The sequence below is a fragment of the Glycine max genome, chromosome 9, assembly GCF_000004515.6.
Source record: "Glycine max cultivar Williams 82 chromosome 9, Glycine_max_v4.0, whole genome shotgun sequence".
Taxonomy (NCBI): Eukaryota; Viridiplantae; Streptophyta; class Magnoliopsida; order Fabales; family Fabaceae; genus Glycine; species Glycine max.
The window spans coordinates 18,981,196-19,053,284 of NC_038245.2; the positions used below are offsets into that span (position 1 = coordinate 18,981,196).

Genomic DNA, 72,089 nt, shown 5'->3' on the forward strand with positions numbered 1-72,089 from the left:
GACTATAATTTTGATCACATCAACTGTGTCTGTTCATAATATCTTTCAATGTCAAAATATTTATTAAAAATATAATCTAATATATATTTAATTTAATATTCATGCATCAATTGTTTTTGTTCATAATTTCTTTCAATGTCATAGAATGTAATGAATCCAAATTATAATAATATAGTATATATGTAATCTAACACTCTTGTTTTCTAACATTATGCTAGACACAACTTTTATAGGATTGAAATGTGACCTGTGAGACTATGTTTGGCATGAATATATATGTTGCACTATTTATTAAATATGCAAAAGAAGTGTGACAAAGTAAGGTTGGTCTACCTTTAATTTTCAGGTCTTAGATTGCAACCAATCCATTGTACATCAAACTTTTGGTTTAGTTTGATTACTGTTTTGGGAATACAAGTTGGTGCCACATTCAAATTGCAAAATATGGATACTACAAAAAAATTAATTTGAGATTAGTTTGGTTGTCACAACACACAAAACTTATTGTTTGGCTACTGGATTATAAGGATAACTTACTGGTGAGTGTTGTCGGGAAAAATGTTTTGTATCATTTAACATTTTTCATTTAAAAAAAAAAGATAAAGTTTAAAACAGTACCACAATTCAATAGTTCGATCTAAAAATGAAGTTCTCTTATATTGAAAATTTGCTTATCAATTAATTGTCATGTTAAAAATATTTCTTTATTCTTAATTTTGAAGTAGTTTCTTCTAATTAAACATATAATTTAGAATTTTATCTGTTTGTCTTAATTATTATAGTAAAATATTTCCACATACTTCAAAATATTTTGAACATTAAAACATTTTTTTCTTTGCTATGCACATGGAGCACACTAGTTTGACAGAAATCTGGATCCAAAGGACCACGAGATGTCTACAAAAATGGCAAGACGCAAGTACCCTATGCATTCTAAATACATGTTATGAGTAGAAAATGATTCTTAAGAGAGGTTCCATGGAATAGTTCACATGATCTCAAGTTTTATTAGGCATGATAATAGTGCAAGTGTTTATTTCTACATTGCAACTACTATCAAGGGTCATATAAGTTCATGGCTCCTTTATCTTTTCTCTCATTGCATATCGTCACATTGTTGTTGTTATTTGTGTTGCTCCATTTGCACTCTACTTTGAAAAGTATGTTTTTCATTCTAGTTAATTATTCCTCATGAAACTTGATTCACTCTTGCTCAAGGTTTTAAGAAATGATCTGCATGTGACCGTGATTTTGTCACATTGTCAAGATTTTTAAAGTGTAGACAATCATAATGCGACTATAATTTTGATCACATTGAATGTGTCTATTCATAATTTCTTTCAATGTCAAAAAATTTATTAAAAATACAATCTAATATATATTTAATTTAATATTCATGCATCAATTGTTTTTGTTCATAATTTATTTCAATGTCATAGAATGTAATGAATCGAAATTATAATAATATAGTATATGTGTAATCTAACACTCATGTTTTCTAACATTATGCTTAACACAACTTTTGTAGGATTGAAATGTGACCTGTGAGACTATGTTTGGCATGACTATATATGCTGCATTACTTTTTAAATATACAAAAGAAGTGTGGCAAAGTAAGGTTGGTCTACCTTTAATTTTCAGGTCTTAGATTGCAACCAATCCATTGTACATCAAACTTGTGGTTTAGTTTGATTACTGTTTTGGGAATACAAGTTGGTGCCACATTCAAATTGCAAAATATGAATACTACAAAAAAAAATTAATTGGAGATTAGTTTGGTTGTCGCAACACACCAAACTAATTGTTTGGCTATTGGATGATAAAGATAACTTACTGGTGAGTGTTTTCCGGAAAAATGTTTTGTATCATTTAACATTTTTCATTTCAAAAAAAAGATAATTTTTAAAAGAGTACCACAATTCAATAGTTTGAGCAAAAAATGAAGTTTTCTTATATTGAAAATTTGATTATTAATAAATTGTCATGTTAAAAAATTTTCTTTATTCCTAATTTTGAAGTAGTTTCTTCTAATTAAAAAAAAATAATTTAGAATTTTATCTATTTGTCTTAATTATTATAGTAAAATATTTTCACATACTTAAAATATTTTGAAAATTAAAACATTTTTTTCTTTGCTATGCACATGGAGCACACTAGTTTTGTAGAAATTTGACTCCAAAGGACCACGAGATGTCTACAAAAATGGCAAGACGCAAGTATCCTATGCATTCTAAATATATGTTATGAGTAGAAAATGATTCTTAAGAGAGGTTTCAAGGAATGGTTCACATCATCTCAGGTTATATCAAGCCTGATACTAATGCAAGTGTTTATTTCTGCATTCCAGCTACAATCATGGATCATATTAGTTCATGGCTCCTTCATTTTTTTCTCTCACTGCATATTGTCACATTGTTGCTTCCATTTGTGTTGCCCCATTTGCACTCTACTTTCAAAGGTATGTTTTCCATTCTAGTTAATTGTTCCTCATGAAACTTGATTCACTCTTGCTCAAGGTTTTAAGAAATGATCTGTATGTGACCGTGATTTTGCCACATTGTCAAGATTTTTAAAGTGTAGGCAATCATAATGCGACTATAATTGTGATCACATCGAATGTGTCTGTTTATAATTTCTTTCAATGTCAAAAAATTTATTAAAAATACAATCTAATATATATTTAATTTAATATTCATGCATCAATTGTTTTTGTTCATAATTTCTTTCAATGCCATTGAATGTAATGAATCAAAATTACAATAACCTAGTATATATGTAATCTAACGCTCATGTTTTCTAACATTATGTTTGACACAATTTTTATTGGATTAAAATGTGACTTATGAGACTATGTTTGGCATGACTATATATGTTGCACTCTTTTTTAATTATGCAAAAGAAGTATGGGAAAGTAAGGTTAGTCAACCTTTAATTTTAAGGTCATAGATTGCAATCAATCCATTGTACATCAAACTTGTGATTTAGTTTGATTAGATTGACTATTTTGGGAATACAAGTTGGTGCCACATTCAAATTGCAAAATATGGATACTACAAAAAAGGAAAAAAAATTAATTGGAGATTAGTTTTTCTGTTGTCACAACACATGAATCTTATTCTTTGGCTGTTGGATGATAAAAAGAACTTACTGGTGAGTGTTTTAAGGAAAAAAATGTTGTGTATCTTTTAATATTTTTCATTTGAAAAAAAGATAAAGTTTAAAAACAGTATCACAATTCAATAGTAGGAGCAAAAATTGAAGTTTTCTTATGTTGAAAATTTGTTTATCAATTAATTCACATGTTAAATATTTTTCTTTACTCTTAATTTTCAAGTAGTTTCTTCTAATTTCACAAATAATTTAGAATTTTATCTACTTGTCTTAATTATTATAGTAAAATATTTCCACCTACTTAAAAATATTTAGAAAATTAAAATATTTTTTTCTTTGCTATGAAAATGGAGCACACTAGTTTGGCAAAAATTTGGATCCAAAGCACCACAGGATTTATACAAAAATGGTAAGACGCAAGTACCCCTATGCATTTTAAATATATGTTAGAGTAGAAAATGATTCTTAAGAGAGGTTTTAAGGAATGGTTCACATCATCTTAGGTTATATTAGGCATGATAATAGTGCAAGTGTTTATTTCTACATTGCAGCTACTATCAAGGGTCATATTAGTTCATGGCTCCTTCATCTTTTCTCTTGTTGCATCTCGTCACATTGTTGCTTCCATTTGTGTTGCCCCCTTTGCATTATACTTTGAAAGGTGTGTTTTTCCTTCTAGTTATTTGTTCCTCACGAAACTTGATTCACTCTTGCTCAAGATTTTAAGAAATGATTTGCATGTGGCCATAATTTTGGTCACATTGTGAAAATTTTTAAAGTGTAGGCATTCATAATGTGACTATAATTGTGATCACATCGACTATGTTTGTTCATAATTTCTTTCAATGTCAAAAAATTTATTGAAAATATAATCTAATATATATGTAGTTTAATACTCATGCATCAATTGTTTTTGTTCATAATTTCTTTCAATGACATCGAATGTAATGAATCGAAATTACAATAATCTAGTATATATGTAATCTAACACTCCTGTTTTCTAACATTATGTTTGACACAATTTTTATAGGATTGAAATGTGACTTCTGAGACTATGTTTTGCATGACTATATATGTTGCACTATTTTTAAATATGAAAAAAAGTGTGGGAATGTAAGGTTGGTCTACCGTTAATTTTCAGGTCATAGATTGCAATCAATCCTTTCTACATCAAACTTGTGGTTTAGTTTGATTAGATTTACTATTCTGGGAGTACAAGTTGCTGCGACATTCAAATTGCAAAATACAGATACTACAAAAAAGGAAAAAAAATAATTGGAGACTAGTTTGGTTGTTGTCACAGCACACGAAACTTATTGTTTGGCTATTGGATGATAAAGAGAACTTACAGGTGAGTGATTTCAGGAAAAAATGTTCTGTATCGTTTAACATTTTTCATTTGAAAAAAATATAAAGTTTAAAATTCTTTGCTATGCACATGGAGCACACTGGTTTGGCAGGCATTTAGATCCAAAGGACCACGGGATGTCTACAAAAATGGCAAGACGTAAGTACCCTATGCATTCTAAATATATGTTATGAGTAGAAAATGATTCTTAAGAGAGGTTTCAAGGAATGGTTGACATCATCTCAGGTTATATTAGGCATGATACTAGTGCAAGTGTTTATTTCTATATTGCAGCTACTATCATTTGTCATATTAGTTCATGACTCCTTCATCTTTTCTCTTATTGCATATCGTCACATTGTTTCTTCCATTTATGTTGCCCCATTTGCACTATACTTTGAAACGTATGCTTTTGATTCTAGTTATTTGTTCCTCGTGAAACTTAATTCACTCTTGCTCAAGGTTTTAAGAATTGATCTGCCTGTGACCGTGATTTTGGTCACATAGTGAAGATTTTTAAAGTGTAGGCAATCATAATGTGATTATAATTGTGATCACATCGACTATGTTTGTTCATAATTTCTTTCAATGTCAAAAAAATTATTGAAAATACAATCTAATATATATGTACTTTAATACTCATGCATCAATTGTTTTTATTCATAATTTCTTTCAATGCCATCGAATGTAATGAATCAAAATTACAATAATCTAGTATATATGTAATCTAACACTCTTGTTTTCTAACATTATGTTTGACACAATTTTTATTGGATTAAAATGTGACTTGTGAGACTATGTTTGGCATGACTATATATGTTGTACTCTTTTTTAAATATGCAAAAGAAGTATAGGAAAGTAAGGTTGGTCTACCTTTAATTTTCATGTCTTAGATTGCAACCAATCCATTGTACATCAAACTTGTGGTTTAGTTTGATTAGATTGACTGTTTTGGGAATACAAGTTGGTGCCACATTCAAATTGCAAAATATGGATACTACAAAAAAGGAAAAAAAATAATTGGAGATTAGTTTGGTTGTTTTCATAGCACACGAAACTTATTGATAAAGAGAACTTGTGACACCCTCTACCTCGATATACATGTAAATAAATAAAACATAAAAATATTGATCAACAAATTTATGTGGGTAATAGGTTCACATTCACTTCACTACTATCAAATAAGACTTATTAAAAACATATTCGGCTCAAAACAAAGTCGTCAAAGTTTACAAAAAAAAATGTTTTGTTAAATCAGTGAGGTAAAATAAAATAAAATAACATCATGCAATTAAAATAAAAACTCATCTCCAATGTCACATCCTATAAGAGCATTGTGTTCCAATGTCCTCTAACACGAGATTCTTTAAAGTCATCCACCTAGTCATTTGCTCCTACGAACACAAGGTTTGAGATCATCACAGGATCCAAACACAAATAGCACACAGGGAATGAGTTATCACAAAAAAAAATAACAAAACAAATAAACAAGACGTAATCAAAATAAATTATGGAATATTTAATAACCTAATTCAACTTAATACAACTCATGTCACTTCACCACTTTATCTTTAAAATTCATTTTTTCAATCACTAATCACATTACACATGAATCACACACTCGAATCAAGACACAATAACATTCATCAATTTCATAATAAACAATTAACAAGTGTTATGCAACAATTATACTAAGACTCAAGCCTACATGCAATGTGGTACCATGTCAGTGAAAAATCACCTTGGGCACTTAGGAGTACTTAACAAGACACATCACACAATGGGTATGCAGGTCACTCTCACTAAGTAAAATCATAAGGTGACCAGTCAGGGTCACTCTATTTTACGAGAATGTTTCAACCATATGGGATCAACATAGGCTTAAAGGAACACTCAAACCAAGTGTATTTACCCCTAAAGCCTAGACTCTGAAGAATCCGTTAGTGTCTCACCTTCCTGATTCAAATTCAACCCTTAAAACATTTTTTTTGCAAGCAGACACTGCTCATGAATTATACAATATCCATGATCTCACACTCGTGTTTCAAACACACTTAACACATTGCGCTACAATTTAACATTGGTTCCTAACTAGGAACCTACACTTTCTCTTTAACACTGCGCATAAACACTTTTCTCAATATAAACACTGGTCGAGTTATTGTATAATTCACAACTCACAACACAATTATTGTCACGTCAAGTGTTAAACACACACACTTATTCACAACCAAATATCATGCCCACAATTTAACATCTTATAATGTCACAATCCACCATCACAGGTTTACATGTATCTCACAAATTAACACATGTACAACTTTGTACTTATACTCAATTTCAACAATAATATTATAAGCAGACACTGCTTATGAATTATACAATACTCATGACCTCACACTCGTGTTTCAAATATGTTTAATAATATAGCGCTACAATTTAACACTGGTTCCTAACTAGGAAACCTACATTTTTCCTTTAACACTGTGCATCAACATTTTTCTCAAGATAAACATTGGTCTAGTTATTGTATAATTTACAACTCACAACATAGGTAATGTCACATCAATTGTTAATCACACACTTATTTAGAACTAAAACTCATGTTCACAACTTCACATCTCATTATGTCACAATCAATCATCTCATGTTTACGTGTATCTCGCAATTCAACACATTCAACTTTGCACTTATACTCAATCTCTATAATAATATTATAATCTCAAAGTAATATATTATTCTAGAATTCATCATATATTCAATTTATCACTTATATACAATTTCAATCAAAATTTCATAATCTCAATATAACTATTTATTACGCTAATCTTATTCAAAACATAAACAAATTATACAAAAATATATGTCAATCCATAAAGAGTAAAACCCCTCAAAAAATTCTACATAATCATACAAGAAGAATTTCAATACATTAAACATCCCAAAATAAATCTTAATTTGGTCCTTTAAGAACCCCTACACATGTTCATTTTAACTCCAATTGTGATAAACTCATCTCTTACCTCTAAGCGGGCTCACGTGTGTATTGTGACAGCAATAACGGCATCTCTAGCGGTTTCCTGAGATTCCTCAAGTTTTTTCTCTGACTGCTTTAATAGGGTTCTCAAACGTTAGAGAGAAAGAAAAGGGATTAAAGCCTTCATTCCACTATCTACGTGCAATGCGTATTTCTCCCTCCACAGATGTTATTTTCCAAATCCCATCGATGAAGATGTGCGTAAATAAAGCATGAATCACATATCAAAATTTCACGAAAATCGAACACTTAACGAGCCCAAGATCATAGTTTCACTGAGATAGTTTTGGGTATCTGTGGAAAAAGAAAAAGCTATAATGCAAAGGGTATTTCTCCCAGCTCTGACAATATTTCATAATTCCCAACGGTGAGGATTTTTCGAAATGAGTTCTGAACATGGTGCTAAAATTTCATGACAATCCAACGGTGAATGCGTCCGAGATGCTCCTTTTCCTGAGACAGATTTGGTGGTATGCGGGAAAAAAAGAGAATTTTGGGAGGTACTCACAGCCTATTATTTATCCTATTTTTTCTTTGTTTATTATTTTATAAATAAATACTCTATTTTATTTCCTATCCAATGAATAAATCAAATATCTTTTCTTTTTTTTCGTTCAAACCATTATTTTAATACATTTATTTCTCCTTATTTTTTTAATTATAAAATCTCACCATCTTCTAAAACTCTATATTTTTTTTACTTAAACACCTTTTTAATTTATTTACAAAAAATGAGATGTTACAGAACTTACTAGTGAGTGTTTTCAGGAAAAACATTCTTTATCGTTTAACATTTTTTCATTTGAAAAAACGATAAAGTTTAAAAACAGTATCACAATTCAATAGTACGAGCAAAAATTGAAGTTTTCTTATATTAAAAATTTGTTTATCAATTAATTCTCATGTTAAAAATATGTCTTTATTCTTAATTTTCATGTAGTTTCTTCTAATTTAACAACTAATTTACAATTTTATCTGTTTGTCTTAATTATTATATTAAAATATTTTCACATACTAAAAAAATATTTTGAAACTTAAAACATTTTTTTTCTTTGATATGCACAAGGAGCACACTTGTTTGGCATAAATCTCAATCCAAAGGACCACGAGATGTCTACAAAAGTTGTCAGACGCACGTACCCCATGCATTCTAAATATATGTTATGAGTAGAAAACGATTCTTAAGAGAGGTTTCAAGGAATGATTCACATCATCTCTAGTTATATTAGGCATGTTACTAATGCGATGAGTAATTCTCCCTCCACAGACAGTATTTTGCAAATTCCAACGGTGAAGACATACGGAAATGAATCACGAACGACGTATCAAAATTTCACAGCAATCGCACGCTGAACGATTCTGGGATCGTAGTTTTACTGAGATTGTTCTGGGTTTCTGCAAAAAAAGGAAAAGCTTGGATGCAAAGGGTATTTCTCTCAGCTCTAATATGTTTTCATTATTCCCAATGTTGGCGATGTTCGGAAATGAGTTCCGAAGTTGGTGTCCAAATTTCATGATGATCCAACGGTTAATAATTCCGAGATCGTCATTTTTCTAAGACAGGTTTGGTAGTATATGGAAAAAAGAGAATTTTGGGAGGAGGAGAATGGAAAACAAAATTGAGAGGAAGAGGAGGCGTAGAGAGTATCGTCAATCTCAAAACTAACCTAAAATGTCTCTCTCTTTATAGCTAGGGTACTTTATTTACGCTATTTTTTTGTTTATTATTTTATAAACAAATACTCTATTTTATTTTCTATCAAATGAATAAATCAAATATCTTTCTTTTTTTCCTTCAAACCATTATTTTAATACATTTATTTCTCCTTATTTTTTTAATTATAAAATCTAACCATTTTCTAAAACTCTATTTTTTTTTACTAAAACACTTTTTTAATTTATTTACAAAAAATGAGATGTTACAGAACTTACTCGTGAGTGTTTTCAGGAAAAACGTTTTGTATCATTTGACATTTTTTTCATTTGAAAAAATGATAAAGTTTGAAAAGAGTATCACAATTCAATAATACGAGCAAAAATTGAAGTTTTCTTATGTTGAAAATTTGTTTATCAATTAATTGTCATGTTAAAAATATGTCTTTATTCTTAATTTTCATGTAGTTTGTTCTAATTTAACAACTAATTTAGAATTTTATCTATTTTTCTTAATTATTATAGTAAAATATTTTCACATACTAAAAATTTTTTTGAAACTTAATACATTTTTTTCTTTGCTATGCACATAGAGCACACTTCTTTGGCAGAAATCTGAATCCAAAGGACCACGAGATTTCTACAAAAATGGCAAGACGCAAGTATCCTATGCATTCTAAATATATGTTACGAGTAGAAAATAATTATTAAGAGAGATTTCAAGAAATGGTTCACATCATCTGAGGTTATATTAGGCATGATACTAGTGCAAGTATTTATTTCTACATTGTAGCTGTAACATCCCATTATTTTTCATAAATCAATTTAAAAAAAATTAGTAAAAATAATAAAAATGAATAAATAGAGTAAATAATAGGTCGTAAATGCCCCTAGCTATAAATAGCAACATGCTAGGTTTTTCATACTGACTCCTCAGCCTCTGCCTCTCATTTTCGTTTTTTCCCCTTCTCCTCTCAAAACCCTTTCTTTTTCCCGCAGCCCACAAAATCTGTCTCAGAAAAATGATGATCTCGGACTCATTCACCGTTGGATCGTCGTGAAATTTGAGTACCACGTTTACAACCCAATTTTGAGCATTCTCACCGTTGGGAATTGCAAAGTCATGTCTGAGCTTAGAGTAAAACCCTTCGCATTGTAGTCTTTTATTTTCCCGCAGAAACCCATAACTGTCTCGGTAAAACTACAATCCCGATTTCTTTAACCGTTGGATTTTCATGAAATTTTGATATGTTGTTCGAAATTCAATTTCTCACACTCTCATCGTTGGGATTTGTGAGTTAATATTCGTGCTGGGAGAAAAAGGAATCGCATGAAGCCAGTACAAGTGGAGGCTTCAATCTCTTCTTCGTCTCCCTGACGTTCGAGAATTCTATCGGAGCAGTCGGAGGAAAAACTGGAGGAATCTCTGGAAACCTCTAGAGATGCCGTTATCGTTGTTGGAAGACACGTGAGTCCACTTAGAGATAAGGGATGAGTTATTCACAATTGGGGGTTAGTGAGAACATGTGTAGGGATCCTTAGAGAACTAAATTTGGGTTTATTTTAGGATGTTTATTGAATTATAATTTTTCTTTATGATTATGAATGCAATATTATTGTGTTTTATGTATCAATTGATGTCCTGATGAGAATTGATTGATAAACTTGAGTGTTCTTGATGTCTTTGTATTTAACCCATGATTTTGATTAATTGATTTTGATACAATTGTGAGAAACTATTTTAGAGGCTTTACATCCCATGTTGTGATAAAATCTTTTGTATAAATTGTTATGTTGAGGTTATGAAATGATGATTCAAACTATGAGTATGTGATAAATTGAACATGTGACGGATGATGAAATACATGTGTATTGAGATGAGATGTGTGTATTGAGTTGTGAACTATGAACTGTGCAATCACACAATTGTAAGACCCTTTAAGGGTGACGAGTATTGTGATGGGATCCACTGTGGGAACCCGACGAGTTAAAATGATTTTGAAAATAATTAAGTAAATGTGTGTATTGCATAGTTCATAGATAAAGTGTATATGATTCATGAGGTGAAATAACATGTTAAATTGAGATTATACCATTGTGATTGGGATTAAGTGTATGTGATAAATTGAGTATGTATATGATTGAGATATATATGTTCATTGAAGTGTTGTGTGCATTGAGTTGTGAAATATGAATTGTACAATCACACGATCATAAGTCCATTCAAGGGCAACCAGTTAATGCTAAGTCCCTTTTAGGGCGACGAGTTGATGCTAAGTCCCTTTTAGGGCGACGAGTTGATGTTAAGTCCCTTTAAGGGCGACGAGTTAATGATAAGACCCTTAAAGGGCGACGAGTTAAAATTATTTTGAGAACAATTAAGGAGTCGTGTGTTTTGTACAATTCATAGATAGAGTCTGTGTGCTAAAATATTTTCTGGGTTGGACCTGAATCAGGAGGGAGAGGCCCTGACGGACTCTTCGGAGTGTAGGCCTTGGGGGTCACACGGTTTGAGTGCTCCTTTAAGCCTATGTTGATCCCATATGGTTGGAGCATTCTTGCAAAACATTGTGACCCTGACTGGTTTCCCAATGATATTACCTAGTGAGAGTGACTTGACTTGCTAATCTGTGGTTTGTCTTGTCATGTACTCCTAGGCTCCCGACGAGGTTTTTCACTGACATGGTACCACATTGCATATAGGTTTGAGTCTTAGCATAACTGTTTCATGCGCTTGCTAATTGTTTATTATGAAATTGATGTGTTATTATGTCTTGATCAGAGCGTGTGATTCTTGTGTAATGTGATTGATGATTGAAAAGTGTGATTGATAGATGAAAAGTGAACTTTGAATGACAAAGTGGTGGAATTACGTGAATTACGTGTAAGTATGTTTTATTTGGTTTATATGATATGTATATCTAGCTGTCTTGTTTCTCTATTAGTTAGGAATGTGATAACTCACTCACTGTGTGTTGTTTGTGTTTGGATCCTATGATGATCTTGAACTTTGTGTTCGGGGGAGCAGATGACTAGGTGAATTGCTTTAAGGAACATTATGCTGAAGGACGTTGAGACACAACGCTCTGATAGAATGTGACAGTGGGACATAAGTTTTTATATTAGTTGCATGATGTTAGTCTATTTTATTTTATTTCACTGATTTAATAAATTATCTATGTAAATTTTGACGGCCTTATTTTGAGCCGAATATGTTTTAATAAGTTTTAATTGATAATAGTGAAGTGAATGTGACCCTTTTACCCATGTGAATTTGGTTACCAATATTTTTATATATTTTGTTTATTTATATATATGTCGGGGTAGAGGGTGTCACAGTAGCTACTATCAAATGTCATATTAGTTCATGGCTCCTTCATCTTTTCTCTGATTGCATATCGTCACATTGTTGCTTTCATTTGTGTTGCCCCCTTTGGACTCTACTTTGAAAGGTGTATTTTTCACTCTTGCTCAAGGTTTTAAGAAATGATTTGCATGTGGTCGTGATTTTGGTCACATTGTGAAGATTTTTCAAGTGTAGGCAATCATAATGTAACTATAATTGTGATCACATCAACTGTGTTTGTTGATAATTTCTTTCAATGTCAAAAAATTTATTGAAAATAGAATCTAATATATATGTAATTTAATACTCATGCATCAATTGTTTTTGTTCATAATTTATTTCAATGTCATAGAATGTAATGAATTGAAATTACAATAATCTAGTATATATGTAATCTAACACTCATGTTTTCTAACATTATGCTTGACACAACTTTTATAGGATTAAAATGTGACTTGTGAGACCATGTTTGGCATGACTATATATGTTGCACTATTTTTTAAAAATGCAAAAGAAGTGTGGCAAAGTAAGGTTGGTCTACCTTTAATTTTCAGGTCTTAGATTGCAACCAATCCATTGTACATCAAACTTATGGTTTAGTTTGATTCGATCGACTGTTTTGGGAATACAAGTTGTTGCCACTTTCAAATTGCAAAATATGGATTCTACAAAAAAAGGGGAAAATTTAATTGGAGATTAGTTTGGGTTTTGTCACAGCACACAAAACTTATTGTTTGACTGTTGGATGATAAAAAGAACTTACTGGTGAGTGTTTTCAGGAAAAAAAATTTGTATCCTTTAACATTTTTCATTTGAAAAAAAGATAAAGTTGATAAACAGTACCACAATTCAATAGTTTGAGCAAAATATGAAATTTTCTTATATTGAAAATTTGTTTATCAATTAATTGTCATGTTAAAAATATGTCTTTATTCTTTATTTTCAAGTAGTTCCTTCTAATTTAACAAATAATTTAGAATTTTATCTGCTTGTCTTAATTATTATAGTAAAATATTTCCACATAAAACATTTTTTTCTTTGTTATGCATGTAACAGTCGTGCCTTTTGGGTTTTCCATTTTAATAAATAAATAAAATTAATTAGGTCATAAGTTCCCTCACTATATAACTTTTAACCCAGAGCAGCTTTTACAAAAACACCTTTTGTTCCTTTTTTCTTCTTCTGACGCAGAAGAATCCTAACAGAGCAACCGGAGGAGGAGCTCTAGAGAGCACCAGAAACGCCACAATTGCTTACAGAAAATGCTTGAGCGACTACATTGAGGTAAGGGATGAGTTACTCATGCTTGGGGATTATAATGAACATGTATAGGGATCTCTAGATGATCAATTTTGGGTTGTTTTTATAAATTTTAATTCATGAACCCTTTCCAATTGAATATTTCATACGCTAAATTGAGTATAATATCTATTATCATGAAATTCTATGATCATGTTTAGTGTATATTGACATGATATTTTTTTTATTGAAGGGGTCAGATTTTTTTAAAAAATTGTCAATTGTTATCACTTGATTTTTTTTTGTATATTAATGCGTATGATTTTCTTTGTTTTGCGCTTGTGATTTACTATTGTTTTTGAATGTGTCAGTGAATTGTTATCATTCGAATGAAAGATTTGACCCAAATAATTATATTCCCTTTTGTTTGTAATCAAAATTTATGAACCTCGCATACTGTATGGCTTTGTTGAAATACAATATGTATATCTCCTTTTTGCTTGCAATTCACATGTACTGTACCATTTATGAAGCTGACCATGTTTTGTTTTGTATATATATAATAGATATCATGCTTTTAGTGAAAGTGCTCTTGTACCGCTGTACGTGCTTCTGGTGGCTTGAAAATTTAATCTCATATACTGCACTTATTCTTTCACACACGCACACACACACACATATATATTCTAAGAACATATAAAAAAATAATAATAATAATAAATAAAATAAGGTTATAGAAATTATTGCTTCATAGTGATTATTTTTGTTACTTTCTAAATTAATTGTTGTAGAAGTTTTTTTATTTATTGAATTAATATATTTCAATTTAATATATACGTGTTTTGTGTCATGTATATATTACTATTGAATGATATTGTAGGATGCATGGGATGCGATAAATTATTTTATTGGGTTTATGAAATTGTAATTGGGATTGTGTGTAAGTGATAATCATTTTGTATGTAATGAATTGCGAATTACATGAGTGTTGAAATGTTGCATGTATTGAGTTGTGAGCTATGAATTATATAATCACACAACTGTAAGACCCTTTAAGGGCGACAAGTTAATGCGCAATGAGTTGTGATGGATTCCACGGTGGGAACCCGACAAGTTTAATCACTTGAGGCGCAATGAGTTAAAATAACTTTGGAAAATAATTGAGATTTTGAAAACAATTGAGTAGTTGTGTGCATTACATAGTTCATAGGTAGAGTCTATGTGATAAAATATTTTTCTGGGTTGGACCTGAATCAGGAGGGAGAGGCCCTGACGGACTCCTCGGGGTCTAGGCCTTGGGCGTAAATACATCTGGTTTGAGTGCTCCTTTAAGTCTGTACTGATCCCATATGGTTGGAGCATTATCGCAAAACAGAGTGACCCTGACTAGTCTCCCTATGATTTCACTTAGTGAGAGTGACCTGACTTATCCATTGTGAGGCATGTACCATCATGTACTCCTAGGCGCCCGACAAGGTTTTTCACTGAAAAATGGTACCACATTGCATGTAGGCTTGAGTCTAGCGTATTTGTAATCTAACACTCATGTAATCGAAATTACAATAATATAATATATATGTAATCTAACACTCATGTTTCTAACATTATGTTTGACACAATTTTTTAATTTAAAAGTTATTTTAAAAACAAAATAGAAGTTTTTATGATTTTTATTTTTTCAAATAAAAGAGATTATTAGAAAGAGAGAAAAGAGAAAATGATAGGAACTATTAAAAGGATTCAGGGGGAGAGACTCAAAAAGTAAAACATGAAGACGAAGAGAAAGGGAAAAAGAAAAAGAAGATAACGGGGACAGGGTGTGGAGAGAAAGAAGAGAAGTTGGATCTTTAAAAGCTATTTTTACCTCATTTAATTAAAAAAAAAACATTTTCTTCATAAAAAAATAAGCTGCATAATTTTTAAAACCTTTTAGAAGGCATTTGATTCATTTTTTTCTTTTTAAAAAGAATAAAATTTAAAGTAAACTGAGCCAAATTATCTTTGTTGATGTTATGTTCTCGTGTTAATTAATTTTTCTAATACTTTATAATAGTATTAAATTGCTAACATCAGTTTTGAAGATGATTTTAAACAATTAAAAATATACTTTATTACATATATTTATTTAGTTTTAATATAATAAATCTTCTTTCCTAATAATGTTTTTCCTTACTTGCTTAAAACTAACCCTAAAGACTCAAGTTAACAAACTACAAATATAAATATATAAATAAATTAATATCTTAACACATAAAAAAAATAATATTGTATTCTTTTAATCACTCTTCTAATTCTCGATGTTCTCACTTGCGAATGATTTGGATTATGAATGCACAGGCCGAACCAGGAATTTTATTCCAAAGGTTTGGTTTTGGCTCTTTGTTATCGCATTGATGAAGTACGCTTTCTTTAATTTTGTTCTTTAAAATTGGATTAACCAAATATACAAGCATTCATTGATAAATGACGTGATGCACTTTTAATCTTAGGAGAATATATAATACCAAGTGTCCTCCAATAAAAATATTTTATAAAGAGAGAGGGGGGGGAGAGTAAAATTTAGCATTTTTCATGGATTCATATACTTCTAACTGTAATTTTTTATTTTTTTAAAGTAAATTATTTGCTAACTTTTTTAAACTAGTATCCTTAAAACATTTCCTAACAATATCATTATTTTTAAATATCACGAAAAATAAACTTCTTGAAATGTGACTTTTGAGACTATGTTTGGCATGGCTATATATGTTGTAGTGTATTGAAACCCAAATGAATCTCCTTTATTGTCCCTTGAATAGCAACCATTAATAGAGAAATTATTTGACTATGTCCCATTTCTTTTCTAAGCTTATAAGTTAGTTGCACCATTTTTTAAATTTACAAAAGAAGTGTGGGAGAATAAGGTTGGTCTACCTCTAATTTTCAGGTCTTCGATTGCAACCAATCAATCGTACTTCAAACTTGTGGTTTAGTGTTATTAGTTTGGCTATGGTTCAACTAGTTTAGCCGTAACATTGCACATGCAACCAAAATAGAACCGTTTTTTTTTTTGTTGATGGTAAAATACGTAGGTGTAGCTCTTCATCAAAGAGACCGAAGAAATTAACTACTACTTCTATCTCATATTACACATTAAACATTTATCATTTAAAAATATTAATTATTTTTCAAAGCTCGCAATTTCATGATCTATTTGCCTCACACTTGTGATTATTATCCCTTTCTTTGAATGCCTAAGATAAAAACTAAACCCTTTCCCCAAAACACCTTACAAATGAATATTGTCAGCAAGAGCAACTCCATATGAGTTAAGTACTTTGTATTCATTTTACTTTCAACAATCAATTAGTGTTCTATACTTAATAAATAATGTGAACTTCATGAAATTATGGTTTCAATACAGATACAACATAGGCATTATGGCATTATTTACCTTGAAATGATTAAACCATATAACTTTTACAAGTGCTATAAAGTGGATATTTATAATAATTGATGGCTTATTAATATGTTTTTCTAACAATGTGATGGCACCACATACAAGATGACTCTGAGTCAAGGATTATTCTATTATGGTATGAGAGACACTTCTGCTACTTACTCTGTCAACTTTCTCAAGTTGGTTCCTATATGCACTTTCTTTACCTCTATCATACTCAAGTATCTAGAATTTATACCAGTTTATATGTATAAATCTGCCAAATCTTTCCTAGCATTATTGCATAACTAGAACTAGTTGATGAATCAATGCAGATTGGAGAAATTGGGGCTATATGTTGGGGCGCTTAGGAGCACATAACAAGACACGCCACACAATAGGTATGCCAGGTCGCACTCACTAACTCATAAGGTGACCGGGCATTCTTTTTTGCGAGAATGCTCCAATCATATGCGATCAATATAGGCTTAAAGGAGCACTCAAACCGAGTGTCTTTACCCCCAAGGCCTAGACTCTGAAGAATCCGTTAGGGCCTCACCTTCTTGATTCAAGTTCAACCCCTAAAAACACTTTTGCACGCAGACACTGTTCATGAATTATACAATACCCATAACCTCACACGCGTGTTTCAAACACATTTAACGCATTGTCCTACAATTTAACACTTTAGGTTTCTAACTAAGAATCCTACACTCTCCCTTTAACACTCGCATAAACACTTTTCTCAAGGTAAACACCAGTCAAGTCATTGTATAATTCATAGCTCACAACACAACTATTGTCACATCCAGTGTTAACCACATACTTATTCACAACCAAATTTCATAATAAACAATTCTAACATATCACGACGTCACAATCCACCATCACATGTTTACATGTATCTCACAAATCAACGCATGTTCAACTTTGCACTTATACTCAATCCCAATAACAATGTTATGATTTCAAAGGAGCATGTTATCTCACAATTTATCACATATTCAATTTATCACTTAGGCACAACTTTAATCACAATTTCATAATCCCAATATAACAATTTATCATGTCAATATAGAAAATCTTGCCCAAAGTATAAACAATTTATACAAAAATGCTTCTCACAACATGGGGAGTAAAATCCCTCAAACAATTTCACACAATCATATCAAAATCAATGAATCCAAATCCTAGGTTAAAAACATGAAAACACCAAGAGAACTCAATTTTATCAACCAATTTGCATCAGGACATCAATTGTTCCGTCAAACACAACAATATTGTACTTATAATCATAAAGGAAAAATTCCAATTTAATCCCCTAAGGATTCCTACACATGTTCATTCTAATCTCAATTGCAATAAACTCATCTCTTATATCTAAGCGGACTCACGTGTGTAGTCCGACAGTGATAGCAATGTCTCTAGCAGTTCCCGAAGATTCCTCAAGTTTTTTCTCTGTTTCCTCTGTTAGGGTTTCCAAGTGTTAGAGAGAAGGGGAAAAGATTGTAGCCTCCATTTTACTATCAAAGTGTGAGACTAATCTCTCTCTGCAAAAAGATTATTTCGCAAATCCCAATGGTGAGAATATGCGAAAATGGGTTCCGAAGTGGTGTCCAAAATTCACAAAGATCCAACAGTTGATAAGTCTGGGGTCGTAGTTTTACTGGGACAGGTTTTGGGTGTCTGTGGGAAAAGAGAAAGCTCAGTGCGAGGGAGATTTCTTCCACCACAGATATTATCTCAAAAATCCCAAACGGTGGGTGTGTGTGAAAATAAGTTCCAAATCACGTGTTCAAATTTCATGAAGATCCAACGGTTAAAAAATCCAGGATCGTTATTTTACCTAGATAGGTTTGAGTGTATGCGGAAAAAAGAAAGGGTTTTGGAAAAAGAAGAAGGGAGAACGGATTTGAGAGGAGAGAACGTAGAGACAAGAGTGACCCATAATGTCTCTATTTATAGTTAAGGTACTCTGGGTCTTTTATTTACTCTATTTTTTATTTGTTTATTTTATAAAAATGAACTATTTTATTTCCTATCAAATGAATAAATAAAATATTCTTTTTATTTTCCTTGAAACCATTATTTTAATAAATTTATTTCTTCTTATTTATTTAATTATAAAAATCTCATCATTTTTGTAAAACTCTATTTATTTTTAAATAAAAATATTTTTTAATTTATTTTACAAAAAATGGGGTGTTAGAGAAGGGATTGAAACCTCAAATTCACAGTCTATGTGCAAGAGAATCTCTCTCTCTCTCTCTCTCTCTCTACATAACTATTTAACAAATTCCAACGGTGGAAATCTATACAAATGAGTTCCAAAGATGATGTCCAAATTTCAGGACGATCCAACGGTTAAAGAGTTTAGGATTATAGTTTTACTGGGACAGGTATGAATATATGCAGGAAAAATATAGGGTTTTTGAGAGAGAAAGAAGAGAGAGTCAATTTGGGGAAAGAGAGCATAGAAACATATCATAAATGTAAAAACTAACCTAATATATTTTTATTTATAACTAGGGTACTCTGTACTTAATATTTACTCTATTTTTCTTTATTTTATTATTTTATAAAAATGAACTTTATTTTACTCTTTTATTAAATAAATAACCAATTAAAACATCCATTTATTTTCTAAAACATCATTTTACTCCATTTATTTTCAAATGCTATGAAATTCTTATTTTAATTAACAAAAAATATTTTTTCTCATTTATTTAACTTTTTTATTTATTTTACAAAAAACGAATGTTACAAGACTCTCCCAAGAATAAAGTCATTCCAAAAGACCCTCAATGGAATGAGTGTGTGTGACTCGTGTTTAAACATTAAACAGACCATATGAAGATGTTATTGCCGTTGAATCTGGACTAAATTGTTGAAAATTAATGCATGATAAGAATGATTAAGGAACACGATTCTTTTATGTAACAAGAACTCGCTATCATTTGCATTCAAAATTCCCAGTTTTATCCAGTAGGATACTGATTTGTAAAGTTTATCTTTATCTTTTATCCTTTTGTTACAAAAGTTGTGTATATATACGCATGTACAACCTTTGGTTAATCAATTGAATGCAGGATAAGGATTAAATATTACCAGTTTATCGATTAGGAATTTTAAGCAAGACAATTTGTTGTTTTTAATTTATTGGTTCTGAAAAGAGAAAATGGTTGGTCGCTGCAGCAATGTGATGCTTATTCTAGTTCTAGGGAACATAGATCAAAATCTGCATATACTCGTTTAACTGAAAATCATATCTAAATAACAACCAGCTTATGAATTGACAAAAGGGGACAAAAAACAATGACACAAGGGTATTTTGGAAAATAAAGCTACAATTTTTCATTTTGGAGCATAAGCATATAAAACGATAAAGTAATGTTTACATTCCCAAAATTTGGTTACAACCAAAACACTAACAACGTTACAACATTGTCCTAACCTCTGCGCCCAAGAAAAATCAATTTGTGTCAAACCAAAAAGTTACAGCCTAAATGGAATAAACATGGCAAAAGACAGAATACAGGGGGCCTATATTGCCTCTAATTATCAAAGGTCTGTCTTTCTCTTGTGCTCATTTGATGCATTCATCTTGTGCTGCAAAAAGCACACTAGCACTTGGCAGCACTACTAGGTAGTGTTAGAACCACTCCACTTTGTTATCATGCCTTATAAAAAACACTCTATTTGTCTTAGGATATCCAGAGTGGCTGTAAGTTGTAGAATTCAAAACTAAAGCAGAGGTGAATTTGTATCAAGCCATGTTCAATTGTTTAGACTCTCGACATATTCTATTGCTTTCCTCTTCACAGATTCAATCCGTTCTTGATCACCTTGGGACATCTCATAATCAAGATACTTTTTGAATAAGAACTGTCAATCAAGACAACAAAGTCCTAAGTGAGTCTGACAGGAAAAATTCCAAACATCAGCAAAACTGGTAATATAGATGCACACACCTTCATCTTTTTAGGTGGGAGGCTCAGACTAACAGCCCTTTCAAACAGTGCATGAATGATATCTTCGTCTTTATGTTGAATTTCCTATAAAGTACACGAGAGAATGTTAGGTTCAAAATAATATATTAACACAAAGAAAATGAGGTGGAGAAGGATATACTTGATCAAGATAAACACTCCATAAGTCTGTTCTCTTTGGGTACTCCCGTAGGATTTTTTCAAACATGGATCGCCCTCGATCTGGAAACCCAACCTTGAATTCAAGAATCGCTGTCTGAGAGAAAAATTTAATATGCTTGTGTTTAGGAAGGCTTAATGAAGCTCGATCAATGACCGGTTGGATTCCATCCTTGTTTTGCTTCAAAAGACTTTGTATACGCCTCAACCAAACCTACAATCCAGTGCAAAATAAGTTCCATAAACATTTTTTATCAACATCAGAAGAGTAGATTTATACTAAAAGGTTCACAATACTTTGCATGAATGCTTGAACTTCTTTGTCATTTTATTGAGAAGTTCATCGGCTAAATTATGCTGCTCGGTCCTCTCATACATTCCCAAGAGTGCTAGGTAAACCTTTTTGGGATCATTGTATTGTAGAGCTCTTTGGAATACTTTCATAACAGCCTCCTACACAAAAACACTAATTAAGGATACTCCACATAACAACATTAGTGAATAAGCAAAAACTGAAATTGCTCTTGCTCTCCCCCACACACTCTTACCTCTCTAGGGTTTCCATACTTATTTTCCAAATTAAAGTATGCCTTCCAGATGTTAAGCTTCTCGTTCTCTTCTCGGATATTTATTGTCCTCAAAGCCCTTCAAAATTATAGATTCATTGGAATAGAAAAATGTCAAGTCAGATGACTATGGTAATACGACATTCACATAGATGTATGGAAATACACTGTAACAAGTAGACATAAGTACACTGTTGCAAACAGAAACTTGAAATACACAATCAAGGGAACCAGCAAACTACATGAATTATTTCTCTCCACTTTTGCCACCATAAAGATACTAGTTAGCAAGCAATTGTTAGGCTCAAGACACTCTAATATTTAATTAACAATGACAACACATTGAAAACATCATTTAACATAGAACATATTAAAAGTTTTAATTCAAGTGCTGAATCTTCATACTTCAGAAAGTACATAACATTGATTCAAGATACTTTTGTCTTCTGTTGTAACCAATCCGGATCAATCTATGAAGGAGGCATTTCAAGTAACTGTTGAAACAATGTAATTTGTAGGAGGTACCATCAAATCATTTAGATAGCTGAATGGTTTGAAACTTTGTTTCATGTTTTTGTTTCTTATTTTCAGCAATAATTGCAAAAACATCTTGTTTTCACTTGTTTACTGGGGGGGGATCACCAATTCAATATAAATATTAAAACCAGAACATAAAGTGAAGACAATGTTGTGCTTTAGTAATTTTTAGTGAAAATAGGTTAGCATACAAGATTACTTGTTTATATGCAAACACTCTTACTCCGATATATGAAGGTTGAATGCTTAATAGCCCAATAATTGACCCAAAATAAACAAAAAAAGAAAACTGTTAAGACCCTCTTGCCCAAGATTTGCCTTAGAATAGGAATATGTTTATGGCTCCTACGGAAAAGCTTAGGATTATACAATTCAAAATCAACATAGTCGAGTTTGAATTTCATAATGATTTTAAAATCCACATACAAAATCATAGTTCATCAGATGTACCTTTCAGCAATTGAGCGGGCTTTCTCAACATCAGCCATAGAAACCATGAAATCCATATATTTTATCCAGGTGAAACTGCTATTAGGAGAGCTTCTAATCAGCCTTTCAAACTCATCAGCAGTTCTAGGGACATCGTCCTCCAGTAATCTTTCCTCAGCAGCCCTTATTTGCTTCTCCCTGTACGTCACATTAGAATTAAAAAGCAAAAGAGAAAAAAATGATAGAGGTAGCATTTTATAGAAAGCAAATGCCAAATAACTATAAGCCTTATATTAACCTCTCCTCCTTTGCTTTCTTCTTTTCACGTCTCTTATGTTTTTCATTTACAATGTCTTCTTCATTTGCATGTTCTTCACTTTGACTGTTAGCATTATTTGCATCAAATTGATCAAAGTCATCAAGGGCAACATCAAGTGGTGGAATGTCTGCCCTTTCTTGTGCTTGTGAAAGAATTGGGAATTGATTAATTTCATCCTCAACATCAATATTTGAGGTTCCAAACAAACTACTATTCATAGAAGTTATAGACTTCATTCCATCCACAATAGGTTCATCTGATTCTTCCTTGGATGGTATTTGAAGCACGGTTTCACCCCTCATATATGAATTCTTCATTCCCAAAGAAATTCTGTGTCTTTCTTCATCCACCTGATGAAATATGTTACAGAAATGCAAGTAATTAGTAATTTAGTACTTTAATACACACGGATCAGGCAAGAAGGCCTATCTGACATAGGACAATAAAGAATTTGAGATATGGACATATCACGAACGTGAGTTAGTTCACACAATTCAATGATAATTAAGATGGAATTAGAGTCAGAATAAGTTAGCATAGCATTTAGAAGTGTTCTGGAAGGGTTTTAGTTATCTGTCTACTATGGTTAGAGATATTCAAGCAACTTGTACACAAATCCATTGGATTCCATTTTTTTCCTGGTGGATTTTAGGTTGTCTGCTAGAATATACCCTTATTATCATACAACCTTCTGAATCCTAATTATAAATATATTTATCTGACGAGATAAAATCAACATATTACAGAAACATTAACAGGTCTCATGCAAAGCACTTCCAATTATACAATATACATACAGAATAATACACTTGAGATTGAAGGACAGAATTAAAACGTTGTATTTCTCATTGATTAATTCTGTACAAAGAGTGTATGAATACAATATAGATACAAAGGATAGGCTAGAAAAAAAAAGGAAAGGATCAACAAAATCTAATTGAAATCTAGAGATATGATACTACGAGATACTAATTACCAAAATATCAAAAGCTCCCTATTTTCCTAGAAATAGGTTATTGGAGATATAAATCATATCATATCTCAACAAATACAAACAGTCGCAGTTAATAGCTAGAAATTGCAATGTAAATTAAAACCAATAGGCATATAATCTCCTTTGTAAAAACATACAAACCAGTAAAATATCCAAAGCTTTTGTATTTGAATTACCTTTAATATTCTTGCCTTTACTCTCTCTCCAGCTCTATAGTTTGCTTCAATGTTCTCAATACGGTTATCAGAAATTTCTGATATATGGCATAACCCAACCTAGATAAGTTGACCACAGTCACTTAAGAGAATGGTTTATGAAAAATCATAATTTCACATAAATACGATCACAACCACGAATACATTTTGTGGATAAAGCTGTAAGTATTTGAGGCATCCAAGTAAAGAAATGGATAAAACCATGAAATTAAAAATAATATTATACAATGCATAGACTTATAAAAAAGCTAAAAGCATGAAAGAAATAAAAGCTCTCATTTCTTAATTTCTTTATCATAATACTTTTTATTACAAATACGGACAAGAAATGGCTGCCAAGGTTGTAGGAATACCATGTTTGTGTTGTCAATTGCAATGAATAAACCAAATGACTCAACCCGCTTAATCCTGCCAGATACAACATCTCCAACATGAAATTTACTCAAATCAATAATCTCAGATTTGGGTATATTGGGAGCCGTTGACATCTTCAGTGTAACTTCAACACGATTTGAAAGAGGCTCCACAGATGTAACCCTGTTATTCGCTGTCTTAGTACATTTCTTCACATATCTATCTCATGTCAAGAAGTAAACAGAGACAATATGTTGATTACTTACCTGCCAATTACAAGTTTTCCAACAGGAAATTCTTTCTCAGGTTCTTGAACATATTGTTCGGAAAGATTGGACAGAAGAATTTTGGCATCAATCTTTCGTGAGAGCATAATGAAGCAACCTTTTGATGTGACATTCTTAATATAACCCTAGCCAAAAGAAGACAAATAAATCATAAGATCAAAAATACAATATTTAGAGGAAAAAATACAGAAAATCCAATAGAACTCGACCAGAAACAGAGAATGTGTGTATTATTATTGTGGTGCCTCCAACACCCAAGACAGAATACAGATGAGTTTCGAAGTCTCACCACCCTCCACTTCCTAATTCCCGATTCTCTCTAATTCCCCTCTAATTGACTATTTATAGTTTCTTAACTAACTAACAATTAGTTATCCTAGTTGTTCTAACTAACTGACAATTACTAAGGCTCTTATCTTCCAAGGATATTTAATAACATACCCCTTTCCTCATCTATCAAAATCCAATAACGATATGCCACCAACCAATCCATGCTTAGCTCAGCAATAAATTATCAGCGCAGAAAATCATCAAGGACCAAAACTTACAATTGGTTTTTGTATAGAGCTTGACAAGTACCTCTGAGAAACTGTATCTTGTAATCAATTCATGCGAGGAAATTAGGTTCTTGAAAAAATTGAATCTACAATTTATTTTATCATGGCATTCTTAATTGACATTAAACTACTGCAAACTAGATGGTGTCCTTGTAATGCAAAATCAAACAGTTCAATTGACAGATTCCTCAGTAAAAGATGCTTCCTTTACAAATGAAAGGAGTACAAAAGTATTTGCCTTTTTTCTCAAAAAAGAATTATAAAAGAGAGGAATGATAGAAAACAAAGGTGCTCAGATGTCCTCCTGAATAAAATACAAAGAAAACTGAAATTTAAGAGCAAAAAGCTTGGGGGAAAATCAAGAGAATGTAAGTGAGATTACAGCATTTATCTCTAAAAAGTACCCCCATCCCCCATCCCCCCCCCCCCCCCCCCCACAAAAGTAAAAACCTATGCCCAATTGATTATTGTTAGAATTACAGAGAGAGTAGAATCAAGGAATATTATATTATTGATTATATGATTAGTACATAGAAGCTCTATATATGGAGCTGAGTATAGAAGAAGGTTTCTGTAACTAACCGGTTACTAACTACCTACAGCTGACAGATAGTGGCACTGGCAAGCAACAACTACAGTACAGTTACAAGAGTAGTATTACTCATGCCCATTACACAAACCATTCTAACAATGATTCATTCAAATAAAATTTCTAAAAACATAACCTGGGACCTGGCACATAAATGATGAATGCTATGGTGGTAAGCAAACACTTTGCATTAAATAAGCTAACATAAACCCTAGATTAAAAAAAAAAAAGAATTATGACATGGAAAAAGACAAAAAAGTCCCTATACCTTTACAATCATATCAGGATGAAGATCCTCAATCTTCTCCACACATTTGCTGTTAGCATTCCTGAAAAATCAACAATTAATAATAGGATGAAAATTATCAGGTATAATAGATTCAATTATATTATTATTATAGGTTTTTAACATAACTTTGGCAACAGCCTGTGCTTTGAACAGAGGTAATAAACCAATACAACCAATTTAAATATTAGTATGATGAAAAAGAAAAAAGAAAAAACAGCACAGGCTAGGACTATTTAAAGATTGATCTCAAAAAAAAAAGATTGAACAAGAAGTATCAATACTAGTACTTACACAGCAGAATCCTGGGAAAGCTTCACATTGGAAGATCCCAATGACAAGTCAACATGAATAGTACCCTTGACAGTGTGACTGACTTCAAGCACTATACATTTGACAAACTGCTCTTCATGATATCCAGACAACGGATCAGGCACCCATGTGTCTGCAAGTTCAGTAAAATGTACTTTTCCATATGTGCGAGGACCAACTTGGACAAGCAATCCACCAACACCTGGAAGTATTTTACTAACCCTTCCACCTAAAATATCTCCTTCATGAACATATGCTGTTAAATCCTTATCCACAACATTAGTTAGTGGCTCTTCACTAGTTCCGCAAGAAAGAGTAGAAAAGGGGCGCACAACCAACCGCAATAGCTTCTTCTCCATGTTGACACTTAGAATATGACCAGAAACAGGTTGTCCAACATGATATCGATTCTGGAAATCCTCAAGCTCACTGGGTTCAGTAGCACTATCAAGAATATATAGCTGAGCCCTTACATTTCGCGATATTGTTAACCAGACCCATTCACTTTCTACTTTATATACATAACCAGCCACGCATTGCCCAATTTTAAACTCAAGATTTTCAGATACATCATCTATATCACTGGAACCTGAATTGGAATTGAGATTATATATTAAATTGCAGGGAGACTATGAAAATTTTCATAATTAACAGGTACAAACTGTTGAGATATATTTGACTAGTAGATACTGACGAGATAGAATTAAAAATTCATAAGAAAACAAACTTAGGAAAATAAGGGCAGACTAGAATAGTATAAATGGATACCAAAACAGAGTTCAATCATGGGTGGGGATGAAAATATAATTACCCTTGCTTCCAATGAACATGTATCTGATATCAATATCAATATATAATGATAAGAACAAATACGGCTATAACTTATAATATAAGGATATTAGGATGTCAGGTCAAATTAATTCCCAATAAGAATGCAACTGTAGGATCTACTCCCAAGCACCACTCAGGTAAAGAATAAAGATGAGTCCATACATGGCTACATGCTTATGAAACAAATATTGGCCTTCAATTTAACCCGTCTTTCTTCATATATGTTTCACAAAATAACCAGTATTTTAATCATTCACATAATTTCCGGCTAGTGGTGTACTTAACCTGTAACCATTTCAGGTCTGACTGATAGCTCCCACTGAGAGCCCTTCCGATTGCCATCTGACTCATTAGGTTTTGCAACAATCCTTGCTGTCACTGTTTGCCCAACTTTGTAGCTAGAGAATGGATTTTCCAAAACATTTCCATAATATACCTGTATATAGGCACCCAACTATTTAGAAAAATACTAAAACTAAAATAGATAGCACATCAACAAAAGGGCAAACGTTGCTGCAAGGAAACATTAAGGTCGCTGCTATGTGAATTTGGTCACAATTTACAGCTACAAAAACAGCATATCAGCTAAGGGTAAAGAGCTCACATCTGACACTCTCAAGGCCCCATAATGGCAGAAGCTTTGTTATCAAATCTACAACTTCAAATGCTAATTTTAATATTGACACCAGAAAAACAGAATGCTTACCTCTGTTATGTGAATCCGGCCATATAGACCAAATCCAAACTTCAGCTTCAGTTCAAGCGTTTTGATGTCAGTAATCTGGACAACCATATTATAAAAGAAAATTCATGAAACACATTTTTAATTTGTCAGAATAAGAAATACTACTCTGGACTCAAATATAACCAAACTAGATAAACCCACATACCTCTGCCTCAACCAGAGTTCCCACTTTGTAGCTAGACTTCTTCTTGGTTCTTTTAGAACTAGATGATGTCTCATTGACCACATCGACAAGTAAGAGCAACCTTCCTGATGTTTCAGGACTTGGAAGAGCCATAACAGTTGCAACAACACTGATCAAGTAAAATATGCAATGCAATGAGTTGTGGGAAAACTAGGCAAAGAAAATGAAGCTTCTACTCATGAAAATAATTTTCATATTTAACATCAAAATGATATTTTACTATAAGAAGTATTTTTCAGAATCTTGATATATCTTCTAGCAATGGAATACTTAAAAGGGCATACATGTGATGTTCCAATTCCTTTGACAATAAAAAAGCATATGCCTCATGTATTCCAGGTAACAGGAAACAAATTATGATATGAACTCATGAGACAATTATTATGCATAAATATTTGGCCTCCAAACACAAAATGATTAGCGATAACCCAATAAAACATTGAATTAAAAACTGTAACTTTACAAGTAGAAGCAGACACAAGATTAGGGAGTAGAAAATGATTCTTAGTAAATGATCAACACAGGAATCCAAGAGTACAAGAGTAGGGAAAAGAATTACACAAGTCCAAAATTTATGAGGAAAAAGGAAAGTCCAAAGAAATTCCTCCAAAGAATACAAGATGATAACCAAAACACAAGACAAACAAACAGAATATAAACGAGCATTTCCTTGCATCCCCTTGTATACAAAGAAAAAGAGCATTTAACCACAAAATAAAGACCAATACAATAAGACAGATTGTTACTACAAACTCTTTAATGTATTAAACGAGGAATCGAAGTCTAGGAATCACACAGGTGGCACTGGCCAGGCTGCTAACAGTCATTCGAGTGTGTACCCACTTTACCATCCAAAATTATTGGAGGCACCATATTACTTAGTCTTGGACACAAACTTTTGAGTAATGTTTAGTTATACGGGATAAAATACATGTGAAAACCTGAGTTGATACTTTTAATCAGCAAATTTTGTGCTCACCTCTGCCCATTTTGGTATTGTTTATGAGGAAACCTTTGAGCATTATAGTCTGATACTGATGCATATCCTATAGTGTAATCATTTTCTGGAATTGATAGAACCTGCCTTGTAGATAATAATTTCAGTAAAATATGTTAATATGCATGAACAAGTTTTACCAGAAGATGGCTAACGGTGAAGAACAATATTAATACTTGCCAGGTAATTTTCTTTTACAATTTCCACTACTGCATTCACAGTCTGATGTAATACCAAGTCCTTTGATGCCTCCCTTCGACGTTTCTGGAACCAAGGTATTTCATTAATTTGGTCAAAGTAGGTCAAGAAAGAATGATGGAAGAAGCCTCGTGCACAAGGCTGCCTTCTTAATAAAAATTTGAATGCCCATTATAGAACCCTTAAGCATAACATTAAAAAAATTCAAACTGTTTTCCCTTCAGATAAAAAAAAAGGAATGTTAATTAGAGAGAAGAAAGAAACAATGCAATGAGATAAATTTCATAAAGATGTTTCCATAGCATGGCAGCAAATAATTTTTATCAAAAAATTTACTCAGCTTTTTCTCTGCCATGTGGGACAAAAATGTGATATATATGCATGAAGACAGACGAAAGAGGCAAGGAGCAGAAAAAAAAATTCCAACCTTCTTGTTGGTACGACTTATGGAACTTTCTTTAGATCTATTAATGAACTCTGGTTTTAGAGTTAACTCAACAAGCTTGTCTGCCTTTCCAACATCAAGAACCAATGCTTCCACTATAGAGCCACTCTCCAAAATAGTTCCAGCCACTATGGAATCATATCAAAATGAGAATTGGTACTTGCACTTGATAAGAACCATCCAAACATATTAGTTAATAACTAAATACCATGTGGGAAGGAGAAAAATTACACTGATAATTGGCAATAAAACCAAAAACATCATTATAATGTTCAAAGCTTATAACAAGTCCAACATCCTCAACAGCCTTAACTTTGCCTTTTGCAACCATACCAATGTTAAATCCTTCATCCCACTTTGTATCAGATGCACCAGAGCCACAGTATTCCAACCTTGCAATCTAATTCAAAGATGCACACAAGATAAGAAGTAATAGAAAAGGGAGAGGATGTGAAAGGAATTGCTGACAGGAACACAGGAGAAAATTTATCCAAGAGGCAAATAAACAAAAATAACAAAATCAAAATCTTATTTTTTTTATCAAAAATACATAGCATTACATTTTTTTCTATGATAAGTCAAAGAGCAATTCACGGCCAGAATTTTTTTTTCATGAATTTAACTTTAAATTTTCCAAAATTCAAGGTTGACTTTTAGACAAGTCAATATGTTAGAGACCACTTAACTATCAATAATAATGTCAACTCTTCGGGCAAATTTTTGGCTCTCTTATATTTTCCAAAATTTTATGTAAAAGGAAGCACAAACTGTAAATTTGGAGATCTGGTTCTATTAAAACAGCTAGATATAACACCTCAGAAAAATCTCATAAGAAAGTAAATAGTAAAACTGCATTAATCTAGTTGCAGAACAAAATGAACACCAACATCATTTTCTAATCAAAATAAATGAACATATAGATGAACAAATGTACTCTAGGTATCCAATTCTATTTCAAAAATAACAGTTTGGAAAGAAATTGAGTAAGCCAAAAAGCATGTATTGTGGGCATATGAAGCTCATACTTGAAAACAGCATAAGGATAGGCATATGTGGGTGTTAGCATGCATAAAATGAACAATTTAATAAGTAGAATGATAAAATGCGAGACTGTGTGTCAATAATATTAGAGTTACTTGATAATTCTTTATACCTTGTCATCCATGAGAAAGTAGTCCTGAATAAATGATGCATCAGTTGAAGAACAAGCTGTCTGCTTTAGAGAGAGTGTTACTCTACCAGTTTCACTACTAACCTGAAGTTTTTTTAATAAAAAAAAAGAGTATTTGTATTACACTGTTTTAGCCAGCACTAAGCTTTCATAAAATTGATATACAGCCTGAAATATACTAACATTGGATATGTTGCTGCGAACTGATTGCCCAATGTAATAAGCTTCCAAAATATTGCTTTTCTGGTCATCTGCAGCCTATACAATAGAACAAGGTTATCAGGCTATCATATGCCTAGGATAAAGTGAGGTGTGTAATAGAGAAACAAAGGGAAGGGGATTTGTTAAATTGAGATACCTTATTTCTAGGAGCAAAGCCGGTTAAATGACCAAGGAAACGAACAAAGCAGCCAGACTCAATTAAGTTACATATATAGCCCTGCTCCATACACAATTTATATAGCAAAAGAAGAAAAACTTTACAGCATGTCACTGACAAGCAAGAAACTAAAAAAAAACATGACTATCAAAAAAAAAGTGCTGGAAGCAGTTCATATATGACATCATCACTTACATGCACAACAGAGTTAGGATGTATCTGATTGATATCTGCAGGAATCTGCTGAGCATGTTTAATAAGAGAACTTTTGGCAGACAGGATCAAATTGTTTCCCTTAACATCTACATTGATTAAAATGAAACATTAAACTAATAGTTGCAGGTTTATGATATAAGTTATCAACTCGATAGATGACACTGAAAAGCAAAACACAGAATAATAAGAGTGAATCTCATTCATATCTAAGAAATAACATTAATAACCTATGTTGAAGTTTCTGTTTCACACACAACACACAGTTTCTTACTGAAAACTGTTGAAATTAAAGCAATAAAATTCTGAATAATTATGATGTTGTGATGTAAAAAATTGACCTCTTATTTATTTTCAAACCTTAGGTCAAGTAAAATTATAGTACAAAAACATAATAATTTTAATGATAGGAAGTAAGTTAAAAAGTAGCTGCTACACCAAAAATAGAAGGGAAATGAAATCAGCCCAGCAATGAATGTCTAAGTAAAAAGATGTTAAAATAGAAACAAGAGGAATCAAACTTATATATATAACCATCGGGAAAACTTGGATTCTTCCCTAACTCTAAAAGGTAAACAAATTAAGTATCAAACCTTAATAAAATGACAAACACACAGAATTGTTAACATTTAATGCCTAACAGCTTTGCCCAGGCATTAACTGTCATGACATATGCTACTACAAAGAACATGCTGAATATCTTAAGTGTACCTAGAACCAGCAGTTGATCAAAATTATATCCAGGTTTCAATACTGAGTGCATCAAAATAGCTTGCCCTGCAAAGTATGAAGCTACAATTAGCAATTACATTAGGAGTAAGCAGCAATAGGAAAGCCTTTTACCAACCATCAGGGAATTTTTACCATGATGATCTGCCAAGTGCTCCATGGATATTGTACCCCTTGAGAAACCACTTGCATTGACATAAACAACAACAGCATTAGATGTTATTCTGTCAACAGCTCCTGAAACAAGGCTACCCAACGTAACCATATCATCTTCAGAAACACTGTCATTTGAATGTAACATTGGATTAGCATAATTTGTACCCCAGCAAAGTGAGTCAGCAGATAGCTTCTTATTTTACCTGACAGAACTTAAACTACTTTTTACATTTGGAAGAAAACATATGATCTCACCAAAAAATACAATTTGACAACAAGCAGAAAGGGAAAGAAGCAAACCTTGTGGGCTTTATTATGAAACTAAGGTTGATCCTCCGTGAAGCAGGAATGCAACTTATGACCCGGCATTTGACAGCTTGTCCAACATTGTACACTGTACCTGGATCAGCACCTGGCTCTAATCCAAGTTCAGATCTGCTCTTAAATCAAAACAATGAATAACATAGTTCTAGTAAGAGAATAACACTAATACTCACATCACAACTGGAATGTAGTCAACATATTACAGTCAATGAGTTTTCAAGATGCCACAACATAAAAACAGGAATATAATACAAACCAAAAATAAAGGCTTACAATTGAAGAGTTCAACTTTAAAATTGGGTCAACCAAGATAGCAAGAAACTCAGTTAATAACTATGGATCAGCCGCAATAGCATGTTTCATGTTTCGAAAAAACGCCACCGAATAGCGGTGGCGTGGCGGGTTTGGGATGGCAGCGCCATGGCGGTCGTGGCGGTTATGGCGGGGTGGCAAAAATGGCGGTTTTTTTTTGCTTTTTGTCCGCGGTAGGAGTTGGGCTGACCCGACCCAACCCTACCCGGTTATTCATTCAACTAAAAGACCCTCCCACGCAGCTCTGTGATTCAGAACAGCCTTCCATCTAAGAGAGAACCCAACCGCGAGCCTCCCCTGCACCCAGCCGCGTCCCTCCCGCACCCCGCACACGCACACAGCCGCGACGACCTCCGGCAGCGACGCACCGGCATGAACGGCGGCGACGAGCTCCGGCAACGACGCACCTGTCACGAACGGCGGCCTGCAGCGAGAAGTTCACGCGAAGAAGACAAAGTTGTCGCAAAGAAGAAGAAGACGTAGGTTTTTTTAGTTTTATTTTTGTTGTTTGACACCCCCTGTTTTCTGTCTGCAGCTTTTTTTTCCTTTTGCTATTTGACACCCCTTTTTACTTTTAACAGTCCCATTTTTTTTTCGTATTTGACACCACAACTTTTTTAACTGTTCAGTCCTCTTTTGAATGGCTGAACCATCATCCGATGCTGCTACTACAAGTGCAACGAGGAAAAATAAGGCAGACCCAGGCTGGAAATATTGCCATTCACTAGTGGAAGGAGATACAAACACCATTGTTTGTAATTTCTGTGGAAAAATCACAAAGGGAGGAATAAGCCGAGCCAAACAACACCTGATTGGGAAGTCGGGCAACATTGTTGCTTGCAAGAAAACTCCCCCAAATGTAGTCGAAGAGTTGAAGGAATATATGGCTACCAAAAAAAGTGGGACCACTTACAGTACTTCTGGCAGTGGTAATATGGCAAATATAGGAGATTTTGAATTTGGTGAACCAATTGGATGTGATGGAAGTGAAGAAGATGAGTTTGCGGACTCTTGTAATGTTGCTGCAAGTGCAAAGACAAAGTGTGGGACTAAAAAAGGACCAATGGACAAATTTTGTAAGAATCCAGAAAATGCAATCAATCGGAGAAAAATGGAGATGTTCAGGCAAATGAACATAAGAGAGTCAATGGATAAGAATGAAGTATTGAAGGTGCATCAACATATTGTTCGCTTTTGGTACCAAGCAGGTTTGTCATTCAACCTCATTAAATTGAAAAGCTTTGAGAACATGGTTGCAGCCATTGGTCAATATGGGCCACATTTGCCCATTCCTAGCTATCATGACATCAGAGTTCCACTCTTAAAGAAGGAAGTTGAATATACTGAAAATTTGATGAAAGGCCATAGGGAGCAATGGGTCAAGTATGGTTGTACTATTATGTCCAATGCATGGACTGATCGGAAACAAAGATGCAACATTAATTTTTTGATTAACTCTCAAGCTGGTACCATGTTTTTGAAGTCTGTTGATGGCTCTGATTTTGTAAAGACAGGTGAAAAGCTTTTTGAGCTTTTTGAGTTGCTTGATGCCATTGTGGAGGAAGTTGGAGAAGAGAATGTTGTTCAAGTTGTAACCGATAATGGGAGCAACTATATTTTAGCGGGTAAGTTGTTGGAGGAGAAAAGGAAACATATTTATTGGACTCCTTGTGCAGCTCATTGTATTGATTTGATGCTTGAAGATATTGGGAAGCTTCCCTTGATAAGGAAGACAATTAGAAGGGCAATTAATCTAGTTGGGTTTATCTATGTCCATTCTAGTACCTTAAGTTTGTTGAGAAATTTTACAAACAAGAGGGAATTGGTGAGACATGCTATTACTAGATTTGCCACTTCTTATCTAACCTTGGAAAGGCTTCACAAAGAGAAAGCCAATATTAGAAAGATGTTTACTTCTGATGAATGGACCTTGAACAAGCTATCTAAGGAGCCTAAGGGAAAAGAAGCTGCAAAGGTAGTGCTCATGCCTTCTTTTTGGAATAGTGTGGTTTACACTCTTAAAGTCATGGCTCCACTTGTGAAAGTGCTTCGTCTTGTGGATGGTGAAAGAAAAACAGCCATGGGCTATATTTATGAAGCAATGGACAAGGCAAAAGAAACAATTATCAAGTCTTTCAACAACAATGAAAGCAAGTACAAAGATGTGTTTGCAATCATTGATAAAATATGGAATTGTCAGCTTCATAGGCCATTGCATGCAGCTGCTCACTTCTTAAATCCAGAGTTCTTTTATGACAACACTGACTTGGAGTTTGATTTTGAGGTCACCAATGATTTGTTTGAGTGCATTAAGAAGTTGATTCCACAATTTGATGTGCAACAGAAAATTCTAACCGAGTTGCATCTTTACAAGATTGGTGCTTACCACTTTGGTTCCGACTTTGCAATGGCTCAAAGGAAAACCCATTCTCCTAGTAAGAAACTTTTATCATACTATTTTTTTTATGTATTAGTGTTATAATTCAAAATTCTAAGTTATGCTCTTGGTTGGTAATTGGTATTGCAGCATATTGGTGGCGAATGTTTGGGTCACAAACTCCAAATTTGCAGAAGCTAGCTATTAAAATTTTGAGTTTGACTTGCAGTGCTTCAGGATGTGAAAGAAATTGGAGTGTGTTTGAGCAAGTAATTGTGACAAAACTCTAACTATACTTTTTAATTTTATTTAATTTTGATGATCAAGTTTTATTTGGAGTATATTTGAGATTGAAATCAACATTTATTTGTTATGTTGTAGATTCATTCCAAAAAAAGAAATAGGCTTGAGCACAAGAGGTTGCATGATTTGGTGTTTGTCAAATACAACCAACAATTGAAGCAAAGATATAATGCAAGAGATGAATTGATCCAATTTCTCTTAATGATATTGATGTATGCAATGAATGGCTCGTGGGAGAGATGGATCAAGATGATGATAATGATGCTGGAAATGATTTGGTATTTGAAGATGATGATGCTCTAAATTGGGCAACTGTGTATCAGGCTTCGGGGGTTGGAGAGTGTAGGATGTATACTAGGCGGAAAAAGCAAAAAACAAGTGTTGCTGCTGCCCAAACTTCTAAAAAATAGGCAATGGTTGTTGGATCTTCATCAAGGAAGCAAAAAGCAGTCCAAGAAAATGATGAGGATCTAGATGTTGAGGAGAATATTGATGTTGAATCTGAAGAAGAAGAAATCATGGTCAATTTTGAGGCGTCTGATGGGGAAGAGGGAGAGGGAGATGCTCCATTACCATATGATAACAACGAAGATGATTATGTTGGGATTGGAGAAGATGATTAGAGCCTCAACCTTCACTTTGCACTTTGCATTATGTTTTTATCATTTTCTTATTTTGAAATTTGAACTCTTCAATGAGTTTATTTGGTGTTGGTACTTGATTATTGTATGAACTCATGAAACTTTTTTAGTTTATTTGAATGCAATCCTTTGTTTTTTTCAATTTCAATGAGTTTATATATATGTTTTTTTTTTGTCCGCCATGACATTCGCCATTTTCCGCTACGTCATCCGCCATATTTTTATGGCGGAATTTTTACTTTCCGCCATGAACCGCCATTCGCCATTAACAACATTGGCATGTTTATATGGTGGAACTTTAGCCTTCCACCATTGATAACACTAATATATACTCCCTTTGGACTCAAATATAAGCAAAAATACCTCATTTCACACTTCCAGAGGGAGTATATATGTATGCATGAGTGTGCAGAAAACTTACCCAAAGTATTCATAATTAACAATAAAATGTCATAGGTCTTAAGAAAAATATACAAGTGCATTAAAATAAAAGTCTAGGAAACAAGCAAACTTAAAAAGACATCCATATTTTTTAAAATACAAGACATCTTAAAGCATTCAATAAAAATTGAGGGTTAGTGTAGCACAAAGAACAGAAGTTGAGGATTCAGAGTTCAGTACATAGGTGATTCAAACTTCAAAGTTCAATGTAGAGGAAAGAATGGAGGGTGGATGCCATTGGAAATACTGCCTAAGATGAGTGGGTATTGGTAGAATCAATAGGGTGAGAATCACAAAGTTAATAGAAGTGTGGGAAATTATAACCAATTTGGGATTTCTTTTTTAACATTCTGAAAAGGGAGTGAAATCTCAACTTTGACCCTAAAGAAAGCCCCCAAAACAACAGTGTTGAGGGCAAAAATGAGTTTTCATAATAGTGCTGTAAAATGCCAGGGCTATGGCCGCTATGGCGGAATGGCATGGCGTTTGTTATGCCAACCACCATAGGCAGTTTGTGAAGGGAGGCCCGCTATGGTGGCGCCATAGGCTGCAATGGCGTGTTTATATGGCGGACTTTTGGCCTTCCACCACGTTACGCCATTGAAAACACTGTTCATAAAACATCATTCTAGCGCAGCTATAGTGACTACGATTGAGACTGCTATTGCCTTTATTGAAAAATGCACCACCATAATGCCACTATAGCAAATGATTGATAAATATGATACCCAGGCAGAAAATCCAATTTAAACAAGGTTCTAAATCTTTTCCATATAAGAGAAAGGTACAAAACTAAACAATAAAACATCCTTCAATATCATGTGAAAATAATGAAAAACATGATTAGATAAACAGAAAAAAATATTGTAGAAAAAAAAAATTAACCCCATGCATTGCCAAAATAAAATACACTTCATTAATTAGAACTCTTTTGGGGCATAAGACTATATACCATTTTATCTAGTGAGAAGAAAAGGCTTCAAAGTTCAAACATTTAAAAATCCCATGATAAATGAATGATAAGGGAATGAGGAAATTAGTCAAGAGTAAAAGGTGAAAAATGAAGATGAAATTTCCAATAATAAAAGCTCGTGATTTAAGCAAACATCAAAATATAACTGACTGTTATCATGACATAAGTATACAGATAAATCAGACACTTGCCTGGGAGCAAATCCTTGGACCCCATTGTAAAACCGTACAAAGCATCCATGAACTTCAATCTTTGTTATCCATCCATGGGTTATCAAACCATCGGTTGCATCAGCATATGAACTAATAATCCCAAGTTTTGATTTAACCTGCAGAAATATCATATATCTGATTCAGAATTGAATACAGAACTAATAAATTGGGGTAGGGTGGGGTGAGGGATATTAATAAATGCTCCCAAAATTTCTTCACCGAGGACAATGAAGAGACAAACATGCCTATTGAAAGATGTACACAGCAAAAGGAAAATTTTTATTTATTATTTCTTCAAACCCCACACCCCATTGCTCCCACATGTGCTGCTCAACACATTTCATTAACTAAAGGGTGTCATAATGGTAAACATGTCATAGAAATACATCACTATAAAGTAGTACTACATGACCCTGGTTTCACTACATACTCAGGTTCAAAACTACAATATCCTTCACAACAGGGATAATTAAGACCACAATGGAAAGACAAGCAAATTTAGGTGAAAATTATATATACTGAACAACAGTGCAAAGATTATCATATTTTTAAAATTTGGGTAGGATAAGTGTTAGGATATAAGGAGAGGGGAAAGTTAGTTAAGATAGTTAGACTAGTAAATAGTAATGGGTTAGTTAATTAGTTAGAGGGGTTTATTAGATATAAATAGGATAAGAAGGATAGGAAAGAGGGAGATTTGTTGTCATTGTAAATTGAGCATTAGCTCTTTGTGAAAGGGGAAATCCTTTGTGAAGGGGAAACCCTTGGAGGAGAGTTTTCTCTCCTATTTTCTGTTCTTTTCTTACTATACAGTAAAATTCTTTCTTTTCTTCATCATTTCAATTCTTGGTTCCTAACAATAGGTCCGACCTGCATGGCAATTATATTCAGGGAAGGCTTTTTTTGGTGAATGGAAGAAAGATATTGGACGCAGTCCTCACTGAAAATATAGTACAACAAAGAAGCCAAAGAAGAAACTCTTAGAAGGAACATATTATCCAACAACAAAGAGTCAGATGAACCTTACTTTTGAAAGTCGAGAAAGATAATTCACGATAGGTATGAAAATATAATTGACGGATCCATAAAGAAACATTTTACAGGATAACTAAACTAAAAAAAAAGAGAAAAAAATTATAATAGTGCCTTTGAGATTGAATAAACTGGAGAAGAGTTCACATGTAGAAACATACAAGGGTTTTCTTGTGTGTAACTGTCACTCGTTTTGACTTGCAACCAAGCACACGGAAAACCAATTCAGCTCCCACCTGTACCATAATCCAGGTAAAAACTTCAGTCACATAATGTCTTAACTGTCCCATCACAAACATTTACCATATATGGTCTGAAGAAACAAAAAATGACAATACTAAAAATAACTAGCACAAGTTTATAGAACCTTAAATTTTTTTCCAGGCTTTGAAATTTCCAATTCAGACATATGTCGAAGAGGACAAAGTGCCTTCACACCACCTGGAATTTGCACTATAGCGCCAAAGCTGTCAACTGAAAGAATCTTAGCCTTCACCACCATGCCAGGCTTGACATCAGAATGAGTAAACACTTCCTCTTCTAAAGCACTAGCCTGCATGATATGAAAACAAAAAAAGATGATTAATTGAAAACCTCCTACTAACATCTATGTCAACATTATTCCATATAACATCAAATTTAAAACTGTATCCACACGGAAAGCCATTATACAGAGAAACAACAGACTAGCTCAGTTTATGCAGCTACCTTTTTTATTTCCGAAAGACATGTCATTAGTTTGCACATTCAAGAACATATTTAACATTAATAAACTAGTTTTCAGAGAGAATAAATTATTGAATATAGAACAACTAAATTATATTGCTTCTACTTTGAAAAGGTCATCACGTTCTAGTTACATCACACATGAATATCTATGATTATGGGAATGAGATAGACAAAAATGACACGAACTAAACCTTGGAGCTTTTGAAACAACTGAAATGTAGAACATAATCATGAATGAAAAGGTTGGAAGCAATCTAACATGGGACACTACAGAAGAAATGAACTTTCAAAGGATATGATACAGACCAGACCAATTATACTCCTGACAGAGCACTAAAAATTTAGAAGAAAGCTTACAATTAAACAAATTATTATTTCTATAAGAGATTAGAGCCATTAGCAATTCTTCCAAGCAATCAAGACAATCATAAGAATAAGCACTCTAGAATGTAATAACTCCTATATCCATCATAAGGTCAAGCTCTTAAAAGTACTAATGCACATTAACACAAAAAAAGACACATAATACCATTGTGTGATGGCCCACATACATAGTCAGTCTACAGCAATCAGACTGAGGTTACAAATGATCAATAAAGAAATTATCAAAAACATTTTCAAATTCAACAGATAATTGATGTTCAGACACAAAGGACAACTTGATTAAATATTAAAAAAGTGTATAATAGCTTGCAGCTTGCCAGTATATACCAATACCAAAGCTGGTCAGATAACAAGTGAATCATAAATAAATGAAGTTCCAACTTGACTGCTTTTATAATGTTCTATGTTATAGGAGTATACTTACTCAATAGATAGTTTTCTTTTCTCAGCTATTGGGTAAAGTTTTAACCATGGTTAATAGTGAGTTCATAGTTAGTTAGTTAACTGTCTTACTAACTGACTAGAGTTAGTTGACAGTTACAGTTATGTAACTGTCTATATAAACTGAGGTGTAACCGTTCCTTCCTTGGGTTGAATAATATCACCTTTCACCTCAATTCAGTTTTCAATATTCTCTCCCTCACTCACAGATTCTCTCCATCTCTCCAAATAACCCATTCTCATTCTCCACATAACCCATTCTCCAAACAAAAAGACCTAAGATGATAAAAAGTATGTGATTCAAGTGTAATACCAACATAAAAGGCACTGCAACCATTCACTTACAGATGCTTATCATCTTTTAGAAATTAAATTAAGTAAAAGTACAATGACAACCTTCAAAACTCCTGTAGCAATTCCTTCCAAATATCTTAACCCAAGAATCCGAACTCGAACATGATTTCCTTCTTTGTACTTCTTCTCAAGTTTTGGGATCTCCTCAGCAATATCAGATATCTGTCAACAATAATTTCAATGGTCATTTTCATTTTGCCTGGTGGGGTAAGGCTTAATTGTAATTGTAATGTAGTTGAACATTCAGATTTCATACTGTAAAAGTTTTGTAACATTAAAACTTGTCCAAACACTACGTACGCTGACAAAAGCTGGAGTTGGCTCCGGAATTGATGGAACTTCAAGCAATAGTCCTAATCCTCTATCCACCCTAACAACTTTTGAGTTGTCATATATATCTCCAATTTTAACATGCTGGACAACAAAGACAGTTCATCAGTCTCCAACATGGAACGCATGATTATCAATAACAATAATAATTATGGAAGCAACAGACAAGAAAAGCATCATTTAACAGCATAGAACGGTTATTACTTGTGGGAAAGAGAATAAAAAACAGTTTCAGAATCCATTCCATGGATTGAAATATGTCATCCTTAGAGCACCAAGGATATTTAAGCTACAATACTTACAGAAGGAGGGGCCCTGTTCTGAACAAGATGTGGATTCAGTGTCAAACCAACAGCTCTACTTGATGGATCAATGAATAATATCCGAGAAACAACCTAGATAACATAAAAGGCACTTAGAAAAATAGAACAGTAAATTTAAAAGAAACTAGCCTGCTTGACAGCACAAAAGACAGAATCAGCTGAAAAATACACCAATTACATTGCAAACTCAATGTGAACACCCATCAAGGTAAAGAAGTAAATATGAAGCTAAGAAACAAAAAACCAACATGATGATGCATTATGAATTTATGACTGCAAACAGAAATCCAATGATGCCAAAGAACTAAGTGCACAACCATTGTTTTTTATGGGAGGGTTGAGTAGGAATAAAAAAGAATTTCTTTTGATAAAAAAGTAACACCCCTAAAACAACTCGTTTTTAAATCTGCATATGTCAATCCACTTGTATTATTTATAATTATAAAAATTACACACTTAAATTTTAAAGCCTTACACACTTAAATTTTAAAGCCATATACTTAAGATCAGTTGAAGAAGCCTAGACAAGAGAGCTTTAAACTGCAAGAAGATTCTAATGGATCGCTTGTATTACATTATGGATCAAATTCCTCATCATTTTTAGCCTAAATGGTGTCTGCCTCTCTCTGAAACAATACAGAGGTGCCAAAAATGCCAATGTAACCAATTACTATACATGCTAAGGCATAAAAAAAATTATCCACTAGAATATTATATCAGATGATGCAACACATGCATGAAAAATCTTGCACTCAATAACTTGGTACGTCATACAGAAGGAGCTTCCAATGAAAGTATTTCAGTGTGTCAAGCAAATACTGGGATACAATTTGTCTGTTGAAAAAGTTGTAAAAGCTGCAAAGGTGTAATTCAAAAGTACCTTCTGAGATTCACTGCACTTATCCTTCCAATTTTTTCCAGGATAAATATTTTGCAAATGAAACAGATCAACCTGCAATGAAAAGATTCTAAACATTAATGTTGTGAGAGCATTGAGTTTGTCAACAGAATCTATATACACAATTGAAGCATTCCATTTACAACAATTGCAGGATGCACTTACAGTTCCTGTGAAGTATGTGAGAAATGATAACATAACACCATTCTCAAGGATTGACTTCACACAGGCATTTACCAGCATTCCTGGAACTAGAAGATCAATTGATAAACCTCTGAGGTCCTTGGTCTGCATTAAATGCACAAAGAAAATAAGTTAAATAACCAGTCAAAAGGGAAGTGAGAATCATTAAAATAGATACCAAAATGACAATATAATTAATACAGAGGAAGCATACCACACTTTTGGTTATTGTATCAGGGTCAGAACTCAAGTAAACCACTTTACGAACTTTATCAATGCTTCTAACCAAACCCTGCAGAAGTTTCCCAATTTTTACTTCACCACCCCAGCCTTCTGCATAAGAAAAGAAAGGCAAAGAAAACCACAAATTGAGCTTGGTTCAATCATGCCAGACAAGATGAGCAGCAAATTCACAGCAGGAGCTTGACTTTTACCAGCAGAGCTGTTTTTTGGTAAGAACCCCATGAAAAAAGGTAAACCAAAATGAAGAATGTAACCATGATCTTCAATACTCTTCACATATGCAGCAAGGACCTGAATATATGTAGTGCACAAAAAATCAAAACTTTCATCTATCATATTCCATAATCCCTATGACACTCAAAGGCCACTGAATATAGTGAATGAATTAAGAACCACAACAGGCTACAATATGAAATGCATAGCAATCATCATAATGGTGGATCATAATAGCACAATAAATTGTATACAAAAAGAACAAAAACTAGTTATTTTTATTTTATTTTATTTTATTGCATTTTTTACAATGTAATAAACAGATTTTAAAGAATACAAACAGATTTAAGGCAGCATATTTCTTTATTAAAATTAGCAATTGCTCAGTATAACTGATTTAAAAGAATTTTTTTAAACAGAAACATTTAGCAATCAAAATTTATAGGAAATTCTATTCTGAGTTTAAATCCTATATTTTTTTTTATGGAAAGTTGATTTATTATGAGCAAACATGAGCATTGTAAGAATGTGACACAATAAGCTAAACAATATATGTAATCTAAAAATAAATAAATTAGCAATAAGTAGGCAAATGCAGTGTGAATTAAATCCAACATCCATACAAATCCAAATGCCGCCATCAGCCATCCAGAGTAAGGTACACAAATACAGAAGCCTAATTTAATTATGGGAGACTAGGAAACATATTGACTCCAATATACACACAATAATTTAAGGTTAATGTCAGCATAGGATTGTTTAAATGGTGTTGAAATTACTCTTCCAAATGAAGATTTTTGTAAACATATTATTCACCTTGAGATGCATCGTACATATAGCCAGGCTCGAGTATGTCATAATTGACCATCTCTTAAAAATCAAAGGAGAATCCTAGTCTAGATGATTGATTAAAAAAAATGTTAACAACAAATAATTTCATGATAAAATAATGGCATACCATGCCTTCCTGAACAACATCCAAGTTGTAGTTCTTGTGCAACAAAGAAAGACGCAAAGAAAGCCAAATTTTCCTGCTTCCTTTCTCTTTCTTGTCATCATCCAATCTCAGTACAACACAAGAAACCAGCTGCCCAACACAAAATACACCAGAAAGGAAAATTTCCCCAACCTGAAGCAAGAAGGAGAGAAACAAAGAGATGAGCTAAAACTGATGGGCAAACAACAAGATTCAAAAATAATTAGAAAATTTATGTCATAGTGAAGATATGTGTAAACTGTAAGGATCGCAGGAAAAGAACAATCAGAATTTTACAAAAATACTTATTGCACACCTCAATTTTGTCGTCAAAAATAGGATCTACCGCATCTGAAGCGTGAACTAAACCACGTAAACCCCCTGGTAAACTAACTACAAGGTCTTTCTCATTTACTTCAGCAACAACACCCCAAAGCTTCATTCCAGGAGTTATATTCTGGCATACATCCAAGTACAAAAAGTTTAAGCACAGCATACAGACAAAAGGAATCCAAAGGTATGTTATCAATAAGCCAAATAAAAAAAATGCAACAATTAAGACTAAAAGCATATTATAACAATCGGTTTGAACATTCTGGTTGTAAAATTAAATAAGAATAATAACTTTAAAAAAATAACTTTTAACATTTAATTGAATTCATCATAACATGAATATAAAAACTCAACCCTCAATCATGGAACCAAAAACTTCCCGGTTCTATTTATGTAGCTATGCAAATGCACATTAAAGCCCATATACCATTGCAGTTCGCCAGAGCTATGTTCTTTACATAAAATCACTTAGTGAAATTCTGCTCTAGAAAGCAGAATAAACCACTCTCATAACATGCAACACAAAAACATGTAAAAATAACCATTGATGTACTTAGTAACATTTGCATTGCTATAAAAATTAACTTAATTAACTTAATTTAACAACAAATTTGCATCCTCCATTCTACAAACTGCTGCACCCTACCCTGAGAGTAATTTTATTCACACGCCGCGGCAACTTTCCGGTGATACCGTTGCCGGAAAGCGAGCCCCAGTCATCTGCGGCTTCATTACTCTTACCCGACGCATTCTTCCCCTTCTTCTTCTTCCTCGTCTTCTTGGAGGGATCCTCGGCGCCAAACTCATCATAATCATTCCTACCCTTCGCGGAAAATTCTCCGCCTAGAAGAAACACATTCAATTGAAATCCAAATTCAAATTCAAATTTAAATTAAAAAAGAAAAAACGAGTATTCAGGGAAAATAGAAATAAAATAAAAAAATAAGGAGAGTGATAGTTTGCAACCTCGAGGGAAATCGGGAACCTCGTCTTCTAGTGGCAGAGAGAGTGCTTCGGACTTTGCGGCGGCGACGGCGATGTTTTGTTCCCTCTTTTTCGGTTTGAATATTTTCTTAGAGGCTTTATCGATTTTCGGTTTGTCTACAGAGTCGTTCTTCTTCTGCGGTTTTTTTGAATGCGGTGCCATGTCGAAGCGTTTCTTAGCTCCGCAAGGTTTGCGTTGTGTTGTGTCGCTTGAAGAAGGAGGACGAAGAAACAGGGTTTAGAAGAAGGGTTTTAGGGTGGGAAGTGGTGAGAAGATGAAGATACATATTGGGCCTAAATAGAAGCACAGAAAAAAAGAGAAAAAAACAGGACAGAAAGACGGGCTTTGCTAGGTGCACCCAGCATTAAAATAAAATTCTAAAAATACCCTTAATTGTTTTTGTTTTTACGGATTACATAATCCATATCTCACACAGATTATATGATTTGTATGAGTCATATGGATTAACTCATATTGATTACATAATCCGTATGAGTCATATGGATTACGTAATCCATATAAGTCATATGGATCATGTAATTCGTATGAGTTAACTCATACGGATTACGTGATTCGTAAGTGGTTTTTTTCAATTTTTTAATAAATTAAATTTTTTTAATAGTAAATATTTTTTTATTTCAAAAAATTATACAGATTAAATAATTCGTATGAATTATATCAAAATTAATTATCATAAAATTTATTATTTAAATTTACATGCGCATTAAATATGCATTAAAAATTTCAGTATTGTATATAACAATATTATTTATTTTATAACATAATTAGACAATTAGCTTAATTGGTTAGAACGTCATGCTAATAATCTGAAAGTTACAGGTTCAATCCCATGTTTTGCCAAACTCAAGTCAACAAGATATCCTAGGATGTAGTAATGCCCCAAAAAGACCATACCCAAGTCAATAAGATATCCAAGGATGAGAATTGTTGAAAATCTCCATGTTTTGCCAAGTATACCCTTCTACTTTAGTTTAATTTTTTGTTAAATGATGATTTTGGTCCTTGAATGTCTAAAAAGTGTGACAATTACATCCTATTGTTAAGTTGTATTTTTTTAGGATTAATTTGACATTAAGTTCATGAACTAATTTGTTATTAAGTAGAACGACAAGATGTAATTGTCATACTTTTTGCACATTTAAGAACAAAATCAAAAATTTTGTTCTTTTAGGGATTAAATTATCATCGATTTACACATTTGAGAACCGAAATTATCATATGTTCTTAATTTTTTTTACAAAAATACCCTTTAGGAAAACATGTTTTTGTTGATCACAAAAGACAATGAAAACGCATTTCCATTTTGTATTAGTTGTCAACTATTTTGTATAATTTATTTTGAAAATAAAATATACACTTTGTGTGAATGGAAATATAAATCCAACTTCAAAATAAACATAAAATGAAACAATCTAACATAAGTTACAAAATTTAGGATCAATTTGACATTAAGTTCTTGAACCAATTTGTTATCAAGTTGTATGAGAACATTTAGTTGTCATACTTTTTGCATATTTAGGGATGAAATCATAAATTTTGCTATTTAAGGGATTAAATTATCATCGATTTTCATATTTGGAAACCAAAATGGTCATTATCCTTACATTATTTTACAAAAATACCCTTTAGGAAAACATGTTTTTGTTGACCACAAACATAGTGAAAACAAACTTTTGTTTTGCATGGTGCCAATTGTTTTGTATGATTTATTTTGAAAATAAAATATACATTCTTTATGAATGGCAATATAAATCAAACTTCAAAATAAACATAAAATGAAACAATCTAACGTAACCTAAAATAATGCAAAATGCATGTATAGAGTGAAAAAAAAAACTAGTAGAAACCACAAAAGTGGCTTGTGTATAATTTTTTTCATATTGAGTCAAATTGATTATAGTCTTGTGACTAGAGTTGGTTGATGGCTTTATTTGATGCAAGCTTATCATGATTTGGTTTATGGATCTTGGTTGATGCAAAGAGGTCAGAGAGTCATAAACTAGCCTTTGGAGTTGGTTGATAGCTTTGGTTGATGCAAATAGGGTCGGTCGAATAGTAAGGCCTGAAACAATTTTTTTACAACATATGTAGACTTTTTACCAACATAGGACGCAAACTTGTCATGATTTAGTCGATGGATTTTTGTTGATGCAAAAAGGCTATGGCCTGGTCTTTTAAGTTGGTTTACGACTTTGGTTGCCACCACCAGGCCATGATATAGTCATTGGATCTAACACAAAGAACATATAGGATATATTTTTGTTGTCTTTAAGTTTTAGGGATTCATTTTCAACACTACCATCCCCAATATTTTTAATTACTATAAACTAAATCAACTAAAATAATATATATATATATATATATATATATATATATATATATATAATTATCTGTACTATAAATAGAAAAATATAATGCATGTTAATATAAATAAAATAAAATGTATCAATTATAACAATAAACAAATAAAACATCATATACATAAAATATCATTAAAATAAACATTAATAATATTTGTAATATTAAATCTATCATCTATGATTTTATTAATTATTAACATTAAGTAATAAAAATAAATAAATCATGTCAACCTAACTCAATATAAGTCAGTCCACTTTAAGTCAATAAAAATTTAGACAAAATAAATATAAGCTCTAACAAAAAAAAATTACAATGGAACCTATGACTTTATTATTAACACCCCAATTTACTATTTGCACCCTAAAATTTTGCTCTCTTTTTTTTACAAAAACACCCTAAACAAGAACATGTTTCCATTTATTGTGTTTACATGACGAAAATGTATTTTTGTTGTGTGTATGGTGAATACACAACACAAACAAGTTTTCATTGTGTATTTTAGCATGGGATTTAATACATTTTCGTTATAAACAAGGGGGTGAACTACTAATCAATAACAATACAAGTCATCAGCTTTTGATCAAGAGAATTTTTCCTATTCAATCTACAGTGTCAATCTGGTTCTACCCTTTTCTTTTTGTTGACTTGTTTTTTTAATTTTTTTTCCTAATTTGTCAATTGTAATACATAAACTCTTTTTTTATTTTGGATTTACTACTCCAATTTAATATATTTAAATTTGTATTTCTTACAAAAATGTTTTCTCCAATTCTTACGGAAAAGTTTTCTCCTTTTTTTATTCTTCACAATAAGTTCCTGACAATTATCATGTTAAAAGTTGATAAACCATTTTAAAAGTTTTGTTTTAGAATCTTATGGACACCCTTTTGTACTAAAAGTTGAGAATCTTTCACTTTTGGGTACGTTTCAATGTCAAATTGAGATATACGAAATTTATTTGTTACAAAACAAGCTACTAACCCTACAATGAGATAGATGACAAAATGTAGGACTTTGCATTAGTATATTTTCATTTTCCCACTCTATAGTCTTCTATTAGAACTTTCTTCTTCTTTATTTTCTCATTTTACCTTTGCATCCCCTTCTGGGACCTAGAGCCCTCCTCACACCTCATCTGCACCATTTTCCTAGAGAACTATGGTCGTTGACAACAACGCCATTTCTCATCACCTCTACACCTCCTTCTTAGTTCCTATCTTCCTTTCACACTTCATAGTTTCCTCAATGGCTCCACTAGCACCTCTATGTCGTGTTGTTGTTGTTGTCGATGCTCACTCTCATAGGTGCTTCGCTCATTCATCACTTTGCTAGAGATTCCCTTTGTCGTTGATAGGTTGTGAGATCTATAGTATTATGATGGTTTTCTCTAACTTATGCTCCAATTGGTTTCTATGTTTGGGGTTATGGATTTCTCTTTTACCAAGAAATTTAAACGATTAGAATAGAAGATAGGTGAGCTTGATTTTTCATTTATTGATTCATTTTTGGGTTATTGACCATTATATATTTAATTAATGAATTTGTTTTTAGATCCATGAAGTAATACATGACTATGGGAAGTCAACTATTGAAAATAACTGTCTATTTTAATATTTGAAATTTACCTTTTCTTTTGATCTGCTAGGATGACCACAATCATTGCTTTTGTAGGTGTTTAAAATATTTTGTTCAACCAAGTTTCATAGATTATGTTAGCATTACCACTTCCTTTATGGATGAGGAAGATGACATTTTTTGCGATCAACCTTTTCTTTAATCATGTGTTATTGACATGTTATGTATGGAAAAATTTAATGCTATTAAATTTTTATTATATTCTTAATTTTATTTTTAATTCAATTAAAAGTTTTCGTTTACTTAATTTCTCTTGAGACGTCAATCCAAACATGTGGGTTGCATTTGATTAAGGTGAGCAAACTGACTCCTTTGAGTCTTTTTCTAGTGAGTTTCCCTTACTTTTATTTGTCCAAATTCATTTGCTAACGATTTTGGTTTCTTTGGGTTGGTTTTATAATGCACTCAACTTTTATTGAAGATGTTACTCCTCTTGTAAGTGGTGATGGCCTTGAACGATTTTTGAGTTCTTTTAGTAAGGGTGGAAGAGAGAAAGTGATTTGAGTGTTTAAATCTTCTTTTCTTTTGGTGTGAGCAGTAGACTCTGGCCACTTGAATCAGCTACCTCATTTTAGTTTGAGTTGTTCTTAATTATATGCATTATGTATATGTTGGTCTACATCATGTTTGTCAACTAATGTTCATTTACTTTATAGGAATTAAGGATTAAGGATACACACATCAACACATGTTATCTGAAGATAGAGGAAGAAAAGGCTGGAGGCTTATTGGGTCTCCAACTCAACAAGTAACATTAAAGTTTCATCTTTTTGAACTATATTTATTTATGTTTCATTTATTATGATGATTCATTTTTTTTGTTTAATAATCCTTAATTATTGATTGAATTGTGTCAAAATTTTAATAATTTTGATATTGGAGACTAACCATGTGTTTTTATCTCACTTTTAACACTATTTATAATGTTATTCTTACTCCTATCTTTTCACTTAATCAATGGTTAATCATAGACAATGACTCTATCTTAATTCCTTAATTGCACATGATGTCAAATTGTATTGGATTTTTACACAAGTACCAATACAACATATGCTAAGGTAATATTCACTTTTTGCATAGGTAGAAGAACAGTGTTATCAGTGCTATGTATAATATGAAAATGTTCAATTTTAATTATCATTGACAAAATAAGTTCTATGTTATTGATTACAAATTACTAACTTTTGGGATATGTGTGTGTGTTACTTTAATTTGGGAGTTTTTGAAGGGTGTTGAATTTACTATAATTACTACTACATGCATGGCTAAATAGATGATTATTTTTTAACTAGGAAACTAAATATAGCAAGTCACTTTCATACATGGTGATTCGGTTTCATATATTAATTATCATTATTTTGTCATTTCCTCATATCTACAAATGATTAGTACTCTTTCTCAACTTCATTTTTTCCTCACACTTGCCACTTATATTGATTTTTATTGAAAATTTTAAAGAGATATTGAAGTAAGTTGAATAACATGAAGAAACAACATACGCATGAAGAGGAATCTCCACTAAGTAAAAATTGTGCAGATTGAAAAATGTAATATGACAGAAGAGAACATTGGATGTTTTACAAGTTATTTGCTAAGCTAAGTTGTTTATTTTTTTAATGCACGAAAATAATGTATCTCTATATAAGTTTGTCCTACCAGTTCTACCAAAAGGCAGCTTTGGAAACTATACATTGTGGTGCTTCAATACTATAAGATATCAAGATGAGTAAATCATGTTATAGGAGAAGGGACAAAATAATGGCAATAGAAATTAACACTGCTTTCAACAATAGAAAAAAAAAGGCTAAGTTCGTGAGATATCTTTCTCATAAAATTATTGTTTCAGCTAATGCATTTGTTCTCTCTCCTAAGAATATATTCTTCAAATTTGATTCAATTTATTTTATTCAAATTGTCAACCATTTTTTAGTTTGATATCTTTAATATGGTTCTAGACTTTGATTTTGTTAATGGAAGTCTTAGACTTATTATTAGAAGATATATTATCTTGGCAATTGAAATTTGCAAGTTTCCCCCCATTTTTTAGATGTTGTACATATTCTCAAGTCTTCATTGTTTCTTCTCAAAATATCTAATATTATTTTGATTGGAATTTCATGACTTCTTTGATGATTGCCATGCATGAAAATAGTTCTCCTAACCATAGAGAAGTAGTGACAACCTTTAGTCATGTCTTTGAGGTAAACAAATGAGACACTAAAATGCATATTTTATTTTTCCTTCATTTTTAACTTGTCATAACTAATAGTAATTTTAAAATTGAGGTTCACTAGTTGACTGATTCTATCAATTTATTACAAAATTAGAGTTTATTTTCTTTTTTCCTTGGTTGATTAATTTGTGTTGTCATACATCACTTAGATTTATTTATTTATTTATTTTTAACTGAGACAAATCACTCTTATAAAAGCTTAGGTCTTATTACTAAGAAGGCGATTACAACTTTGTGACTTTATTGTATTTCCCCCTTGGTTAGGCCATATTCATGTTAATCTAATTTGATTTCTAATAAGATCTAAATTACATGGAAGACACACAATTGAAATTGGGAGACACTTGATTAGAGATCGCGAGCTTAAGTTGAGTGAAATATTGCTTGATAAAATTGAAAGGGAAGGGTTGTTAGTTCAATGGAACAAGATTAAGGAGTGAATTTGTACGGAAATTGTCTATCAACAAACAAAGAAAATGAACAAGTACTAGAGGCTGTCAAAATTCATTATTGGCAGTGGAATAATATAGTTTGGGTTGAACTATCCTCTTTCTAGGTGGTTATTGGATCTTAAGGCTTGCTTTGGGATAAAATCAATTGTTATATAAAAATAACTATGTGAAACACAATGAAAGGATACTTGAAAGGAAGACAATGACATTGACGTATTCTAACTCAAAAGAGGAAAGATAATGTATATGTGATGTTATTACTAGAGGTACTAATATAACTGCAACAAGTGGCTGCAGAGAAATACGGAGGTAACAAACTTTTATGTCATGTTGCAAAAACAAGTTTTGGAAGGTGAAATTATAAAATAGGTATTGAATGTGGAAGAGTTGTACAACAAAGGGGTTGTAAAGAGAACAAAATTAGTCATTTTTTTCAAATAGTACATCAACAATGTGTCATTAGAGGATGCAATAGATAATTTTAAGGTGTCATGAGATGGTTTTTAGTAACACATAGTCAGAGCTGGCATATCACATTACAAAATCTATTTTATTCATATTTGTAAATGACTCTTAGTAGTATGGGTGATCATTTAGTTTAAGGTTTATAGTCGGATTGTGACACTAGTACATAACAAAGATACTTTTTATCATGTAACAAGCCTAGATAGACAATAAAAATGTGTTTTTTGTTTTTATTTCACCCATATACACAATGAAGATATGTTTTCATCTAGTATCTCGACTAGATATATAACCAAAACTTATTTTGGTTATGTATAAGAACTATTTTGTGTGATTAAGTATTTTAATTTGTTAAAAATGAGATTAATTAATTCAATCAATAGTTAAACACTTAATTTATGAAATAGTGATAAATATAATGGGTTGAATATAAAATAACTCAAACTAAAATGATCATATATATACAATACAATGGCCAACAACAAAATACAAAATATAGAAGAATACACAACATAAAACCATCACTAAGTTGTTTTCTTTTAAAACCATCCTGTTGAATTAATACAACCCAAAATATAAATCTAAATCATTAACATTAACTTTACCCGCACAAGTTAATGGGACAACATAATAATTAATAATCTTAATAGTAATTATATTAAACATTTGACACACACACACACACATATATATAGAGTGAATAGGCAATTCAGTCCCTGAGATTGTAACCAGTTTGCATATTAGTCCTTAACTTAAATTTTAATTCAAAATAGTCCCTATCTTTACATTCGTTATGCAAATAAGTCCTTACCGTTACATTCGAAGTTATCGTTAATGAGATGTATTGTTGGCAATTATAGTGCCACGTAGGCTAACTAACGTGGCACTATTATTGGTAGTATTGTATAATAGTCCTTCTTCTTCACTGTGCTTCTTCTTCGTCATCCTTCACTCAACCACTGTGCTTCTTCTTCGTCATCCTTCATCTTCTTCTTCTCCCTCTCCCTCTCCCTCTCTCCCTTTCCTAATGTCATCTCTTCATCTTCTTCTCGGTGCCACCACCACCCTCAACTCCGCATTCCTCCTCCACCCCCATTCTCCCCTCTTCCCCTCCAAAACCCTAACCCCCAAAAAACCCAAACCCCCCTCTGCCCTCCTCCAGTGGAATTGCAAACCAAAACCCCAACCCAAACCCTTTTGCAGAACCTATTGGTGTACCTTGGGCATAAAAAAGTCGCAGGAGTTTGCCTTCATAATTTCCCTCAATCTTGAAGCAAGAAATTGTTCCATCCTGTTGTAACCACTTTCAGATTTCTTAATTGACCATCGTCTTGTTTGAGCATCTCTAGAGAGAATAGACGAGGACTTCCGAGCATCATATAATTGCTTGCTTCGCTGTGTCTCTCTTATCCACATTATCAAAATAGTCCTTCAACTCACCAAAATCATCCCTAATACCAAAACTGCTGACCTTAGAAATAGATGAAGTTTGCTCAGCAGTTTGTTTAAGGCTTCAGATTTTATGTGGTTCCGCTACAATTTTGGTTATGTGTGAACTCTGGCTCTTGATCCAACAGAAAGCTTAATTAGTACCAACAAAAAGAAAAAAAAGATAAGAGATTTTAATCTTTCTACTGGTTCAATTTGCATGATGCATTTCCTAGAAGTGTATCCAAACTATTCACATTACACAATCCTTTCCTTTGATATAGTTCAAACTACCAGTCACCAGACATGAAATCTTAGTATCAACAGAAAAATACCAGTAGATTTTAATCTTACTTCTGGTTCCATTTACATTATACATGCCCAAATTTGTCACCAAACTACAAACACTACACAATCCTTCAAACAGACTACAATGACAAAATCTGATGAAATAAATTCCTCAACTACACACAAATAAATGTTCCTCTCACATTCAAGAGCTGCACAAACTGCTACACATTTCAAATCTCATACAGGGTTCTCACCAGGCAGATAAGAAGGAGAACCACCCTTTATATCCTCAATCTCCTTTTGAGTTGTCTCCAACCTTTTGAGAGCCTCATTTTCACTAGCCTTCACAGCTTCAACCTGTGCCTTGGCAGCAGCCACTTTCATATCTGCTAATTTATCAGACTCCTCAACTTTATGGCTTAGCGAACCTTGAAACAGATAACTCAATTATCAGTACAATCAAAGCTAACCTTGAAAGAAGGAAATAGAAAATAATTATCAGATAACTCAATTTAGTGGTCAGAAGTTAGAACAGATTGTGTTACTAGAACAACTTAAGTGGTGTCCAATTAAAATAGATATTCCTATCTATGGCAATTCATTATCTAAAATGGTGGATAGAGATTTACATAATGTTACATGGAAATTGTAATGTTACCTTAACTCTTAAGTACATTGAAACATGTACCTATTCATACATGCACAAGATATTCCCTCTTAAATTATGAACATCACATCATCTTGTATTTTAAAAATATCTAAACAAAACAAAGTATAACAATGTAGTTTTATTATCAGATACTTCAGGGTTGAATCCTTTTTATTTTAAAATATCCAACTTTTGATATAGAGACAGACGACACTCGTAGGTGTGAAATAAATATGTCACTAATTTTAAAATATTTGTCTTTCAGCAATTTTAAAAATATTTGTGTATCAGATATGATAAGTACATATTATATGCCTGAATATAGGTGTAGAGAGGTTATAATGAAATTATATGCGAGAGATTGAACACAAGAATACATTCAACTTGGTAAAAGTAAATCTTAAAAGAATAATTAGCAATCAAATTATAGTTAAAAGAATAATGAGAGCAAATAGAAACATGTTAGTGCTTGTAGAGAATATGTGAGTGATCAGATATGTACCACTTGAAAATCATAAATTAATAATTAAGGAAGAAAAAAAAATTCTAATTGTTATGATGACAAGATAATTAAGTGACATGACAAAAGGGAAAGATAACAGGCCAAATATAAAGCGCATGTTTAGAAAGTTTAAATTATTGAGAGAAAAAGAGATGAGCCTGTCTTCGAGTACCTTTCATTAATATATAAAATTGTAGGAGTGGAAATTGAGGTGTACCTCTTTACTTTGTCAAGATGTGATAAAGGGGCAGATGTTATTGTATGATGGTGCAAGCTAATATGAAAAGATGGAAAGGTCATGTAAGCCTGTGCTGCTGCATTCATCACAGTATACCTCAGAAAAGGAACATGGTATGCAAAGCAAGGCGATTCCCACTATTATTTTGCTCATTAGGATATTGCTATGATCCTAAAAGATCCTTCCAATTATATTCTTGATTTTAAAAGTAAAATGTTAGACCCATGAGTGCAAGGATGACACCATGGAAAATGTTGAAGAATGTTTATGCTATCAGGCTGCAGCATAACAGAATTTTGACGTGGCAGTGAGAAGAAGAGGAAATGAAGTGTTCCAGGATGTGTGTGTGAGTGTGTAAGGGGAAGAACCTTCTTTGGACATACAAGTTTTGGGTCATTTGGTCATAGAGGTTTTTTATAGGTTTCTGACTTTTGACTTATTATGTTGAAGTTTTTCTATAGAAAGAGGGAGGATAGTAGGATGCACTTGTATACAGAGCCTTCTTCGAGAACTGATACCATATTTTAATCAGTACAGAGAAAATTTCCAGAGTTATTTAATAAAATTCAATCTGCATTTTCAATTCCTATGACAAGGACAACAAGTATGCACTGTTAACAGAGTCAAGTGTCTCCTTGCATGATGAAAGAAACTCAGGACAATATAATAATGTAAAACTTTATTAAGTAAATTGCGTAACTATCTGCTCCATCCAATGCATATTATTAATCCTTCATTAAGGTTTTTATTTTACTTTTATGTTAAAGGATTAAATAGACTACCTTGAAAATCATTATGCTATACCATGCAACTTTCAATGTTGTCTTGCACCATGGGATTTGTGATTAAGAACAAGTGCAAATATAAAAATGACAATTACCTCAGCAGAATAAGGTTTTGCCTTCTTAAAGATAGGTTTTTCACCAGAGAAAGCACCTTCACCAAATAGAGAGACAACATCTTTAACAGATTGAAAAGGTGGGCTAGTGTCAATCTCTCCAACCTCAGGTTTTGGATTAGGAGACTCAGTAGCACTTTGCCGGATTTTTGCTACTAACCTGTCTTGTAATATTAAGAAGTTTGAAACCAACCTGTCATAAACACCTCAGTCCTCGTCTATCATCATAATTTCTGTCACCCAATACATTACTCTTTAGCATAATCAATAAAAAATTAGCATGCCTTGAGACCTTTTTGTAAAACCTTATAGTAGCTCCTACTTTCTCCATTTTCCAGAAACAAACTCCCCCCTCTCCGCCTCCCCTTTCTTCCATCTCTCACCGGCAATCTCCCCATTCTCAATTTCACTCCTCCGTGACATCATCACCGGCTTCTCCGGCGGCACAAACTCTCCATTCTCCAACTCACACCCCAAGGTCCCCAGTTGAGCAAGTCAGAAGAAGGGTCGAGCGCGAACGAAGATCGAGAAGCACAGAGAGAGAACTATGGCTTCAAAAGAAAGAAAATTTGTGTTTCTTTAGATTTTTCAATTTAGTCCTTGCCACATGGGATTGCTGACATGGACTTAAACTTGCCACATTGGGTTGCTTACGTGGACTGAGGTGTGCCAAATAGACATTTGACTAACAGAATAAATTAGATTTTAACAGCAAGGACTTATTTGCATAACGGATGTAAAGATAGGGACTATTTTGAATTAAAATTTAAGTTAAGGACTAATATGCAAACTGGTTACAATCTCAGGGACTAAATTGCCTATTCACTCCATATATATATGAGCACATTTCTTACTAAAATATACATATGTAGTTTACATATTTTATTTACACATTTATATTTAAACGATACCACATATCTCTTACTATTAGTGTCAAATATTGAGAAGTATCTACTCTCTCATACATTAGCTTTAAATACACATAATGATTTGAGACAAACACAAACCCGTAATGAATTTCTTGAAACACTCTTTACTCCATTTTACTTCAAGTAATTTGTTTAGCTTCCTTATCAACTTATAAATGCTTGGATAACCATAAAAAAAGTGTCCCATCCTTTTTCATGATTATGAGAACAAAAAATTAATTAGCTAAACTTTTTTTTTACACTAAAATATTTTTTTGTATGCCCATTGTGAATAATTATCAATAATACAAATTGAAAACAATAACAACCATTGAATAGTAAAGTGCAACATAATTTGATTAGTTATTATAAAAGTCAATAAATTTTTGAAACATAATCGATTGTGTTTGGATTTTTTAATCAATAAATAATATTAGTTGATTAGTTTTATTCTGGTTGAATTATTGTGTAAACCTATTTTACATTGTTAGTACATAATTTATTCATAATAATTACTAATTTTTTCAACAATATTCTTATAAGATAAATATTAAGTAAATTTTGTTTGAAGAAACATGTGAAATTTATCAGAAAGAATAAACATTGACTGGATCACAAGTGTGATCGAACCAAACAAATAATATAAAAAGATGTTATTGTATGTAATGATAGATATAAAATATTGTTGCTGCTCCATAACATCAAGAGTAATACATGTAGGATGCATAAAATAAATCTTCCAAAATATACACAATAAAAAATATATTTTCCTTGAATATTTCAACTAGATACATAAGACCAACTTATTTTCATTTTGTATAAGTGTATTTGTTGTGTGATTAAGTATTTTAATTTTGTTTAAAAGAGAGTTTAATTAATTCAATAAATGATTAAACACTTAATTTAATAAATATTTTGATAAATATAAATGGGTAAAATATAAAATAACTGAAACTAAAATAATTAATTAATTCAATAAATGGTTAAACACTTAATTTAAGAAATATTATGATAAATATAAATGGATGAAATGGAAAATAACTCAAATTAAATACATACAAAAATAATGTTAAACAAAAAAGTATAAAATACAAAATATAAAATCATTGTCGAATCTTCTTCCTTTAAAATCATCTTGTTAAATTAATACAATCCAAAATAGAATTCTAATTTTTAAACGTGGACCATCAAAATTAACTTTAGACCAACACAAGTCAATGAGACAAGGTAATGAATAATTTTAGTAGTAATAATATTAATTTTTTTATATATATACATGAACAAATTTGTCACCAAAATATACATATATAATTTGTGCATTTTATTTACATATTTACATTTTAAAAGAATCTCATGTATCTTCCACTATTTTAGTTCTAAATATTGCAAAGTATCTACTATCTCATATATTAGTTTTAGAAACACAAAATAATTTGAGATAAATATAAATCCATGGTGGATTTTTTGAAGCACAATTTCCCTCATTTACTCAAAGTAACCTATTTAGCTTTCTCTCAATCCATCAATTCTTGGATAACCATCAAAAATAGTTTCATTCCATTTATCATGAAGACAAGCATAGAAAATGAATCAACTAAACAAAACACGAACAAATAGCGAAACAATTAAACAAAATTGTATTTTTTTTCTATGCCTAGTATAGATAATAGCCAAAATACAAATTGAAAACATTAACAACCACTAAACAATAAAGTGTAACTTTATTTAAGTAGATCTGATGTAGCTCTATGTGGAGCTTGTAGGCCTTGGATCTTCTTCATCAATGGAATCATTTGCTTCTTGAAGATCAATAACAGTGGAATGGAGAAGGAGGAAAGGTGATTGGAGACGCCACTTTAAGGAGATGAGTCAAGAACAAACTCACCACCATAGGAAGCCATAAATAAGAGCTTGAAGGTAGGAGAAGATAAGTGAAGAGAGAGGGAGAGAAGGGGCACATAATTTATGCCTCAAGTGAGGTTTGAACTTTGAAGAGTAATTTCTCCAATGATCAACATTGAAAAAATGCACACACAAGACCTCTATTTATAGTCTAAGTGTCACACAAAATTGGAGGGAAACTTGAATTTCTATTCAAATTTCACTTGAATTTGAATTTGAATTAGTGGAGCCAAAATTTCACTAATTATGATTAGTGGATTTTAGTTATGGTTCAGCCCACTAATCCAAGATCAAGTACAAGATTCTTCACTAAGTGTGTTTAAGTGTCATGAGGCATGTAAAACATGAAAGACATGCACAAAGTGTGATTATATGATGTGACAATGGAGTGTATCAAGCAAATGATCATCTCCCCCTTAAGATGGTCCAAAATTTAATTGGATTGAGCTTTTCCCAATTCAATTAAATTTATCTCCCAACAGACACACATCAAATAGTGCACTTAATGCATGTGAAATTATAAAACTACCCCTAATACAAAAATTAGTCTAGGTGCCCTAAAATACAAGGGCTGAAAAATCCTACATTACTAGGGTACCCTCCCTACCCTATGGAGCCCTAAATACAAGATCCAAATATAATGAAACCTTAATCTAATATGTACAAAGATAAGTGAACTCATATTGAGCACATAGACCCAAAATCTACCCTAAGGCTCATGAGAACCCTAGGGCCTTCTCCTGCATCTCTGGTCTAATCTTCTTGGAGTCTTCTATCCAATGCCCTTTGGGGGTAGGATTACATCAAGATCTATTAGTTCATGGAGTGTATTGGTTCCAAGAATCCAAAATAAACATACAAGTTGAAATTTGTTTCAATTCCATCCTTAAGAGTTACAATAACATGGATTCTAGCTTTAAAAATCATCTTGTGTTAATTGCATTTTATATTTCTCAATATGAGACAATAGATTTTCAACTTGGCATGGTTTTGTTACTACCACTTGAACAACACACTTGAATTTAATAGTCATATTCAACATATGAATTTAGTTAATACTAATAAGGTTGATAAATGTATATAACATAAATCAATAGAGAGTTAGAAGCTAAGCGCATGGACAAAAGTGAAGAAAATAAAGTATATCACTACCCCATACATCATCTCCCACTAAACCAAATAGGATGTCATGTATCTCCCACTATTTTAGTGTCAAATATTGTGAAGTATCTATTGCCCCATACATTAGCTTTAGAAACACAAAATGATTTGAGACAAACATGAACCCATGATAGATTTCTTGAAGCACCCTTTACCCCTATTTTACTGCAAATATTTTTTTAGCATCTTTCTTTGAGCATTGATAGAGGTAAATAACATAAATCAATAAGATCTAGTGTATCACCCACTATTTTGGTGTCAATATTGCAAAGTATCAATTGTCTCATACATAAACTTTAGACACATAATGATTTGAGGCAAATACAAATTCATAGTAGATTTCTTAAGGCACCATTTACTCCATTTTACTCTAACTAATGTATTTAGCTTCCTAGTCAACCCATCAAAGCTCGGATAACCATCAAAAATGGTTTCTTGCCATTTATCATAATGACATAAATAGGAAATAAATAAGCTAAATTAAACACAAACAAATAATGATGTAATTAGGCAAAGCTGTAATTTTTTTGTATGCCTAATGTAGAAAATTGCCAAGAATACAAATTGAAAACAATAATAGTCATTGAATAGTAAAGTGTAACATCACTTGAGTAGAAACTATAAGTGCATGAAGTGTATTGGTGCCAAGAATTCTAAAATAAAAAACAAGTTAAAATTTGTTTTAACCTCATCCTTGGCAGTTACAAAAACATGAATTCTAGTTGTCGAATCCATTACCATTAGTTGCATTCTATATTTTTCAACCCGAGACAACAAATTTTTAGCTTGACATGGGGTTGTTACTACCATTTGAACAACACAGTTGAATTTAGTGATCACCTTCAACATATGAACTTAATTGATAATAATAATTTTGATAGAGGTAAGTATCATCAATCAATAAGAAGTTAAAGTATAAGAGTTTGTATAAAATAAAAGAGAATAAAGTATATCACCTTTAAATGAGTGAGGATGAAAATTAAAGTAACAAACATTCCATGATCTTGATTAACTTCTTCTATAATGATAAAACATAATGTTATCTCATAAGAAAATTTCAAATTTGAGTCATAAGTTTCAAGAATCAGAGACGTAATACTAGTGCAACAAAATGAAATGCCTTTAATAAATGAAGGATGAGCGAATAGTCGTATATTTATAAACTTGACCCACTTATCAACATTTAAAAGGTGTAGATGATTTTTCATGAGGTCTTTATAAAAAACTATCCGCAAGATAGGTCCAACAATCAACAAAGCACATAATACATTTTTGTTATATTGAAGGGGGTGTAAACTAATAATACATAAAATGTATTTTATTGTTTGAATTCTGTTGTTATTGCATACTTTTACACTCTCGCATGATTTTTGTTGTTTCTTATGGATCCAAATCAAATATCATGTATCTACCCCTCTACATCTATCACACTCTCTCGCATGGTAACACCTTTCTCACTCTTATTTTTTTCATGTTGATGTACATGTACTGATTTGTTCTCTTATGTTTTTATAACTCTCAAACAATTTCCTTTTCAATACTTTGTTCAACTTTATATTAACCCCCACTCCATTTGAATTGCAAAAGCATAAGAAGAGAAACAATGACAAAATAATGTTGGTTAAGTGTTGACGAAGGAGTGAAAGGGAGAGAGCACAAGGGGAAAAATCCAATGTTAGTTCCAAATTTTCTATTTGCATTTCAACAATTGAAAAGAGATATTGCGGTGTTGTGCTCGTTTGTTTTAAGCACTCGAATAACAACTTCAAACTAATGAAGCAAGCTTTTTATTTACCAATTTTTCATTAATTATTCTTTTATCTCTATTTTCTTTCTCCTCATTTTTTGGTTAATCAACGAATGAGAATGAATAATACAATCACCATAAAAATAGTGACTAAGAATGTCTTTTCTTCCCTTTTTTTGTTTAAATACGATTATTATATTTTAAAATAATTTAATTTATTGTTACATTAAAAAAACAAAAAAATGTAATTATCTTATAATATTTGTTTAATGTCATTGGGAATTTATATCTGATTGAGAATATCAATAAATACAGTAGATTATGATTCTCAGTAGCTATTTTTTGATTTTCAAAGAGAGCAATTTTTGTGGTGCTTATTTGTTTCTTTGATCCCTCATTTTTCCTTTTTAGACATATGAAAATTGGAAGATCTAATTATTAACTATTTATATTTTAATTTTATGTTGACAAAATTTGTCTTTGTTGATATGTTTTATGTTTTGTGAATTTTATTCGAATTTACTTCTTTTGTCTTGAAGAGAAATTGTGATCATCATGGTAGACTTGCCCAAAATAAAAAGGTGCAAAGGTGCAATGGATGCAAATGTGTTGAAGAAGATATGGAAAACCTAATGAGCCTGAATCAAGATGGAAAGAGAAAGCGAAAACTTCAACTGTTATGGAAATTACGAAAGCTATTATTTTGGTCCTTTGAGTAATTGAAGCATTGCACACAACTGCAAGTCATTGTCAATTTTTCATAATGCTAAATAGATGGATTGAACCCTCCTTCTATTGCATTCTTTTCCACACGATAGATTATGATTTTTTATGCCAATCGTAATGATCCTTCTCCGATATATTCAAATAACATTGACATGTGGATTGTATTGTTTAAGGATTTTTGTGTTGATCCAAGTTTAAGATAATAAGTTAATGATGATAACATGAACATTTATCATATTTATTCTTAAATATAAGCAAAAATTTGAACCATATTTTTAAAAATACTAAATGTATAATTTATTGTTCATACCTGACAACTCAAAGATATTCTTACCTCATGATTCGAAGATGTTTGACGCTTTGTTTATATAGAGAAAAGAAAAACTATCTTGCCCAAATTAAGGAGTTGAACGTAATGATAAATTAAAAACATTTGACCTTTAAATCAATTTGTTCATGCATATGATTGTGCATATTTAGTCTTATTTTAATTTTGTTCCTATGACATTTATATTATTATAATTTGATTTGTCACCTTCATTGAACTCTTACTATAAAGACACACGACATAGTATTATATTTTTTGAATTTTATAAATAAAGTTTGACGTTTTTTTTTCAATTAGTGGCTGATTGTGTTTTTTTAGACAAAAATGGTTCAAAGTTTGGTTGCACATAAATCAAGTGGTTAAAAGAAAATAAAAAAAAGAAAGAAAAAAAAGGTAACTTTAAAACTAATTTTTTTTTAATAATATTAAAACTAAACTATCCACTTATGTTCACAATAATCACTTATTTAAGGAAAGTTTTTGGTTTTTTATTGTGTAAAAATTACCAATTTTTTTACAATTTATGTACACACCATTACTAGATAAATAAGGTCCAAAGGGGGAGAGAAGAAAAAATAAATTTGTTACATTTAATGTTCACATTTTTTACCAACAAAATTTCCCAATAAAAAAAGTCAAAACTAATTTTTAAATGATTTTGAAAAATTGACATTTAAAAATTAAATTTAGTTTGTATCAACTTATTTACGTCAATATATTTGAATGATTTGTTACAATCTGAATTAACTTTTTTGAACACATAACAAAATCCTTAATATCATCTCAAAGCATAAACAAATCTTGCATATCACTATTTTTTCATATAATTTAAATAAATTTCAAATAATAATAATTTTTTAGCATGAAATTGGTGTAAAATAACCCCTAATTTTGTTAATGTCGCAACCTACCCTTCGGCGGGAGGGCGACGAGAGGCTCACGAGTGAGTCTTCCAAGGAGGGAAAACGCGTGGAGTCGCCACCAACATTTATTCGAGAAAAACGTTAGGAACAACCAAAAGCGGGTCTACGAATTTAAAGGATACATGTTCGGGAGTTGTTTACGTGCGGGGAAGGTATTAGCACCCCCACACGTCCGCCTTAAGGGACGACAACCTTTAATCAACTGTGCAAAATCATGACTTAAGTTTTTGTTTATTTTCCCTTTTATTATATTTTTTTTTTATCTTTTTGGGGTTGACAAAAGCAGGGCTTTTGCTCCTACGTATCCTCAATTGCGATGAGGAACTCAGACCTACGTAATTCTTTGAGAAAGTAAGAAAATTACGCGAGGTGTTGATTTTAGACTTTTAAACGGTACATTTTAAAAGATAAAAGTAAAAGGATCGTTTAAGGCGTTGGACCTTGAGATGGTTTCAAATGACCTTTTTGCGGGCGAAAGCTTGATTTGTGAGTTGATTTTAGCTTTAGTTTCACTTGGTTATTTCTCAACTCATTAAAAGAGAATTTTTAAAGTAAATGTTCGGTTAAAACTTGCCTTTTTGGTGATTAATCGAGGTTCAGGATAAACGATTGATTGAATTTTATTTTAAAGGCGATTAAATGAGATTACAACACAAATGATCAGTTGAAATTCATTTAAACATTAATTAAGTGAGGTTACGGCTTAAATGATCGGTCGAAACTCGCTTAAAATGAAAAAAAAAAAGAAAACCGAAAGTAGACGAGATGAAGATGAAAGCATACAAAGCAAGAATGGACCATTAAGGGTGCATAGAATGAATTCAAAGCTTCGAAATTGAAAACTAACAGGTTGAAGATCGATGAACGATGAAGAAGGGACGAAGAACGGCGAAGAAAGTTCACGAAATTGGTCACGAAAGCTTTGTGGAAGCGCCTCGACCTTGTTTTTCTCCTTCTTTCTTCTTCTCCTCACTAATTTTAAGTGAAATCTGAATATCAAGGGTGTTGAAACCCTTCCCCTCAGTCCCCCACGTCCATTTATAGAAAAAAAATGGGGGAAGAGGTTGCTGCCCAGCTCGCCCAGGCAAGCTAGAGGCTTCCTCCATAAGCAACCTACTCGCCCAGGTGAGCTGGTTGCTTCATGTTGAAGCTTCCTAATGGGCCTAGATGGGCCTAAGGCTGAAGAACACCCCCTAAATTGATCTTTTCACCCCCATTTTGAGCTTTTGCTCATTTTCCTTCCAAAACGTTACGAAATCTTACGGATCGCGCGACAATTGGCTTTAATCAGCTCAACGTGACCAACAAAAATCTGCATGTCGACAAACAATTGTCCCTAGACGAAATTAGGGTATGAAAGTTGCCCTTCTTTACTTATCTTTTATTGGAGATAAAAAGGAAGTAAAGATAATACACTAATTTCGTTCGAGACAAATTTCCGCCCGGCCGACCACTAGCTCAATCAGTGAAACCTGTCAAAAGAAAGAGCATAAAAGACAGTAGGCACATCATCAAAACCCTTGGTGCCTTGAAATTGATAAAAATGGATAACTGTGATGGTCTCCACATGCTATCGAACTTGCTTGTCTCGGGATAATAGGGGAGACTTCAGTAGCTTTGGTCGACAGACATTGAGTCTTTCGACAAGGGAAGCAGACGACTATGTTTGTCTCTGCGTGCTATCGAACTAGATTGTCTCTGGATAGCAAAAGGAACTACAACAATCTCAAAAAAATAGTTTGAAATAGATGACCATCATAGTCCCTGCATACCATCGGACTTGCTTATCTCTTGATGATAAGGGGACTTTGATAGCATCGGAACAACAAAAGCGAGCGACCATTATAGTCTCTGCATGCCATCGGACTCGATTGTCTCTAGGTAGTGAAAGGTAGACTGTAACAGTCTCGGTTGAAAGACATTGAGTCTTCAACTAAAGAGGGTAGATGACCATATTCGTCTCTGCATGCTATCGAACTTGATTGTCTTTGGATGGTAAGGGGACTTTGACAGCCTCAGAACAACAAAAGCGAGTGACCATGACAGTCTCTGCATGCCATCAGGCTTGCTTGTCTCTGGATGATGAAATGGAGACTGTAGTAGTCTCGGTCGGAAGACACTGAGGTCTCCAAAAAGGAGTATACGACTTTATTTGGTCTCTGCATGTCAATGGGCTTGCCTGCCTCCGGTTGATGAAGTGGAGACTGCAATAGTCTCGGTCGAAAGACACTAAGGTCTCCGAAAAAAGCAAATGACCATATTTGTCTTTGCGAGTCAACGGGCTCGCTTGCCTCCGATTGATGAAATGGAGACTGCAATAGTCTCGGTCAGAAGACACTAAGGTCTTTGAAAAGGAGAAAATGACTTTATTTGGTCTCCGCATGTCAACAGGCTTGCTTGCCTCCGGTTGAGGAAGTGGAGACTGCAATAGTCTCGGTCGAAAGATACTGAGGTCTCCGAAAAGAGCAGATGACCACATTTGTCTTTGCGTGTCAACGAGCTCGCTTGCCTCTGGTTGACGATATGGACACTAAAGTAGTCTTGGTCAATAAACATTGAGTCTTCGACAAAGGGTGCAGACAACCATGTTGGTCTCTGTGTGTCATCGGACTTGATTGTCTTTGGATGATGATATGGAGACTAAAGTAGTCTCGGTCGATAGACATTGAGTCTTCGACAAAAAAAAAGCAGATGACCACATTTGTCTCTACGTGTCAACGGGCTCGCTTGCCTCTGGTTGACAAAATGGAGACTAAGTAGTCTTGGTCGATAGACATTGAGTCTCCGACAAAAAGAAGCAGATGACCATATTCGTCTCTGCGTGCTATCAGACTTGATCGTTTCTGGATAGCAAAAAGGAGACTAAAGCAGTCTTTGTCAACAGACATTAAGCCTTCGAAAAAATGAGCTGATGATCATATTGGTCTTTGCGTGTCATTGGACTTGATTGTCTCTGGATGACGAGGTGGAGACTAAAGTAGTCTTGGTCGAAAGACATTGAGTCTTCGAGAAAGGGTGCAGACGACCATATTGGTCTCTGCATGTCATCGGATTTGATTGTCTCTGAATGACGATATAGAGACTAAAGTCTCGATGTTCTTTCACTAAAATGCGAACTCGCTTAGCAAAGAAACAAACCTTCAAATCGATTAGAGAAACATGTATTTTTGAAGGAAAAACAATGTGTCTATTGGGGAAGGGAAGCATGCTGATAAAATTTTCTCAAAACCACAAATGAGATTTAGGATATTAACATTTCGTTTCTAAACGATCATTTAGAAGAAACACTGGGTCCAACTGAAATAGAGGAAAACCGCTCAAAGTGTATAAATCTCACATAGGCAAGTGTTTCATTCTAATTCCGAACCATAGATATGTCATGACTTGACTTTGCAAATCATTTCCTATCAAATCAAAGATAACATGCGCAATCATGGATCAATAGGACTTTTTCGGGAATGGTGTGTTCGGTAGGAAGTTTGGCTTTGGGTATTTCGGCCTTTTCCTTTCCTGTCTTTTTTGTTTAGCGCGGCGCGAAAGAGATGCAGGCACAAAGATTTGGTTTGTAACCAAGAAGGGTAGCTTCATGTGTTTCAAACCATGGTTTCTTTTCTTTCCTTTCTTTCTTGTGACAACTCTGTACATTATTCAGACATTGTCTGATCCAACAACCTTTCTGTATATTTCTCTTTTGCTTTCTTCCGATCTTGGATCGGGAATTTTTTTTTCTTGCTTTCCTCCAATCTTTGATCGGGGATTTTCTCTTTTTCTTTTGCTTTCCTCCAATCTTTGATCGTGGATTTTCTCCTTTTCTTTTGCTTTTTGAAGCACATTCACAAATTAACAGTAAATGAAACTTCTTTTTTGGGAGATCCTTCTATTCTTTCTTCCGAGGGTAAGGGTAAAAATTCCTATCCTGGGTCAAGGTTTATGGCCGAAGGTTCAGGGTTTTGGCCAAAAAGGCTTGCGGAAGGCAAGACATGGCGTATGTCAGAGTATTTGCTTGGCAAGCGGTTCAGAGATAAGGGAATGCTCCACATTATTTCCATGACACGCATATAACAATGATGATTTAGAAATTTATGCAAAACTAATCATGCATGCACCTATGTGGACACTCAAACATCAAGTTTTGTGGCCATGTAACACTAAGGCTTAGGGTTCATTTTCCCTATTTAAAACCAACCCAGTGTTTCCAAAAGATGTTCTTTTATCAATTTATGCACACATCCGATTCCATTTAGGCATTCGGGAAAACTTTCACAACATTCACCCTTCTGGTGTACACACATTTTGTTTTCAAAATCCACTTGTGTTCTGACCGGTGATTTTTTCCGAAGAAAAACTGGCAGTTATTTCTTTTCAAAAGCGTGTTGGCCTTTTCTCTTTTTTTTTTTTGGTTAATTGATTAATATTTTTTTGTTCACATATATATACACACTTGAGAGTCAATTTCATGCTACATATTCACACACGTTTGCATTTATTTGAAAAGCAATTCCATGTTACATATTCATTGGAAAGGCAATTCTTTTTGCTACTTTATTCAAATTTTGAAAAGCAATTTCATACCATATGTTCCCATTTTGAGAAACATTTTCGTGCCATATTCAACATATATGCACATTGGCAAAGCACTTGACTACTTATCCCACATGTACGCTTTGTTTGAAAGGTGCTTGCCTCTTGCTACCTATTCTAATATACACATATACATGGTGAACAACATTTTCACATCATCTAGGCACAAAGAATCAATGGTATAGCCCTCACCAACATGCTCCCACTTTCATGCCTTCTTGCATTCAAAAACAAAGGCTTGGGTTCCTAGGCTTAAGTCACATTTGGGCAATTATCCTAGCTCCTATGAAACTGCCTACACACTCAAAAACGACAATCACATGTATACCAATTTGTTCCATTGGTTATATTTCACAAAATCATGCGTAAATGCCATTGAGGCATTTCACCAAGCACTTGGTGGGCGCATGTTTAGGCATGAATAAAAAAGGGATGAGGACAATGTGACATGCCCCATTGTTTCAGAACACAACCTAGGCCTAAGGCCATTCCCCACAACCCCCCAATTCAACAAAACAAGCATGAATTTAAGGATAAATTGCTTCTCGGATTTGGCCAAACACATACAATTTGGAGCACTAAAATGCATTAATGGAGAGCCAAAGAACAAAAGGGAGATGCACTTACTTGCAAAGACGAACCACAACACAACAAATGGAAGCAAAATGTGCAAACAAAGGCCTAGGGCTGTTGGCTTTCGTGCTTCCCGAAGCTCTAGCATCTTTATAATGTGGGGGAAAAGAATGAAGTGAAGAAAACTTCACCCCTGCCCCCTTTTAAGCCATTTTCATGCAGAGGGTGCTCACCTCGACGAGCCAGCTCGCCCGGGCGAGCTAACTCTACATTTTTTTTGCTACAATTCTTTGCAAAATTTTGACTATCCTTCGGGTTTGCACTTGTTTTATTTTAATTCCTAGGATTACGAACAAACTAGGCATATTCAACTATGACTTAAGAAACATAGGTGAATAAATAACAAGTAGAAATTTAAAAGGTACTAGGCTGCCTCCTAGTAGCGCTTCTTTAACATCTTGAGCCGGATGCGAGGTGATGATCTGTTGATCACAGGTCTAGCACTTGCTCGTACCTGCCCCCAAGTCTCTGAATACAAGAAATGACACTACACAGTAAAATATGGCTACGCTACCACTTACCTTTGTTTACCTTTGCCTTGAATTCGGCGTGGTATCAACCAAATCTTTGCTTATCCTCTGACTCATAGGATGACAAAAATGCTTATGCATGCATGCTCATGATTAGGCAGTTCAAGTGTAACAATTTAAACAAATGTTCATTATGTTCAATCTTACTTAAACGCTTGTGGCACCCCTATAGATTGAGCGAGATGGCTCAGGATTTAAAATGAGAGTATGCATTCTAAAGCAATAACCGACACAACACAAGGGTTGAAATGCAAACCATCAATCCGATGTTTATTAAATGTTGCAATCAAAGTTTACAAAGGACGGGAAAAATTTGGGGAGCCTTAGAGTACAATTATGTATTGACTCCCCAACTGCCCCAAATGCTAAGCATAATATTGTTTGACGATATTGGATTTCACAGGTGAAGGTAACTCTTCATCGTCCATGCTGGCAAGCAACAGTGCTCCTCCTAAGAATGCTTTCTTCATGATGAAAAGTCCTTCGTAGTTTGGAGCCCACTGCCCCCTATTGTCTTTTTGGGCCTGGGATACTTTCTTCAAGACAAGATCCCCTTCGTTGAACTTGTGCGAGTGTACCTTCTTGTCGAAAGCATTCTTTACCCGTCTTTGATACAAGCGCATGTGGCTCATAGCTACCAATCTCTTACCTTCTATAAGATTGAGTTGATCAAAACGCGCTTGGGCCTACTCCGATTCTTTCAATTCGAACTCTGCTAGAATCCTTAAAGAGGGGACCTCTACTTCAAACGGCAGTATGACTTCTATTCCGTACACCAACGAAAATGGAGTTGTCCTAGTTGATATGCGCACTGAGGTTCGGTAACCATGCATCGTGAAAGGGAGCATCTCGTGCCAATCTTTGTATGACACCATCATCTTCTGAATGATCTTCTTGATGTTCTTGTTGGCCACCTCAACCGCCCCATTCATCTTGGGCCTGTAAGGCGTGGAATTATGGTGTTGGATCTTGAAATCCTCAGACATTTCCTTCATCATTTTATTATTCAGGTTGGTTGCATTGTCCGTGATAATCTTCTTAGGCAACCCATACCGGCATATTATCTCCTTCTTGATGAATCTAACCACCATGCTCCTTGTCACACTGGAGTATGAAGCAGCTTCAACCCATTTGGTGAAGTAGTCGATCACAACCAAGATGAAGCGATGTCCGTTCGAAGCCCTAGGCTCAATGGCTCCGATCACATCTATTCCCCACATAAAGAAGGGTCATGGTGCTGCCAAAATGTTCAAAGGCATGAGTGGAGCATTGACATTGTTTGTGAATGCCTAGCACTTATGGCATTTCCTCACATGGATGCAATAGTCGCTTTCCATGGTTAGCCAATAATAACCTACCCTTAGAATCTTTCTGGCCATGGCATGCCCATTAGAATGCGTCCCAAAGGACCCTTCAGGTAGCTCCACGAGCATTTGCTCGACTTCCTTAGCGTCTACACATCGGAGCAAAACCATATCATGATTTTGTTTATACAGGATACCTTCGCTTAAAAAGAAACCAACTGCCAACCTCCACAACGTCCTCTTGTCGTTGTCAGAAGCCCTCTGTGGATACTCCATATACTCTATGTATCGCTTGATGTCGAAGTACCACAGTTTATCGTCTTTCTACTCTTCTATCAAGCAATAATGTGCAGGCTTTCTGCAACATCTGAAC

General features: G+C 33.0%; 1 protein-coding gene across 2 annotated transcripts; it reads right to left on the reverse strand.

Moving 5' to 3' along the window:
- Positions 1–20,481: 20,481 nt before the first annotated feature.
- LOC100797745 (rRNA biogenesis protein RRP5) lies at positions 20,482–46,065 on the reverse strand. Of its 2 annotated transcripts, none has more exons than XM_006587114.4 (40): positions 45,782–46,065; positions 45,462–45,658; positions 44,799–44,939; positions 44,465–44,635; positions 43,485–43,584; positions 43,265–43,383; positions 43,033–43,155; positions 42,850–42,921; positions 41,949–42,041; positions 41,617–41,730; positions 41,359–41,478; positions 39,776–39,961; positions 39,570–39,644; positions 38,356–38,492; positions 33,094–33,228; positions 32,773–32,918; positions 32,620–32,685; positions 31,891–31,997; positions 31,675–31,755; positions 31,500–31,574; positions 31,299–31,400; positions 30,377–30,545; positions 30,128–30,273; positions 29,683–29,766; positions 29,485–29,585; positions 28,467–28,614; positions 28,283–28,357; positions 27,862–28,012; positions 26,728–27,334; positions 26,416–26,464; positions 24,981–25,126; positions 24,714–24,897; positions 24,322–24,420; positions 23,131–23,501; positions 22,854–23,030; positions 21,849–21,945; positions 21,598–21,753; positions 21,284–21,514; positions 21,124–21,207; positions 20,482–21,037 (listed from the first exon to the last, which is right to left on the reverse strand). In XM_006587114.4, the coding sequence occupies exons 1-40, from the start codon at positions 45,960–45,962 to the stop codon at positions 20,930–20,932; spliced, it is 5,724 nt and encodes a 1,907-aa protein (XP_006587177.1). In that variant the 5' UTR covers positions 45,963–46,065; the 3' UTR covers positions 20,482–20,929. The 2 variants fall into 2 exon arrangements, with proteins under 2 accessions (XP_006587177.1, XP_006587175.1); XM_006587112.4 differs by having other exon boundaries at positions 26,416–26,476.
- Between the last annotated feature and the right edge of the window lie 26,024 nt (positions 46,066–72,089).

Coding starts and splice junctions, on each gene's coding strand:
- LOC100797745 (XM_006587112.4), bottom strand. CDS start 45,962: ATGGCACCGCATTCAAAAAAACCGCAGAAGAAGAACGACTCTGTAGAC. Junction 45,659..45,781: donor GGTTCCCGATTTCCCTCGAG/GTTGCAAACTAT, acceptor TGTTTCTTCTAG/GCGGAGAATTTTCCGCGAAG. Junction 38,493..39,569: donor TTACACACAAGAAAACCCTT/GTATGTTTCTAC, acceptor ATATTTCTGCAG/GTTAAATCAAAACTTGGGAT.